This window comes from Gossypium raimondii, chromosome 5, assembly GCF_025698545.1.
Source record: "Gossypium raimondii isolate GPD5lz chromosome 5, ASM2569854v1, whole genome shotgun sequence".
Taxonomy (NCBI): Eukaryota; Viridiplantae; Streptophyta; class Magnoliopsida; order Malvales; family Malvaceae; genus Gossypium; species Gossypium raimondii.
Window position 1 is genome coordinate 45,227,259 of NC_068569.1, and position 72,089 is coordinate 45,299,347.

Genomic DNA, 72,089 nt, shown 5'->3' on the forward strand with positions numbered 1-72,089 from the left:
AGATATTACATAACCTACTTATATTAGAACATTTTTAGATAGGATTCACAAATAATAGGATTTTTAAATCAAAATAAATTTAAATAACGATTACACATAATTTACCTTGGACTAGTGGAACTATTTAATTTAAATAGTTAATGGTATTAAAATTTCTAATAACTATGAGGCTAACTTTAATTTAAATTATGAACTTGATGCATGTATTATCTTTAAATTTGGGACTTCATTTTTTCTGTTAATAAAGCTTCAACCTTAATCTCGGTGCCCTTATGAAAATTTTTGATTTAGGGTTAAAAAAATCTTTAAAATTGTGATTGCTTTCTAAAGTCGAATTCCAACTCAAAATCTCTAAATTATTGAAGCCATAAATCATTCAGACTCTCTTGACAGTAATGCTTAAGAATCTGCTAGGAATCTATTAAAGATACGTAGTCGCAGCAAGATTTCTTTTTAAAATTAAATTTGATTTTCTGTTTTTTTAATTTGTTGCTATCTTTCTGTTACAATTTGTTGTATAAATTCAGCTTTTTTCATTAGAGCTTTTTGTTATCTTGAGGGACCTGTGAAAATGGAAGAGAAAAGTTTTACAATGGCGTCGCCAGTATAAAACTTGGGTTGCTAGGATGGTTATTCATTGCAGGCTCTTGACATTTGGGAAGCAGTGGAGGATGATTATGTAATACCTCTACTTCCAGCAAATCCAATAGTGGCATAAATGAAGAATCATAAGTAGAAGAAGATAAGGAAGACTAAGTCGAAGGCGTGCTTATTTTTGTTGTTTCACAATCAATTCGGAACTACTACAAAATTACCTTAAAGAAAAATATGAAGGGAATCAAAGGATTAAGAACATCCAAGTGATGAACTTGACTCAAGAATTTAAAATGAAGAGAATGAAAGAGTCTGAAGCAGTTAAAGACTATGTTGATCAATTGTAGACAAGGCGAGACTTCTAGGTAAAGAATTCTCTGATAAAACTATTGCTGAAAGGATATTGGTTACACTTCCTAAAAGATATGCCTTGGAGAATTCTAAAGATTTTTCAAGTATTACCTTATCAAAGCTACTGGCCGCTTTACAAGCTTCAGAACAAAGTAGACTCATGAGACAATAAAATTCTATAGGAGCTTTTCAAGCTAGCATACAAACAAATGGAAACAGAAATAACAAAAAGAACATTAAAAACCCTAGCAATAATAATAACCAAAGAAATGGATCTTATCTACCTTGTCCTCGTTGCAAAAATGTTGGTGGAGATCATATGTGAAATACAACAAATTTGACAGGCAAGGATATGTGGAAATGATTTGTAGAACTCAACAGTAACAAGAGGAAACTAGCACAGTGGCTGAGAAATACCAAGAGGAGCAACTGTTTGTTGCAACACGTTTTGCAAGTAGAAGAACTGAGATTTGGTTGGTGGATAGTGGTTGTACAAACAATTATCTCCAAAGTTAGAACTGGAAATGGTTAGTATATTCTAGTATAAGGCAAAAAAAAAAGCCATAAAAAGCCAAACAAGTTTAAAGCTCATTTATGTTGTTTTATTTGTGCCTAACATTTATCAAAATTTGTGAAGTGTTGGACAATTGGTAGAAAAGGGGTTCAAAGTCTCTTTTGAAAACAGATATATGTTCAACTTAAAAAAGAAAGGAAAAGGTTTTGCCTTGAATATTGTGGAAGATGAGTGAGTTGCCACTTCACATGAGAGCAATATAGTGCTCTGGCACAAACATCTTTTCACAACATGAATCTTCTAAGAATCAATCAAAGATATGTAGTTGCAGCAAGATTTCTTTTCAAATTTAAATTTGATTTTCTTTTTCTTTTTTTTTTTGTTGCTATCTTTTTGTTACAATATGTTTTAATGAATTCAACTTTCGTCATTTAATAAAATTGGTGTTCAATGAAAAATATATAGAATTTTCTTGTTTCCTAAGTGTTTCCTTTTTAGCAACAAACTCCTAAGGTTTTTAGCCTCATACTCTAATTTCACTTGAAATTTTTAATTTGCTTGAAATCCTCATTCACACCATTATAATCTTTAAATTCTTTTAACTCAAACACTAATGATGCATTTGATTCATTAAAATAGAATTATTGATACAAATAATCAATAAGGAGGAGACAAAGGAGAGAAGGTGATGGTTGTTTGGAAGCCAGTTCACTTGTGATAGGTGGAGAGCCAAAATTAAGAATTAATGAGGGAATAGATGAGAGAACGAAGAGGAAAGGACTATGTTATCAAATGGAACACTTGGGGAAGAAGGAGATACTTCATGTCTCATGTGTTGGGATATATATATAGGGGAGGTCCCCTTGTCATGTAGTGCCATGTCACTGACAATATGGATGTAGGTTACTCGAATAGTCCGCTAGGTGACAGGTCCATTACATTTTCAGTTGTTGTCAAGTGTAATTCTATGTGTTCCTGCTCTAACAATCTCCTTACCAAGGTTGCATGAGGTTGTTATGCCTTGGTGATCCTTTAGTGTTCCCCATTTGGAGGATCAAAGTGGGTGGCCAAAAATGGGTGGTTGACCATGGAGACCAAAAGTGGGTGGCCAAAAGCAAGTGGCTGGACATGGGTGGCCAAAAGAAAGCGCTCTGTGCGAAGGGGACTAAAATCGATCCTGACTTTCAACCGAACAATCTTCTTCGCTATCCTTAAGCCATGAATTACCTTAAGTGTGGGCTTAAGCAACACGAACCAAATCACAAAATGAAATCTTTTTATTTACTTTCAATAGGAAAGTAAATATCTCTCTATAATCGATAATTGTTCGTTTTTCCCAGAAAATAGAATTTATTCATAAAAATAAATTTATGCTACTTTCTGGCAGAATAATGGTTTATGAAAGATGTGTAAATAACTTAATGGTGGTTCCTATTTATAAAGAAAAGTACAAGAGTTCTGTTTGAATAATGCTTGATTAAATAATAATATTTTTGTGACACCTCTGACCCGACTTGATCATCGAGTCCAAGTTACAGAATGCTACATTCATTGTCAAAGTAACAGTCAAATTCACAGTAAAATAATCATTCAAACATGCAATTCAATGTGAAATACATTCATTTCAAGTTAAAAAATCAATTATGAGTCTTAATCGAGCTTACGAATGCTCTTTTGTCAACCCGGGTACGAAACAAGACCAAACTGCAAAGTTTTAAAAGTTCAGGGTTGATGTCGTGACGTCATCTCTTCCTCGTCGTGATGTAGCAAAACAGTTTATCATGTCATGACCTCAGGCCACTCGACATCACGACATCACTTACTTTCGGCCGACGTTGCGACAATGAAGGTTGGTCGTCAGGACGTGGACCCTGTTTTTGGTAAAAATGAACTATTTGGTACCTATTTCAATGTTTCAAACAACAACCATTCAATATGCTCAACAATCACCACTTTTACTTGATTCAAAACTTACCATGTATAGGAAAGTTTTAAAATTTCAGGACGGACGTCGTGATGTCATCACTTCCATGTCGTGACCTCAGGCCACTCGACATTGCCAAAGTTTGGCCGTCGAGACGATGCCCTTATTTTTGGCAAAAATCACAATTTGGTACCTATGCCAAAGTTCCAACCAAACCTTACTCCAAGTATCAATTTCAATTGGTTCAAAACATGCCAAATATATGCTAAACTACCTCAACATCCATATTCAACTTCTAATCAAGAGATTCACCATTTATGCATCATTTAAACCTAAGAATTTCAATGTCATTAAGGCATACTAGCCAAATCATTCAAATGCCTAAACTTACCTATACCAAATCTATCAAAACATTGACATTTCACTTTCAATACATACACCATTCATTCATCAAGACTTTTAGACATTAACCACGAATCAAATCAACCATTCATCAACATATACCTCAAGCATACCATTCAAACATACCATTATAATGCATACTTCAACTTAACCATATCATAACATTCCATATTTCATTCATATAACTATAGATCATCACATCATTAAGCATGAAATGCATATATATTCATCTCCATATATGAATCAAAACACCAAGTCATCACAAGTTACCAAACTTAACAAGACATCTTATACATTAAGGTATATACCAAAACACTTATATACATACCACAATCCTTGACTCAAGAATGACCAAATAAATATCGAATTGAGTGTGGTGAGAGCTTTAAGATGGTCGGGCTTGACGTATTCCATAAGGTGACAATCTACAAGGAAAAGGAAAAACAACCGGGGTAAGCATATAAGATGCTTAGTAAGTTCATATGTATTAAACAAAACTTACATCATCTTTTATCTATATACAATAAGTAACCCTAACTTGAAATAATTTGGCTAAACATGGCAAAGCAAAGCATCAATAAGGTGAGCTTTAACATGCAATCAAATCATATAACAATTCAATCACTTATCTTACCTGTAATGGGCCAATTTAGCCCGGGCCCGAATTTCAGACAAATAAAAGGCCCAAACCAATCAGCCCAAACAGAAATCAAATATAAAAATAATAATAATAAACAAAAGCAAAAAAAAATTACAAGCCCAAACCCAAAAATTACAAACGGCCCAAAATTAAAAAAAAAAACCCTAAATGCCCAATGGTCCAACAACATAAACTCATCCTTTCAGAAAACAGAAACCCTAGCCTCGTCGCCGCCGCTCCTATCCCTTCACAAGCACGCCGCCCGAGGCCTTTCGCCTCTGCCACCGTCATCGTCAACCACCACTTGCAAAAAAGAATAAAAAGACTGAAACCAAACACGCAAGAAGGATCAGTTGAAACAATAGAAAAAAATAAAAAAATGTATGATAAACAAGTGTGTATTGGCTATAAAAGCCGGAGAATGGATTGTATTCAGGGACTCTCTTTTTTTTTTTAATGGAAATTGAATATGAAAAAGCAATCAAAAAACAGAAAAGAAAAAAAAAGTTCAAATGTGATCCTTTTTTTATTTTTTTTCGAAAATAAATAATACTAAAATAAAAAGGGTTTTCTTTTACCTGCGTTGGTCGTTGGAGAAGAGGGAAACCAAACAGTTTCTTGACCTTCGGTCTGTTTTCGTCACTTTTTTGGCAATTTTAACCCCAAAACGGAGTTCCTAAAAAAAGGGATCAAAAAGGTGGGTTTTTACATTTTCTGGGCATCGGGTACAGCGGAGCCCACCACCGCGACTATTGGCTATCGACAGAGCACAGCAATTCTCGTGGCCGGAGGGAAGGGTAGCTTCAGAGAAAAAAATGAAATGAAAATATTTTTTTTTAAAACTGATTCAAAATGATTTTTTTTTTAGATTTTTTACTTATATTAGCCCCCAAAAAGGAGTCGTTTTGGGCTTAAGCTTCATATGTCAAAACGGCGTCGTTTTGAAGCATGACCCGAAAACTGACCCGACCCGTCCTAGGATCCGCGTGTTTTTTAAAGGGGGTCTATTTGCGCCTTTGGCCCTTCCTCTTTTGCTACTTTTTTCAATTAGTCCATTTCCTTTCTTAATTATTTTATTTCTTCCCTGTAATTTTAAATGGTTCACATCCTTTTTAGCGTGTTCTAGTGCTTGGAATAATTACCCATCTGGTCCCTATCCTTTTTAGCGTGTTTTATTTTGGTTCTTTATCTTCTTGATTTTACAATTTAGGCCCCTAAATTCCATTCAAATTTTGATTTAGTCTTTTTTTTATATTTATTCATTTATTTTATTATAATTTAGGCTCTTAATTTCGATTTAATCCTTTATTCATTTAATTTCAACCTTTTATAGATTTTTATATGTATATTGTTATGTTTTGTTTTATTTATTTATTTATGTATTCATTCATTTATTTATTTCTTTACTCTTTTGTATTTAAAATTTATATTTTATTTATTCCTTTATTTGCACATTTTATTACCGTTGTTGTTGTTGTTGTTTATTTCTCCTTTATTATCTAATTAGTATTAGAATAATAATTAAAATGATTATTGCTATTGTTATTATTTGGTATTTTATTACTATTATAATTTTATTGTTATTATTATAGCATCCCTTTATTTATTATTTATTCTTTTAGTATTCTACTCATAGAGTCACTTCACATTATTTCATTATCATTGTACCATACACTATGTTTAAACATATTTGTCCGTTTTTCATACAATGTCCGGATAAACTAAATATATACCATTTTAAGTGTTACATTAATTTTTACTTGATGCATAAAAAGGAAATTTTTAAAAATTAAGGCAATGCTCCATATTTGGAGATTCAAAAGGTCGTGCCCTAACTTACGAGATTCGACTTTCTCTTTGAACCTAGATAATCAAACATTCCCTTTTAAAATTAAAACACATGAGATTTAAGTAGTAATTAAAATAAAGAGCAAGCTTATTTTCGAGGATTTGAGATGTCGTGTCCTAACTTACGGGATATGACCTTTTGTTACCTCGAGATAAGAGGGCCTTTTACATACATTTTGATTTATTCAAGTGATTTTAATTAAAAGTAACATTATGCAAAGTGGGATCAAGTTTTTAAATTCTCTTCAAATTTTCAATTCTCGATACTAGGACATCAATTAATCAACTTGGTACCAATTTTGGGCGTTACAAGGGTGTTAATCCTTCCTCGTGCGTAACCGACTCCCGAACCCATTTCCTGAATTTTGTAGACCAAAAATCATTGTTTTAGTAAATTAAACATTTTATTAAAACGATCAAATTACGAGATGATCCGATCATACTTCATAAAAAGAATCAGTGGCGACTCTCATTTTCGGTTTTTTAAAATAAAGTCGATTTCAAAACAAAAGGTTTCGACAACTTGGCGACTCCACTGGGGACAAAATAAGAGAGTCAAGCCGCGAGTTGGTTAGTTTTGGTCTTTTTATCGAAAATCGATAATTTGGTTTAAAGTTACGATCCCTTCATTGCATTTCATCCTTCATTTTTGTGGGAGTGAGAAGTTATTCCTTCATGAGGTCTTCACCTCCGTATAGGGTAGTGGATTGCTTTCGGGATACATTCGTACCTATGTCTTCGTGAGATTTTCATCTCCGTATTGCCATAGGGAAATGTATTCCCCTGAATTGAACTCGGTCCGTATGAGCCTATAATGGGTCAGGATCGAGGAATCTATTGGTTCAGGTACCCTTATTTTAGAACCGAACCGCTTATAATGAGCCCTAAGAACCTACCCTAGGTAAAGTCATGCCAAACCTCTAGTGGTGAAAAAAAGCCCCCCTCCTAGATGAATGTCGCTACACATGATAACAAATCAAATTTATTTATTCCTGCATTACCATTATAACCATTTTTTTAAAATATGACACAACAGAAAACTTGTTAAATATTTTATTACTTATATGTATTTTCATACATTTAACACCTTTTATTTTTCCTAATTAAGTATTTTCGTTTTATGTTTGATATATCATTTTAAATAATACTCTCAAACTGCCTTTGAAATATTATTTTCATATCAAAATAATAAACATAATTTTGTCTATTTTTAAAACTTTATTAATAAACCAAGTTGCAATTATTATTCTCACTTTACAATTCAAGTAAAAATTAAATAATATACATGGTACAACTAGGCTTCTCTTCGGTTGAGTCACTTGGCCCCGCCCGAAAAATAAGTTTGGGTAAAAAATAAGGCTCGTTTAGAAAACAGGTCGGGCTTTGAGTAAGGTTTTTTTTACTCTGAGCCCAGTCTGGCACAAATATGTAAAAAAAATATTTTTTTGTTATTTTCTTGTTGTTTTTTCACTATTTTGCTACCATTTCACTATTATGTTGTTATTGTATAACTCTTGTTTTATTGTTAATTTTGTTACTATTTTAGAGGCATTTGCTTATTGAGTTACACTTATCTTAGTGTTATTTAAGTATACATATTTTTAAAATTTATTTTCAATTTGTTGGGAAACATTTATTTTAATATTTTTAGAATTTTTGATCTATTATATTTTATAAAAAATTAATATAGGCGGGTCATGCCCAGGTTTTAACATTTTTATCCGAGTCGAACTTGGACAAAAGTGTAAACCCATTTTTCAGGCTGAACTAAATCTAGGCCTAACAAATGAGCCTAAAATTTTGATTAAACCTAGCCCAGCCTATGAGGTGCAACACACGAACATAAAAACTATTTATTTTAATATAAAAATGTTGATGTCTCATTCAAATGTGATACACACTTGTCACAAATATAAGCGTGTGACGTTGTAATGTTTTCTTAAATATTGTTGTAGCTTGTGATATGATAGAATACAAAATATATAATTTCTTACAATTTTCGGATGTACAATATTCCTCTATCATTTTGTGGGAAAATTTAAAAAGAAAATAAAAAATTGTAGTAAAATCTTATGTATAATTACAGATTATAGTTTGAGATTAATTGTGTTGGAGCGGGAGGAATGCATGAAGAAAAAATCCACTTGTATACATATCATTTTAATTGGCCTGATTGTCTTAAAATTTTGGTGCTGACAGCATTTAGCAAAGCTCTGGAATATTGTCGAGAAGCCATTTTCCAGTCCATCCCTGTTAGCATCATTGTCTTAAACTCTGCGTAACTGATTTTGCCATCCTACAAAATCAAACATTGTTGTTAATGAAAAAGTGAGTAAAGGTGGCGATGAGTGGAAGGGAAAAGGTACCTTATCTTTGTCGATTTCGACCATGATGTTCTGGATAAGGTGAGGATGAAGGTTGTCATGGAGCAAAGCTTGTTCCAGTTCTTCAAATTCGATGTAACCACTTTGGTTCTTGTCGAACACATTAAATGCTTCACGCAAATGCTCGTCGTTGCCGATCCTTTTCAGGTGAACCGCCATTATTATAAACTCATCACAGCTCAGTGTTCCATTTCCATCCATGTCCGCCTACGTACACCATTTTCATGTAAATAATATTCCAATATTATTATTATTATTATTATTATTATTATTATTATTATTATTAAAAAAGAACTTACTGCTTGCATCAACATTTGAACCTCAGGATGATAAACAGAATGTCCAAGCTTTTGAAGTCCATCTTTAAGCTCCTCCAACGATAATTGTCCATCTTCATCATTGTCCATCATATGGAACATCTCTGTAATTGAATCGATTTGTTCATTCGGCAAGTTGTCTGCTACCACCTGCAAGTTTTTACCTCTAAACACAATTTTTGCATCAAGAGAGCAACATATTAAAACATAGAGGTAGGGAGGGTCTTACCCTAAGAACTTCCTTCTTGAACTTATTCATCAACGAGAATTGCTTAATCCTTGTACACACGTTTTCTCCAAGATCAACATTTCGACCATTTTCCAAGTTTTGAATCCATGGATGTTCTTCATATAACAAAACATGCCCATTTTACATTTTTATTTACACATAATTAAATGGATGTAACATAAGACAACGTACCGAGAACCTGGTGAACGGCCATCCGGGATTGAGGATTGGGATCAAGCATTCTCTTAACAATATCCTTTGCTTCTGTAGAAACTTTAGGCCAAGGATCCCTTCCAAAGTCTATCTTTCCTCTTATTATTGCTTGCGCTATACCTTCCTCAGTGTCTGCAATTCCCTTTCAAACACTTAGCAACAATACCATGTCAAATACAGTATCCTAGAATTAAAATTTACCAACCAGCCCAGAAGGGAGGAACTCCACAAAGCATGATATAGAGGATAACACCAGCACTCCAAATATCAACTTCTTTCCCATAGTTTCTTCTTAAAACCTCGGGAGCCATATAATAAGGACTCCCAACAATGTCACTGAATAGCTGACCTGCCAATTCCATTCATTTTCTTAATTTTGTTAAAAGGGGAAAATTACTCATAGATGGTGAAAGGTCAACAATAGAACAACCCCCAAGATACAGGGGGCATTCATGAAATTATCCCTTTTAGGTTCACATAAGCTCACCGGGTTTATAGAATGTAGATAGGCCAAAGTCAATTGCTTTAATTGGGGCAGTTTCACCTCCATCTGCTAACAAGAAATTCTCTGGTTTCAAATCCCTATGTATGACTCCATGGTCATGGCAGACCTGCATATATTATAAATTAATTTCATGTTTCTAAGATAATTTCCTATTTTTCATGAAATTATATATTCAACCATTACCTTTATAATCTCCAAAATGGTTTTTACAACTTTGGCGGCTGCTCGTTCCGTATAATGACCTTTAGCGACGATTCTATCAAAAAGTTCACCGCCATGGCAAAGCTCCATTACAAGATAAACAGCTTCTTTATCTTCAAAAGCTTCCCTAAAGGCCACAATATTTGGGTGCTTAGGCAAATGTTTCATGATCTCAACTTCTCTCCGAACGTCTTCCACGTCGATCTCAGTCCGCAGCTTGGCTTTGGATATCTTCTTGCAAGCGTACGCTTCGCCCGTTCTTATGTCGAAACATTCGTTGGTGATCCCAAACTCGCCTCTGCCCAACTCTTTTCCCATCTTGTACCTTCCCAAGATGTTGTATCCCGATGATTCCTTCAAAACCCTAGTGCGTAGGTTTATACATTTCCCCGTATTACCATCCTGACAAAAACGTGCAGCTTTTGCTTTCGCCTTCCCTTTCGCTTTGTATCTATACTCGCATCTCTTTGATATTATACCTACTAGCTTTCTTGGTGCCGATATGCAACTTCCCATTGGATGAAGACGGCGGCTGCGGTGATGGCGGCGACGACGGCAATGAGAACCGTGGCAATCGATTTTTTTATGTTTGGTTTGGTTTCATCTTTGAATCATAAACATCCCGGGAAAGAAATATAATTTTTTTTAATATTTTAGAAGGAAAATTGTAAACCCTAACAAATTGCAAAGAAAAAAAAACCCACTAAATTTGGGTTTTTTTTTTGTAAAAAAGATGAAAATGATTAGCATTATTATGATTAGAGAAGTTGAAGAAATTGAGAAGAAAGTTGATGGTTTTTGTTAGATTTGTCCCCGACATTTTCTTAGGACAGTTTAAAATATCGTGGATTATGGTTTTCAATACATCCAAATTTTGGAATTCTTTTCTTTTTTTAGATGTTAGTCTCTACTACTTGTAGCATGCATCTCAATCTTCTACATATCCACTCCTTATATATCTATCTCCATCTCAAATCTTTTTTTGTTTCTGTCCTCACATTATATCATTCTTATCGTAATTTTCTGATAATAGAAGTAATTATTGTATACAAAAATTAGAAGTAACAGAATTTAATGTTTTAAGCTTCCAATGAGTTGCTATCTATACTATTAAATCTTTAATTACCTTTAACGAGATGGTATCACGAATAAACCAAGCATCAACTCAATTGAATAATGACTCAAATATCATTCTCTTCTAAAGTGATTTATATTATTTCGAGAATACTTTTATCTTTTATATAAAAATAAGAATACACCCACATAATGGATTGGAATTTAAGACACTATAATTTTAATAATATTACCTTTTTAACTAAAATCTCATTTATTTTTTATATCAATTTTATAAATATATTTATTTTACACTCGTATCATGAATGTGTGATTTGTATTGCTAACTTTCATTTAATTTTGGTCGGGTAAATGTATATTAATTTAGTTTGTTCTGACTTCAATAATGAATTTGTTTTCTAAAGGTTGTTTTTATTTAAAAGAAATTCTAAAAATATTTTTAAAAATTATAAAAATACATGAGTTTATTTTTTTAAAAAGTAATATTATTTTTTAAAATTATAAAATAAAAATTACTAAAAGAACATTTAGAATAAATTGGATAAACAGTTGTCCAAATTCAAATGATTTCGCACAACATTATGTTCAAAGTTGATTATGCATACAAAATATATAATAAAAAATTCTTATTTTTAATTCTTTAAAATTTTCAAGAAATTTTTTATTAATTTTATGACATGTGTTAACATTCTATTGGCTTCCAACTTAAAATCTAATGGTATTTAAAGGTGAATTTAGGGGACTGGTAGGGGCCGGATCGTACATGGACAGTAGTTGGAGTCGGCGGCTCCCCTAGATTCCCCCATCTGGGATCCCTGGGGAAGAGGATCAAGTTGGCCCTTGCGAACAGCTTGATGCACTATCTCTCTTCAACCCTTTGAGCAAAATGCGGCAAAAGGAAGGAAAATCCATGGACCAACCCTATCGTCTCTACCCCGTAGGAATTACGAGATCACCCCAAGGACGCCTTCGGTATCTAGGAGTCATGGACCGATCATAGAACCCTATTCAATAAGTGGAATGCATTAGTTGTTCGCTCTCAGGTTGGGCAGTAAGGGTTTGAGAAGGGCAATCACTCATTCTTAAAACCAGCATTCTTAAGACCAAAGAGTCAGAGGGGGGAAAGCTCTCTGTCATTCCTGGTTTTCCTGTAGCAGGATCCTCCGAAACCACAAGAATTAAGATTTTTAAAATTTAAATTAGTAAAGGTAAAATTACACATTGACCCCCTATAAAATGATAAAAAATTGATTTAATCCTTTAAATATTATAAAGATATAAGCTATTAAAATTATGAAATTGCATTTTTACTATCGTAAAAATTACAATTTAATTTCGACCCTCCCTAAAAAAATTCTTGGCTTCACCCATACAGTATTAGTCTGGTACCAATAAAAAGTACCAACTTGACTCACAATTTTTAAGTTTATGTACCGGATCCAAAAAAAAAAAAAAAAAAGAAGATAGATAGATAACAAGTAGGTACAAACTGCTGAATTTAAGTAGCTTCGTATATATTAAGCTAAAATTATATATATGTTCTGTGGCTTTTTAAAAAATCTGAGATTAATACTATAATTTTATTTCTTACTCAGATTTAGCCCTGATATATATCCCTTACTTCATCTAATCCAAAAGTTAAGTTATTTTCAGGTGATTTGGTTTATTTTGCAGCAGAGATCAGTTTATTGATCAACCTATCGTTTATTATCGATTTATTTTACTAGTAATGTCTAGGGTTATGAAAGAGAAGAGAGAAAAAGAAGAGAAAATAAAGAAGAATTTTGCTGCAGGTTAGTTGGCGAAATGAAGTTTCACATCAACTGCTTAAGGATTTTGTACCTTTGAAGCGCCTCCTCCAGGCTTGGTACAATGTTTCCGAGATTAGTTGTTAATAACTAGATTAGGGACTTCAATTTTGTTTGAAATGACTATATAACATGTCACACTATCTTTTAATTATATCATTAACAATTTCAATGATTAAAATATAACAAATTGATTATATTAAACTTTTTAAATTTTAATAATTAAAACATAATTTAATAAGTTTTCTTTTTTTTATAATGAACAAGTGGGGAAACTTCATAAATTTGTAATTCATGGCTTCCCCCTAGCTTGACCAAGCTACCAAGCCATCAGTCTCCTGATTATCCCCTCTAAAATACTCCAATGATCAAACTATGATAATAAGTGAAAAATCTTCCTTATCACAGTCGAGTTAGATCCTCCCTTTTGACTCTTCTGAATAACCTTAATAGCCTCAAGACTATCTGTCTGGATTCTCACATGATCATAGACCCGATCAATTAAAATACCTAAACCATCCAAGATGTCTCAAAGTTCAGCTTCAAACACCCCAAATATGAATGTATTCAATAATGTATAAATTTTAAGGAGAATCCACTTAAAAATTAACTTTATATCATTCTGTAATTTCTTTTATACGATTAATATTCTAACAATTTAACCATATATCGCATTATTTTGCTTAACTGCAGAGTATGATGAGGATATTCATATATATTTTATATCAGGCTTGAGGCAGAGAGAGATTGCTTCCACTGGCTAATATGATTGAAAAGAGAAAATTACGACTTGACAACAGCCTACCTATTAAAAAAAAGAAAAAACATGTGAAGAGGACATATGAGATCAGAAATTTGCCTCGTCCTCTGCAAATTGTATTAAAAACTTCAAAATTGAAGGCTTTGGATCATCTCCGACTCCTTTCTCCCTACTTTCAAAAATGCCTTTCATAATACGACTGTACAGTCTTTCAAGCTCTGGAATCCCGTAGTTTTCCGTCCGCTCCACAAACAGTTGCTTTACAGTTTCTACTTGCTTAGAAAACTCGCCACCCGACATTCTAGCCTCCTTAGATCCACTCCCATCAATTACATCACACCATTCTGTACAAGTTTCTTGCTGGTTTCCATCTCCGAAACTAGACTCCGGCCTCTCACAGTTCTCATTTGCCTCTAGGGTTTGAGATGCCAGCTTTGTTTGTATTGAATCCACGTTCCGTAATTTGTCTTCTGCAGGACAAATTAAATGACGAGTCAAGTCAAGCAATCGCAACACTTCCAATGAATAATTGAAATGAATCAACAGTGATACAAATGTGACAGATGCTGCAGAAAATCTAGGATGATCAAAGAAACTACAATTTGATTATAATTTTCTTTACCAATGCTGATGTCCGCTTAAAAGGATGGTTTTCACTTATGTTCACTGAACAAGGGCATGCGTAAAAAATTGATATGTCCAACACGAGTATGCTCAAAAAAATTTCTTCAATATGTCCAGATGATCATACTCTTATACTCGTGTCCAAATATATACCGCATATGATAAAAGAACATAAAAGAGTCAAGGTAACATAAGTTTACACAAATCATACTCTTTTGGTTGGAGGAATTCTAAGAGTGAAAATAACATATTAAACACTTAATAGAATTAGAGAATGGAATGGGATGATGAGTTTAGATTTCTAAAATAGTGCTAGTTGCTTTCCATGATAGGATAAATCAAAACCTTCAACTTTTACAATACTCTACATTAATCAGCAAACAAAATTACCACTAAAAGAACGAAATCACCAACCAAAACAATACTAATAATATATCCTTGGCACAGCTGCTTTGAGAGCCAGTAGATGGGTACACTCCCATTCCTAACTGATTCCAAGATGTGACTTCAAAAATAATGAGAATTAAGGTTGAGTGGAACTTTTCGGAGGGAAAAGCCCCTTCAAATAAAAATGTAAGCATATGCCTACCCAGGTATCGGATGCCATCTGATTCCTAGTTATAGATTCTCGTTATGAACTAAAGCCTAAAACCCACCTCATCATAACACCACATTAGAGCTGGCTAAGCTAATCTATGTATACACACATAACAGACATCAAAATACCTGAAAGGGCAGTATCAGCGTTCTTTTTTGGCCATTTCAAAGCCTCATAACTTTGAAGATTGGCCTCAGGCTGGACATTTCGAAGTCGGGCACTTGCTCGAGTGATGGTTCCTTGCTGCACTACAGGTACTGAGGGGAGACTAGACACACCTATGCCATCCGGCATATTTGCTGGACCCCCTTGGGCAGCAATTTTGTCACAATAAGCAACCAGTGAAGGGTCCATCTGAGACAGCATACCATGTACCTGAAAGTTTATTTTAAATGTTATGCAAAGAATGAAAAAGATGAGCCCCAATAATGAGAATAAAATTCAAGAGCAAATGAACGAGTAAACGTACTGAATCCCGTAGTTCATAAGCTCTACTAACAATTCTAGAACCATTATAATCATCTCCGTTATAAGCCTGCAATTCAAGAAAGCAAAGCAAATCAGGCATCGGAAAGGTGGAAAGGCAGGAACAAGAGAAGAACAAGATAACACAAATGATGTTCATTAGTCTTTTGACAAATTTTCAGACTTGGACTTTAGATTGCTAAAGCATTAGTATCCATTCAGATAAAGAAGTTTTTTGGTAAAATTGTGATGATTAAATGAAAAGAGAACAGTGGGGGAAACACACGCACACACACACACAAAAAAAAAAAAAAAACCAGTGCTAAAAACCAAAGCATTCAACACAAACATATAACCTATTAATGAATATTTTTCAAGTCTGTTGTCTTCCACACACCCATCAAGTGGAAAAATATACTACTGAAGCTCACAGTAGTTCATCTTATATACAGGAAGATTAGTCATAAAATTCCAGCCCTGACATCAGTAGAAGATTCATTCATGGTCTATATCCAGCAATAAAACAGACCTTCCAAGTCATCTCTTGAAGCAGCATGAAAATAATATCTAATATTCAAGTAAACGTGAAAGATGACTACAAGAATACACGGCATGTGACAGTCAATATTTTACTTGGAAATTAGGATTTTATATTTTAGGATTCAGACTCATTTTGTCAATGGTCAGAAGAACACTTCTCAATTCCTCTATCCTTTGCTTAGTCATGTTACTCAGAGGCAAGTTTAGATTATTATAGCATTTTAGAGGGGTTAAAGTTTATTTTCTTGGTTTCTGAATTGGTTGTTTTACATAATTAGTAGATACTGTTATGTAACAAATTGTAAAACTATTGGGGTTGCATATGTTGGGTTCTTTAGGCTTTGATGTCAACAAATATCTCATGCTCCCTTTCTTCTTTCTTCCTTCTTGAGAGTAGAAGCTCCATTTTCACTGTCAGGTGTCACTAGTCAATCCTAGATCCTACCCATTCTATTAACTACTTCAGATACCCTCAATCCACAAATTTATTACTCTCATTGAATTGGGCACTAAAACCAGTTCCAAACCCACAAACTTGCTGCTGCAAAAAATTCTTCCAAATCTCTTTACTTGCAGCCAGCCACTCTTTTTCCCTTAAGTTCCAATCAACTTGAGCCCCTAAATATAACAATAAACTCTAAAATCATACAATTTTTAGCCCTAGGCATCTATCTAGCATATCATAAAAACTAAGTGAGCGAATTTCCCCTATTCTTTCCTATGATACATGTGAAAATGTTTTCCCTCCAAACAATGCTCAATGCACCATCCATTAGTAGCAAGGTAAATGCTCAACTAAGTTTAAAAAAGAATGGAACTTGGAATAGATCGCATCTAGAATTTGACAGACCCACACCTTTGCATTGGCTACAACCAGGTCAACATCTTGCAGAAAAGATGAACAAGTAAGATATTGCCCAGAGTCAACCCGCTGCAATAATGTAGCAATGTCCATAGGGTTCTGGATTATTGAGTGGTAGTTTGGGGCATCCTCGTCAGTGACTGGATAATGAAAGGCACTAAATCTTTTATCATACAATATCCTGCAACATGATCAATCATTATCTAAAAGGCTTAATAACTATTTAATAAGAAGCAAAAAATCAAAAACCAAATAACCCCATTTTCGTTCATGATCAAGGCCTAAATATCTTGATTACATAGGCTTATAACGATAAGAACAATCAACAACAAATTAAAACATACAAGCCCATGCTAGAAGTCATCTTTGAAATACTGAGGTTTTCTCAACTCTATCAACTTGGCAGATAAAGCAGGAAAAAATAAAGGGGAAGAAGGGGGGAGGGGGGGAAGGCAACAAGTGTAAGTTAATATAAAATCACAAGCAAATAAGGAGATCTTCTGAGCCAAAACAAATTTCTGAATCATCTTAGAAAGATCCAACAAAGATATATGAAGGAGCCAAAAATCACACTGAATGGAGTGATACACAAAAACCAAATTTATTGCATGTCAATTCTCTCTTTTCTTCTATTCTCATGGTTTCGAATTGTTTCACAATTCTTTTATTTTCTTTAAAACACAATTTCTCTCAAGGTCACCCAACAGAACAGTTCTACAGAATTACATCGAGTATTTCTTTGGAAACCTTTAGATCTTCTTCCAATCTTAGTTATAGCTTTTCCATTTGAGAAATTCTAACTCAACATTAAAACCAGAGTTCCAGTTCCCTCAACTAATGTCCTAAACTCCCAACAAATCAACGGAAATATGCTTAACAAGAGAAAGTGATAGAAAGGAAGATGAAAGGGTAGAGGGGCAAAAAAAAGACTGGAGGCCTAAGTTATAGAGTATAATGTGAAATGTAATAGTTCCTGATAGGACCATGTAACCTTACCGATTGCAAACATCTCTAAGGCACATCCGTAACCGGCGAAGAGCATGTTGCTCAGCTTCTACTTTGGCCTTCAATTCTGAGACCTTTGGTCCACTTGCCACTTTTGGCACTTTGGGAAGTTCAGGAAGAGATGCTGATTCCTTGGGCCTTTTGGTCACAAACTCTAACAATACTGACATAGCAGCTTCAATTAAATGGTCAAAAAACAAAGATCTGTCTTCAGTTGATGGTTTGTCCACTTGATAGCTGGCAATAAAAATTAAATACAGGTCTGTTCAACTAAGTTTTAATCAATCAAAATATAAGTAAATAAACACCTATGCTGATTTAGCTATGGGATAAAGTAACGGCAAAACAGTAATATCACCAGAGGAGTTGATGCATAAGAGGTTACTTTAACGGCTAATTCCCAATGGTAAAAATGATACCCAAAAATCAGAAAAAAAAAATGGTAGAAATGCATAAGAGGTTACTTTAAGGGCTAATTAGACATACACACTACGCTGAGGAAATATTGAATATGGATTCCCATCAAATTCAGCAAGTGAAATGGAGGATGTTCCAAGCAACAATATAGTTAAGTCTGAAGGCAACTCTTCTAAAAGAGTAAGCAAAACAGCCCTTAGCTGTTCATGTGCCTGCAACACCAAATACATTGAATTCAGAAGTGTTTTACAGAAATATACTAACAAAGTAGATAAGAAGTATCCAAAAACAAAAAATAAACCTTTGAATAAGTGCACCCACTTGAACTAATATTTAATTAGAATCAGATATGAAAAGTCAGTCAATGAAAGGAAGCACTCACAGTATCCCACCATAGATTAAACTGAGGTATATAGAGTATAGACGGTGTTGCCCTTCTTGCTTCACCAAATATATGCACCACTGCTTCCTCTGGAGTCTTTGCACTAGGATCTGAAAGCAGAGATGGAAGACCAAGAGAATGTACAGGAAATTTCTCAAGCTCATGCAAAACTGCAGGTCCAAGATGATCCTGTAGAACTAGATCAGTAAGTATATTCAGTTTTTAGCTTCGATATTACAGTTGCTAAAATCAAGAGGATGCAAAATATTTACCAAGCCAACACCATCACCACCACAAAGCAGAAGCCGAGGCCTATAAACAAGAGGAATTGCAGATCCATATGAGAGCATAGATAGCTTGGTCAACTCAGATGACACTGTTAGGGGAGGAAATATGTCAGATATATAATTCATGACATTCTGGAGATGTCTTTGCAGGCATGGTGCAACCATCAAAGACAATGGTCTAGATTGCACAACAGAACCTCTGTGAGCAGCAGGAGTAATTGTCGACATGGCCTCTATAAAGTGATACTTTTCAACCTTTACCGACTCAACATCTATCAGAAATTTGTCATCACTAGTGTACACTTGAGGGTATTTTTCACGGAAAGCACGAATGGCAGCTTCAGTGCATAGGGCTTTCAAATCTGCACCACAATATCCCACACAGCTAGCTGCAAGTTCCATTTTAAGTTCCTTAGAAGGAGGTTGCTTCCACTTCCGAGTGTGAATATCTAATATTTCAGCACGCGCTTCACAACCAGGCAAAGGAAAGTTGAATTCACGATCGAATCGCCCAGGGCGTCTTAAGGCACCATCAATAGCATCAATCCTGTTGGTTGCTCCAATCAAAACAACTTGCCCACGGGAATCAAGACCATCCATGAGAGCAAGCAAAGTGGACACAATAGAATTGTGAATCTGCTCTTGTTTACTAGACCTTACAGGAGCAAGCCCATCTATCTCATCAAAGAAAATGATGGAAGGTTGATTCCTTTGTGCCTCTTCAAAAAGAAGTTTCAGTTGTCTTTCAGCCTCACCAACCCACTTGCTAAGCACATCAGCACCCTTTCGCATGTAAAAACTGACTTTCTGCCCTGCCTTTGAAGCAGCACATGCTAATGCTCTGGCGATTAGTGTCTTACCGGTGCCAGGAGGACCACACAACAGGACACCCCTAGGTGGGGTGATGTGATAACTTGCAAAGAAATCTGGATACAACAAGGGAAAGAAAACCATTTCCTTCAAAGCATCAATATATTCAGAAAGCCCACCTATTTCATCAAAGCTTACACTTTCATCAATCTGTAAGGGTTGAATATCTGCCCCTCCTTTAGAGCTTGGTCCAGCAGTCTGAATCCCAGAAGTCAATGTAGCAAAAGCATCACTTTGATGACCCCAGCCAGATGCAGCAACATTTAATCCCCATGCTGCTGTCACATGCATGTCTAGTCCCCCAAAAAGCCAAGGTTGTCCTGATTTGCTTCCACCTCGGCCCCAAGGAATAGCAGGGCCCTGATCCAGCTCATCCACGAGAAGAGAATCATCAGAGTCCTCTGTTCTTGTTAGACGATGACCCTTATGAACTCGTGACCCACCCTTCCTAACATCCCTACTGACCTTAGTTCCCATTCCTTGATGTAAAACCCTCCGTGGAGATCTGGCTCTTTGCTTGCTCTCATTCATGGAAAGCCTGCGTACATCAGCACGATTTCGAAGATCATACCGCCTCCTTCCTTCCTGCTCTTCTTCACCCTCTTCATCATCATCATCATCATCCTCTCCTTCATCTTCACCCTCACCCTCAGCCTCTCCATCACCCTCATCTTCAGCATCACCCTCACTCTCATTTTGACCATCATCTGCAGCATCATCATCTAAATCATTCCCATTTTCAGTTTCATCTTCACCAACTTTCTCCTCCGAAGTCTCTTGCTCAGCATGATAATCCAAATTTATCCGCTTAACTGCAACTGCTTTTGAACGACGAGGGCGCAATCCTTCACGCCGAGGAGTTTCTGTAGTCTCCATGGTCTTTTTGCGTTTGGGAGAAGGAGACTCATCTTGACTTACACTGTTACCAACACGGTTGCTCAAAGTCTGATATGAAGATCTCTGAAAAAAAATAGCAAGAAGTTGAAACAGAACACATTTCTGTGATGTGAATACGATGGCATCAAATCCGAGAAAAATAATTGAATTCCAAAAAATTGCATGCTTGGAAGGTACCATCATGTCTTCATCCCCTGAACCGGAACTATCAGTAAAATTGTTAAGGCTCACAGAAACTCTCCTCTTTCTAGATGAACGCCGAAGATTGGGTGCGCCTGACTGCAACAAGATAAAAAATTAATCAGATTCAGAACACAAGACATCACTAACAAAATGAATCATTTGATACAATTAGCTTCAAAAGAAGAGGCAGTATTACAAGAAGCATACAAAGATGCAACTTATTCAAGAAAACGAACATGAAACATAATCTCAAATAGGAATGCCTGAGATAACCGAGAAAAAGGAATCTATAACTTGATCTAAAAAACTGCAGAACAACGAACTTGTAATGAGTGTAATATCATACCCCCCACAAAATTAATGTACAAGTGTCAAAAAAGAATGAATGCATGCATTCATACTAATAACATAAAAAGCTCTATGCCAGGTTAGGAATATAGTTGGAGCACCAGTAAACAGTTTACTAGGTTCACCTCAACAATGCACGGACCATCCTAGGTTCAAGAGAAGTATACGCCTTGAAAGCAGTCAAAGGTTGAGATAACAACATTAGGTTATATATATATGGCACAAAGATGAAATACGTCCTTCCAATTTTAAATAGTTTCTCAACAAGCTGCAACCCTAAGCGTTTCAAATAAGTGCTTGTTGATAGTCTTTTGCAAATACAGTAGTAGGAAACAAATGAACCCATTTTCAGTACTAAATAAAAGCATCCGCTAATACATTCCTTAGCTTTAATAATGGCAGCAGAAAATCACCTAAAACTCTTTTTGGCGGTTGCTTATTCTTTCTAAAGCAAAAGGCATGTTTGGATATGAAATTAAACAATAATTTTCAAGAAAAATAAATGAAGTTTTTTATTTCTTTAGATAACAAAATGCAAGATCTTACTTTCATATAGACAAATTATGTTACCTTGGTGTCTAATTTTAATAAGTTGTCATCTTAAAATTATGATTCAACTTGTTAATTTTTATATTTTCTTTGCAGCAGCTTGTCAAGAAGCAAAGAGCAAAAGGAAGTATAGCAAAAGCCACAAACGCATCAAAGCGTTAATATATGCAATATACTTAAAAAAAAATGCTATAATCACATGGGCGAAAGAAGATTCAAACTGCATCAGCTAAGAATTCTCCCTCAAACTGTGTAAAAGACTGTCAAAATGGTATATATAGTAGATAAGAGTCTGAGAGTTGCCTTGTTTTTTGAAGTCCGAACAGACCGATCCCCCGAGCTCAACATTTTAGCAATGCGAGAAGCTGCTGTCCTTGTCTTTGTCTTGCTTTTCTTAGTCCGAATGATGGTTGGAGTGTAATACAAATATGTGCGGCCATACACTTTTGGCCTTCTCCTGAGCCTATCACTAGTGCGCACAGGCCCAGAAACTGGCCCATCTCCTTGACCAGATCTTTTTGAATACATTGGCAAACACTAGCTTTGATGACTGTATTCTTCCATAAATATTCAAAAGTAGCTATACCTTGAAGAGAAAAAAAGCAATAGTCATGATAAGAAGAAGAGATTCCAAATGGCTTTACCTAAATTTTCATGCATGTATAACTTTTCATTTATCCAACTTAAATTGAATTGTTAATAGCACATGATTCTAGACAACTATCAATAAAAAATATACTTTTCCAAGAATAATCTCAATAAACATGAGCAATTTTGATGTCCCTACCTACCTAGAAACAAGAACCTTTGTCACATGGTAGATTACAAAATCAGAATATTTTAAAGTTAATATGCCATCTTTTTAAGCTAAATGCAAGCAAGAATGCTCTGTATGGACAAGATCATTCCATTTTTGAAGAACATTCTTAGTTCTCAGTATATGTTTATCAATCAAGCATGCTGATAATGCAGATTTGAGGTAGACACTGCACATTAAGAAGACTTTCAGATGCTATATAAACAGAGTAACAAGAAAATTCAATGAAATTATCCATCAACATCTTTGTTTTAAATGTTAAGAAAGAAAATCTAAAGGTCTGATGAAAAAGAACATGGGATGGTAAAAGCATCTCTTCTAGAACTCATACTACTTCCTGTTAGTAGTTACACATTTGCTTTGGAGCATATTGAGTTTGGGGACCAATGATATTTACTAGAGGCAAAGGAACTTCTTCTTAAACAAGGAACTAAAGATTAGAAGAACAGTATACAGACAGTGCAAAGAACCAGTCTTTCATAAAGGCATCTTTAATAGAAAGAGGAAAATGGCTTGTTATCACTTTCTGACCTTATATGCTTGAGCGCATTTAACACTTCTCTCCTTTCAAAATACATTCAAAGTCTAAGCAAAGAAGATAGGTTTGACTAAAACAAATCCAATTCTTTCTCCACACAGAGATCAGCGTGGCTGTAATGTAGAATAAAGAAACGGGTTTCAATCCTTCAAGATCTTATTTTTGAAAGTTTTCCTCCTCCATTTGTTTTTAGAAACTTCAACAATAACATGCTCCAATTAACATAGTGAAATCCAATTTCCATGTTTAAGATGCAACAATTTCGTGAACAGCTTAAGGTACAGTACATGAACAATTTTATCCACAGTCAATTAAGTTACAAACCAGGCCTAAATAAAATCTTCAGCGTTCACTTTCCCAGAAAAAGGTCAAAACTAACCTAGAGAAACAGAAATCTTTCAGTTATAGCAAATTGAAACCCAACACTAATTAGAACAAGGAGAAAAGGATCATACCAAACAAAGCAAATATCTCAGGTAATTCCAAATTATTCGAGTTCTTGCTTCGAAAATATTCACATTGAACCAACAAACTAACAAATTGATCAAAAGTAAACAAAGCAACATGCACATGCAGTTGCATGATATATGTACGTGTATATATAGACACACACACACACACACAAACAGAGCCGCGGAAAATATTGAGAAAATGCAAGTAAATGCGAAATGCAAAATCCTAAATAAAACAAACATAAAACAAGAAAAAAAAGATTATTCAAATTTACTAATAAAAACGAATTACTTTCGACATTTGCTATTTAAATTGAAGCATAAAAATAATTTAGTTTTTAACAACAGAGAGAAAAGGAAATTAAAGGCGGAAAAGGGATTACCGAATCAGAGATCTAGCTAGGAAGAGCTGATGAAAGGCTCGAACATAGAAGAGAAAACGCGAGAAAGTGTGAGAAAAACAAGGGATTAAAACCTCGAGGACTTTGAAAGAGAGCTCAAACCTTAAACTCCAAAGTATATAAACAAAAACCTAGAAAGGGAAAACGAGTTCACTCCATGTTCGTTTCGACTCAGTGAGTCTCCTGCCCAACTTCTTATTTCCCCTAAACGGGACCCATTAGTTTAAAAGTAGGTCCCTGTCTGACATGGATAAAAAATTTGTTTATGACATTTTTCTGTTACAAAGTCAAACAACCAATTAAAATTTGCCACGTAAGCAAAAGGGTTCCGTTTCCTCTTACGACGTCGCTAAGACGGTGGTTTTAGGGTGGGTTTGGATGGGCGATTGGGTGCGGTGCGGTGTGTTTAGTTTACTTTTTGTCTCACGTTACAGTATTGCTACAGTATCTAATCTCACCGCCACCGCTATTTTTACACTAACCGTAGGTAAACGCACTGCCCATCCAAACTCACTTTTAGTCTGTGGAGTTTAGCTAATAATTGTTGGTTTTGCACTTGGGAAAGTATAAATGCTACACAGATTTCCTTCTTCCACCCCCTGTGATGTAAAAATCGGAACTATTGTCTCAATTTGTTCACCTCCTGCATCTTTCGACATTTGTATACCCAGAATAAAAAGACTTCTTATTTTTTCAATTTATATATTTTAATTCAGTTGGTAATTTTTAAAAAAATCTGACAACCTAATATATTGGTTTTCCCGTCAATTATATATGATAAATTTTGACAAAAAAATATTTATAATTTTAATAATAGAATTGGAATTTTTAAATCAAAATAATTGAAAGAATTAATTTCTAACTTTTAAAGTATAGGATTAAATCTTAAATTTTATCAGGATATAGAGACTAACCATATATTTTATCCAAATGAGAATTACTTATGGTGAATCCAACCAGCGGTGAATCTTGGCCAGAACTTCAACTTCGTATCGTACAATAAAATTGGAGGGTGAACGAATGGGAGAGAAAGATATCCGTAAATGGTGGTTATATTTGATGGGAAGAGAACCATTAACAGCAACGAGAAATTTGGGTAAAGTTACCATAACGAGCAGAGTTTAGGTTTTAATTTTTTAATAAAAAATAATTAAAAAAAAAACACTTTCAATGTTTCAATTTTCTCATCGACCAATATCTAAGTTAATTACAGGGTTTTCCAACAAGTTTAGAATCTAGAATAGAGATACTTTTGGCATTATCGGTACTCTTAAGCGGAAGATTTTATCAAGGCTTAGGGGCATCTAAAATGTGCTTGATCAGTATCGATTCGAGAAATTCATTGCCTATAATGATCCGGTTTTAACTGAAGTCGGAAAAAGTAATTTCATAATTCAATTCCGTAAATCGTGTTATGAAAATATGAATAGATTTACTTATATGTTTAAGTTGAAAATATATTAGTGGTTGATCAAGTAATTAAATCAAGAAAATTAATAATTATATTACGTAGATTAAATTGTAAAAGTACAATCATTGTTAAATTTTAATTTCGAAAATATTTTAAGACTTAATAAGTAATTAAACTAAGGAAATTAAGGTAATTTAACTATTATTAAAGTATATTAGTGGGATGATATGATTATATTCATCCATCTTAATTAACTTGTTTTATTATAGCTAACTTTATATTATTAAACAATTAATGGTGATTAATTAAGCATAATTAAGCTGTTAATTTTGGTATAAATAGCAAATGTTAGTGGATTCGAGAATATATCATCATTCTCCTTCTTGTTGCCATCCAAAGCTTGAAAAAGAAAGATTCTTTTCTCTCTTTTATTTTTATTTTTATTTTTGCATTTCGGTCCAAAATTTAGTAAGGTAAATTGAATCTTTTCTTCATAATTTTATAGAATTTTGGTTATTTGAGCTTAGTTTATCGTACCTAAGTTTTAGATTATCAAATTGTTAAGTGTATGTTCTTACCATTAATGGGTTTTGTGAAATCAAGTTTAATAATATTAGAATTGTTGATTAATAAGCTTGGGTTATGTTAGGACTAAGTTAAAAAGTAGTGAAAAGTGTAGGATTTGGTTAGAAATTGTACTAAGCTATATAGTTTATTTATGACATTAGGGACTAAATTGAAATAAATTGAAAGTTGTTGAGAAATTGTGCTATAGATTAAAAGTACAAGTTCCCTAATAAAAGAATATGAAAGTAGATTTTGATTCAATACTAAATATCGAAAAATATGAGCATTTTGGATATAGGGATTAAAATGAATAAAATGCAAACTATGTTGACTTGATGTGTTTTTCATATGGTTGTGTGAAAACTAATATCGTTTCTATAATCAAATTATCCTACATAGGTAAATACAACATCGGGCTATCTCGAGATAAAGAAAAGGTAAAGTTCGTAGACGAGTAGCCTATATCGGTTTGTGCTTTCATTATTTAAATTCAATTACATATATGGATTGTTGCAATTAGCTTGCTTAAGGTAATGAACTTACTTGCCTTATGAATAGGTAACTATGAAATAGTTGGTAACTTGTGAAAATGTGATAATAGTGCATATGATGAAATGAAATGTTATGAAATTGATTTGAGCATGATGTGAATTTGTTATGTATTAAACTATGGTATGTGAACATATATATATATATATATATATATATATGTTAGAAACATTGGATATCCTATTAATGGTCTCGGATAGAGTCGGGTATAGATGGCATGTCATAGGATTAGTGTATGAGATTTTTACTATATATATATATATATATATGTTAGAAACATTGGATACCTTATTAAGGGTCTCGAATAGAGTTGGGCATAGATGGCATTTCATAGGATTAGTGTACGAGATTTTTACTTCAGTTTATACCAATGAGGTGTAAAGAGCATATTATACTTTGGACGTACTGATGAAGTGCTAGACACATTTATATCTATACTTCGGTTTAACCAATGAGGCGTAGAGCGAATATTATACTTCGGATGTGCCGATGAGGCACTGAGTGTCGAATATATTGGTGTGATGGTTGGATGATCCATGTATCCGTCTTGAGTCCATATCCGGTTAATAGGGATTATGCAACATGTACTCTACTTATTCACATTGATTATTGAATGTTAATGGTGAATTGTATATTTGTATATTAATTTTAAAGTAACTAAAGATGACATGTGAAAGACTATGTGATTCAGTTAATACGAGCCTTAGGGGCCGATACAGTAATAAAACAAATTAGTATATTCAAGAATGTAATGAGAAAGTGAAATGGTTCTTGTAATATACTATGATATTCATGTAAATGATATATAATATTAAAGAGATTAAATGTTAGAATATGACATGTTAAATAGCTTAAAGCATGATATTAAGTTCAAGAGATAAGAAATGCAATTGTGATTTTCGATTTCATAGTATGTGTATTTGGTATTTTGTTTATATGTGATTAATGCTTTAAATCATGTTAGCACCACTGAGTCCTATTTCTCAGTGTACGATTTTGCTTATTTCCATGTGTAGGTATCGTTAGTCTCGAAGACTCGGGGTGTTTATATGTGATTAATGCTTTAAATCATGTTAGCACCACTGAGTCCTATTTCTCAGTGTACGATTTTGCTTATTTCCATGTGTAGGTATCGTTAGTCTCGAAGACTCGGGGTGTGCGATGTTGGATATGGTGCCTTAAGTGTAGTATATTTGTTTGTAAACTTATAATTTTTCAAACAGATTGATTAATAAAACAAAACCATTGATTACATGAATATACTTTGTATAATTGTCTTCATGTGGTTTTTGCATGCAAAGCAAAATAGAAGCAAATGTTGCTCACTGGTTGTCTAATGTTTAAAATAATACTAATATTACGTGGTCGGATTATAATATGGAAAGGCAACTTATATTTTAGACGAACCTAAATATGTCCTTAGTATAATCGAAAATGAGCAAGCCGATTGAAAGACTAATATGTTGTCTATCAAGTCCAATTAGGGAGATGTTTTATCTTGGACATCGGAGCAGATGACTCCCACAAGATAGAGACATAGATATGACTGACTAAATTGACAGTACATCAGACTAGATCCAAGAAGAATAGATCCTGAATTCGTTTATGGATTTATTCACTAGTGATGTTCATAGTGTGGCATACCTAAATCCTGAGTGGATGATGAACTATGTATGTGTGACTCGTATATTTTGATGTAAGTAAAAACCCAAGTTCAAATAGATAAGGAATTGAAAGTTGGTGTATTGGTTATACGACTTCTGTATATAACGTCATTCACAATAGTGAAATCCATAGCCCGAGACATGGGTAAATGATATCCTCTAATTGGCATTACATGGTTGATGAAAAGTAAGTGTGGCCACAAGTCGTTAGTCATTATGATGAACTACTTGATTACTATTTGATAGTAATTGACTTTTTATGAAGGAAGATGTAATGGTTACAATGAGATAAAATGTAACACCCGATTTCCAATTAACTTAGAAACCTAAATTAATTGGAGAATTAAATTGAAAGAGACCACAAGTTGGCAACCTCTATTGAAAGAAACAGGAAAGCTGGAAACTGAATTGGACATGGTTGAGAACCAAAACTGATTCAGTTAGAAAGGAACCGATCGATTCCTTAGTGAGAGACATCATGATTAGTAATGGATGGTTCTCCTAAGGTTGGTAATAGTACGGGAAGGGCTATAAATAGTTGGGAAATGACTTCCTAGGGATGATTTCCTTCCCGAATCTGTTTCATTTTCTTTTGTTCTTCATCTTCTTTAATAGCTTGAAGAAGAAATAGCCATGGAAGGTTATGCATGGAGTAGACTTCATGAGGATGGAGATGGAAAAGTAGGGAAACCAGTAAGCTGGTAAGATTCTTAACACTTATGTGTGCGTAAGAATAGGTATGGTTACGAACCTTCAAAACCATTTTAGGGGTTCTGCATACTTATGAAAGCTTAAGCTTTTAAGATGAAGTACAAGTTTAACCAGTAGAATTTTGGTTGTAATGCTTAGCTTCCAGGAGAATGGAAGCTCTAACATTCAAGAAGGCTAATATAACACCCCTAACCCGTCTCCGTCACCAGATTAGGGTTACGGAGCGTTACGTTACAATCGAAAACATTTAAACATTCAGTACTTTAATCATATCTTAAACCATTCATAACCATGCATATTGTCCCTAAATCGAGTCCTTGATGCCCTAAAAACAACTTAGAAGCAATTCGAGACCAATTTGAATCAACTTGGAAAGACTAGGAAAAAGTCACAAAAATTTGGAAACAAGGGTCACACGGCCGTGTGGCTAGGCCGTATGCCTCACGTAGTTGAGACACATGCCCGTGTCTCAGGACATGTAACCTTCGAACTAGGGACACACGGCCGTGTCACATGCTTGTGTGCCAGCCTTGTAACTCACTAACTTGCACCTTAAAGAAATCATTAGATGACACACGACCATGTCGCCGGGTCGTGTGCCTCACACAGCTGAGTCACACACCCGTGTCTCAGGCTGTACGGACCCAAATCTACCTAAAATCAAGTCATTTCCAAGACCATTTCATGCATAACTATATAAACCATTTGTGCACATAATTAAGGGGTTCAAACACCATTCAAACTTGCATAAACATACCATTTCAAGCATCCTAATTTACCTAACCAATATGCTATTCAAAGTCACCACAAACATACCAAAACATAACATGCCAACATAAGTCAACATTACCTTATTTCAAGCATCATAATCTAACTCAATTCCTTACCAAAGCATACCTCAAATTATCCATTCTCAACCATTACAATACTACTAAAAGACCATACTTTTCAATAACTAAAAGTGGTTAAGATGACTTTACTTAACAAGCATTATAAGTTCATCATATAACGTAAACTTCAAAGATACAAGCATAAAAAAAATAACCATTAATACTACCATGAGCCATCAATACAATAGGCCTATACATGATAATATTGGCATTTCCATATATGAAAACCTAGCTCATAAATGAACTTAACCATGTCTCAAGTAATCATTTTCAAGTCATTATCAACATGTCAAGATAACCTTAAAAACAAGCACATCAAAGTAACCAAAATCACATAACTTAGTAAGGCATCAAAATGTACCAAACCAACCTAGCTTTCCAAAGCTTATACATGCCCAAAACACTATTAGCACATACATCATAATACCATCACAAAGTACCTTATACATGCCATTATAAACCTTAGCCAAATTACTCAACAACTACTGAATCATCCACTAGATAGTCTGATAGATCTCCGACAAACTTCCAACCGATCGAGCTTCCGATAATTTGTAAAATAAGGAAAATAACTACGTAAACAATGAATGCTTAGTAAGCTCGTATAAATTTAAAACATAACCTACCATTTCAATAATGAAATTTATAGAACAAGTACAAATCGTTACCAATGTCGTAAGCTTAGTAAAAGCCTATACAACACCATCAAACTCACAAGTTAGCATACTTGTTCATGTTACATATGAGATCAACCATGTACAAACATAACATTTAATTCATCATCGCTACCATAAGAGCATGATTCATTCCATTTGCATACTTACCATTTCCAATACCATAAGTTTAGTACAAGCCTATTCAAGTATCATCAAATTCACATGTTAATAGGTCCATCAACAACAAATATAAATTCATTTACACCATAAGTAGAATTTCATAAGATACATTACATAAGCTTTAAACCCTTTCATATAGTCATGAACCTTTCTATTAAGTCACTTACCATTCCATTCCCTTTTCTTACCCGTTGCACCATCTAGAATTACATCGGATACTCGAGAAAGCTCACATGAAGTGTGCCTTTACATATAACCGTAAACTTTCCTTTACATCATTGCTCACACGAGCTGTGAAATAGGCCTGCTCACACGGCTGTGGGTCAGAATGTAGGCTACACGATGCTGCTCATATGAGCTGTGGAAATTCACAATGAATGCAGGACCTCATCCATCGGTAAGACATTCAAGACTAGCACCCGAAACATTAAATCCCTAATGACATGTCATTTGTATCCTAAGAATTCTTAAGGTTCAACTGGGACTCAATATCCGTCAATTCACCATAGCTTTAATACATTTATATTTTGAGTCATTATCATCAATTAACATAATATATTGTAACACCCCTATACCTGGTTCGATCCAAGGAACCTAATATAGGAATATTACATTTGATGCCAAAGTGATTTTGGCTAATCACTAATATATTTGAACATTTAAAAAAAAATTAAGTTTTCATAAATTATATTTTTGTCACTACTACTTAGAACACACTTGATCTTCCTAAGCACATGTCTTTCTATTCAAAATTTTGAAACATACCTTGTTCGCACTTGGAGATGTGATGAGATGGATGCTCACAACCTCAATTACAACTCTTCAAAATTACTATACCTAATCTGCGCACTGAAAACAAAACCGTACGCTGAGTAAAACTCAATGGTATTTTTATAATCTGAATATTTAAAGACATGATAATATAATAAGCACAATTAAATTATAAGGACATATTAATGTCTAGTATCATGACTATCATTTTTTTATTAAACGATATCCTATCTGCACAATTGCTATATAAACGGTTATTCACATATCAAACCATATTTATTCGCACAATAAAATTAGTCATGCAATACTCAATTCATGAATACATCATTATATACCATACTCAATTTTCATCACTTGCTATATAATAGCTTTCCATAATTTGTTCACATATCATTTAAGCAATGACACTATCCATTCCATATTCAATTCATGAGTATTTAACTCATGTATTCCATGTATTTGCAATATATTCCACATTCTATTTTCAATTCACTATATCAATTTTCATTTCTCATACCATGCCATTTAAATATCAATTATAAAACTTTATTATATGTTTACCCCTATTAACACGACTCGAACTCGGACGGATACACGGATCCAACCAAAACACACTAGTTTGGCACCCAGTGCCTCATCGGATAATTCGAAGTAATAATTTGACAACTAGTGTCTCATCCGCTAAACCGAAGTAAATTGACACCCAATGCCTCATCGAATTAATCCGAAGTAATAAATTCACACCCAGTGTCTCATCGACTCAAAGTCGAAGAAATCACTGAACTCTTCCAATCCTATGGCATGCCATCTATATTCGACTCAACCCGATACAGTTAATAGGGTTCCAATTCACTTTTCAAATACAACCAATATTCATTTCAATTCAAATAATCAATATATTCAATATATATATACCGATTCAATCAATATAAATTTAATAAATTCATCACATATTAAATCAATCCATTTCAATTGCAAAACACAATAATTCTCACCTCAACACTTACCATATACATTAAATTAAAAATATAACAATCAATAACTAGTTTCGGATTATAGAAATACAAACCGAAAATTTCGAGCTATTCGACGTTGACTTTATCTTTTCCCTTTTTAGTTGATGATTTTGGTACGACGTTAGCTACTGAATTAAAACAATTAAAATTCATCAATACAACACAATTCAATTTCATATTTAATATTTCAATTTTTACTCAAATATTTCCCAAATTTCAATTTAGTCCCTAAACCGAGACTAACTTTTATTCTTCACATTTAGTTCTTTATTTTCATGCAAATTCCACTTTAGATTAAATTCAACTCCTATTTCACATAAATCCCTAAATTTTAAAAATTTCACAATTTAGTCCCTATTACTCAAAACTTATAATTTATTCCATAATTTAATCCCTTTCTCAATTCTAACTTAAAAATCTATCAATTTAATCCCTAATACTCAAATTATTCAACATAGACAACATCTAAAAATCCAATAATTTCTAAAATTTCAGCATAGGTTAAGTAGTATTTAATACTAGGATTTTAAAAACATAAAAATTACAAGAAAAGGGACTAAATTGACAAACCAAATGAGCTTTGAACCCTTGAAACCCTAACTTTTCTCCTTCTTTCTTTCTTTTCCCCCTGTTTCGTTCTATTCTCAGTTTCTTTTTCAATTCCTTTTTCTTTTCTTTTATTTGTTTTGTTTTAATTATAATAATATAATAATATATATTTAATTAATTAATAAGCAATGCATATTTTATTATTAAATACATATGTTTATGATTATTACACATGTATTTACCAACATCATCCACTTGTCAATTTATGACTTAATTGCTTATTTAGTCCATTCACTTTTCCTCTAATCTATAATTCAACTTTCTCCCTATATGAAATCTAGTCCTTACACCTAATTACTCTTAGTTTAAACAAATTCACCTAATCAAAACCTAATTAACCACACAACTAACTTCGTAAATATTTTTAATAAATATTTACGAATCCATTTTACGAAAATGGAGACCCGAAAGTACACTTTCCAATACTCGTGACTATCGGGTCATTACATATACATTCAATTTAAACAGCATTTAAGTGATTATAGTTCATATGAACTTACCTGACCAAATTGCAGGAATGACTAATTACAGGGGCTATTTGATAATTTTCTCTTCTCCTCGATTTTCCACTCATTCTTGATCTATATAAATAATTCCATTCAATTCACTAATTCTAACAAAAAATAAATTCATTTTATACAATTAAGTCCTTTTTAACATTTTACAAAATTGCCCTCAATATTTTAGTTTTATTCAATTTAGTATCTAAGCCCAAAACATGCAAATTAACCATTTTTATTCAATTTCATGTTTAGCCGAATTTTTTAGAACCCTATTGCAGCCCATATTTACTGTTAATTTATAGCAAGTCCTTATAATTTTACTAATTTCACATTTTAGTCCTTAAACATTAAAATTACCAAAAGTTACTTAACAAAATACTTATATTTAACAACCAAGCTGATTAATCTATCCTAAAATTTCAAGAACACTTCAATTTCATGCATGGCACATTCCATAACATTTGAAAATTTAACAAATTGACCCCCGGGTTAGCTAGATTAAGCTACAATGATCTCAAAAACATAAAAATCATTAAAAACGAAATCAAATTCACATACCATGCAATGCTTTGAAGTTGGCCGAAACTTGAAACAAATAAAAATGTTTTTCTTCTCTTCAATTTTGGTGGAAGAAAGAACTAAAAAAGACGATAAAAAATTTTATTTTATTTTATTTAAGTTTAATTGGTCATTTACCATTTTAACCTTTAAAACTATCATAATTTCATTTTAACCATAACCAAATACACCCACTATCACCTTAAATGGCATATTTAACATTCAAGTCCATTTAATTTCATTTCCATAGCCATTTAACCCCTTTAACTAATAGAACTCAACTTTTATACTTTTTACGATTTAGTCCTTTTCACATAATTAACCAATTAAACATCAAAATTTCTTAACGAAACTTTAATACAACCTTATTAACACTCCATAAATATTTAATAAAATATTTATGAATTGGTTTGTAGAAACGAGGTCCTGATACCTCATTTTCTAAAACCACTTAACTTTAAGGTTATACCACTTGAACCTAATTATTCATTCAAATAGCATAAATTGCCAATTCAAAATTTATTTTAATACTATAATTGACTCATAAATATTAAATAATAATATTTACGGGCTCGCTTATTTATTTGTGGCCCTGAAACCACTATTTTTGATACCATAACAAATAGGCTGTTACAGCTAAGCTATAGAGACGATGAAACTTTAGGAGAATTTTTAAAACTCTAACCATGGATGTTATGATCTATGTTGTCTGTGTATGCCATGTTTTATAAACATGAATTATGATTATATGTGCATGCATTGCATGATAACTATGGGAAAAACCTCTATGGGATAAATGAAGTTAGGAAGGGGAAATGATGAGTGAACTTGTTAGTTACCGCCACGGGCGAAACTCCGGGCCTTGCGGAGGGAGCACTACAATGTTTGAGCATCAAGGTTAGTTGGTGAAAAAAAGTACTAGAAGGAGGATTCGGGAAATAAGAACCATAGAAAGGCATTTACCGTTATGGTGGTATCAACTGGTCCTTCAGGGCGATACTGTGACAACGGTATATGGTATAAGACCATAGATGAAAATGCTATGACAGTTTAGTATGAGGTACGTAGCGTAATACCATGAATGAAAGATGTCATGACAGTATGGTACAAGGTACAAGGTATACGGTGTAAAATCATAGTTGAAATATTGTCATACCCTAAAATTAGCTGATCCGAATTAAAGGCACATGGACGTGAAGTTTTTTGTTTTGGCGCACTCTGGTAGTTAGTTTGCCAAATTGTAAACTTCTGGCGAATTAATGTTTTCACGAATTAAGCATTCTTCTATGGATGTAAACCAAAATTTAGTACTTGACATGTTCTTCAATAGAAGAAAGAATTCGATAAAAAAATAGTAAGCCTTGTGTAGGCTACCGCCAAAGGTATAGTACACCTAGTTTGCTCAAGCACTGTGAAGAGCAGGTTTTGGTAACTAGATTTGGTTATAAACGAACTGAACTGACTGGTCAAATATCATATGGACAAAACTCTCATTTATGTTTCTTTTGGATTCTGTAGGTTATTAGGAAGGGCACATTCTGAAATTTCTTGACACTTGTCAAATTCCACTAAATGGAACTGGATTATATATACGTGTGATGAGGGTTTGTGAGAAGAGTTTATTTTTCCTTCAAGACGATTCTTTAATTTTTTTTCTTTTTCTTAAATATTAGATATTATTTGATGTTTGCTCTTCTTATGTAAACTTGAAGATAAGGATTCTTGGAATAAACAGAGTGTGTTCCATCTCCTAATAAGTATGGTAGCTCTGCATTTTAAGAGTAAAGATGCTATGGAGTATATAGACTATAAGTTATGAATAAGAAGCCCTACATGGGGATTATTTGTAGATGAAATGTTATCAATCTAACGGTAAATGGGTTTTACTGGTGAATTCATGTTCTTTAAGCAATTGTTGCTGCTGGTTCGAACTAGATGTCTCAGTTTGGAGCTGGTAGCTACAGTAGGTGAGTCCTTAATATTTACTCTTATAATTCTTTCTAGATAAATCTTTTGTGATCAATGTTCTAGTATCAGTGAATGAGTACTTGAATGACTATTGAAAATATGTGTAAGATCTTGATATAGTTTCCTCGTGAAACTTGAAGTATGTTGATAAATTATTTAATTCTGGATTTCATTGCCCAACCCTTGAGCTAATTATCTTCGGGTTGGATTTATTTGGGTGAATATTGAATTAACTGTAAAGCCCATGATATGCTTGTGATTAAATTTATTATTTCATTCGATTCTTGTTTATTTGGAATGCATGCAAGCTCTAGGCATAGTGATTGCATGTTATGAAGTTAGATGGATTTGAATCAGAAAGGATTAAATACATCAGATTATTAATCGATTGATACAGGTGAGTACTCGAAAGAATATTCGCAGCACTCTAGACATAAAAGATGCAATCTGTACAGGTATAGAACATTAGCTGGGTTATCATTTGTGAGTCTTGTAGATATACACAGACTTCGAATAATAATTAGAGTTTAACTCTCGATAGAAGTAGATTGCAGTAGTAAATATCTGGGCAGTAGTTTAGTTATAACTTTGTCATGGCATTATTATGTTATGAAAATATTCCCTGAGTAATTCCAACCTTTATCATTCAACAACAGAAATACTCTCTACTTGTTCCATGTGATTTGCCATGACATTTAGATTGTTTGGTCATTTTTCAGTTATAATTGATACTATTAATTCATTCATTAATTCCATTCACCAATTTATACTTTATTCCTTTTGCACAATTTCATTATTTAAATCTTCAGTAATACTTACCAATTCAAATAAACTTTCGATCCCTGTGGAGACAATACTCACCCATCATTATATTACTTGAATCGACATGTACACTTGCACATTTGCATTTTTTACATGCAACAAGTTTTTGGTGCATTTCCGGGGATCGGCAACATTTGTGAAAATTGGTTTGTTATTAACTATTTAATTTCTTTTAAGTTTAGTTTAATTAGTTGTTTTGATTTTTCTTTCTCAAGTCTATGCTAGTGCATGCATAGAAATATTCTAGAGAATACTGAGTACTGTTTTGATCCAGAGATTGAGAGAACCTTAAGGTGAAGAAGAAAAGAGTTGCGAGAAATGGAAAGAATCAGAAACGATCAGGTTAGAGAGGAGCCACTACATCAGGAAAGAATGGATGTTGATATTCCTCGAATCATAGATGACAAAGATAGACCCATTAGAGAACATGTCGTTTCGATCTTAGATGATTTAAATCCAGGAATTGTCAAGACACATATTCAGGCTCATCATTTTGAATTAAAGCCAACCATGTTTCAAATGCTGTAAATAGTAGGGCAATTTAATGGATTGCCTACTGAGGATCTAAGGTTGCATTTACCACTCTTTTTGGAAGTTTACGATTAATTCAGATAGCAAGGTGTTCCTGAGGATGCCCTGCGACTAAAGTTATTCCCTTACTCATTGCGTGATAATGCTAGAGCATGGTTAAATGCATTACCATTAAGTATAGTGGTATCATGGAATGAGTTGTGTCAGAGGTTTCTGCTAAGATATAATCCTTCTAACTTGAATGCTAAGTTGAGGAACGATATTACATCGTTTAGATAATCAAAGGATGGAATATTATATGAAGCATGGGAGCGGTTTAATGAGCTACTGAGAAAATGCCCGATGAATGGTTTCTAGCATTGGACACAGATAGAAATGTTCTACAATAGATTGAATGCTTATACAAGAATGGTTGTCGATGCCTCTGCCAATGGGACTTTACTTGATAAATCTTACAATGAGGCTTATGAAATTTTGGAAAGAATAGCAAATAACGATTATCAATACCCTACTACTAGAGTTGAAACTAGCAGAAGAGTTACAGGAGCAATGAAGCTTGATGCAATTACATCTCTAACAGCTCAGGTATCATCTTTAACAAATATGATTAAAATACTGAAAAGACCATTTGCATTGCATGAAATAAAAGCAGCAGAGTTAGCCTATGTTTACTGTGGAGAAGATCATGTCTTTGATGAATGCCCCTCAAATCCAGCCTCTGTTTATTACATGGGGAATTTTATTCGCAACAAACAACCCATACTCTAACACATACAATCTGGGGTGGAAACGACATATTAATTTCAGTTGGAGTAACCTAGGGGAAATACCAGTAGTGCCATTCGACAGAATGCTGTGAGTGTACCACTTGGGTACAATCAACCGTTGCCACAATAAAATTCCAGCAAAATTCAGCTTCAATTTCTTCATCTATGGAAGTTGTATTTAAAGAGTATATGGCCAAGAATGATGCTATCATTAAGAGCCAGACTGCTTCTTTAAGAGCTTTGAAAAACTAAGTTGGGAAAATTTCCATTGTATTGAATTCCAGACAGCAAGTGTAACACCCCTTACCCGTATTTGACGCCGGAATAGGGCATGAGGCATTACTAGAACACATACACTTGTAAACGTATTTAACCGAGTTATAAAATTTCATCTAAATTAAAACTTTCAAAATTTTTTTAACATGCTTTATAATTCTTTACAATATATCCTTAAAATATTATATTCATAATAAATAGGGCCTACGAGATCCGATACATACCCATGCAATTCAATGCTTCATTTCCATTTCATTCAGTTCACAATTTCTCATGCTCACAATTCAAATCATATCACTAGCAATATTCATTTAATTACCATGTATTTCAATTAAAACACAATAATTAATAATAATTAGATTTGAATTACAGTAATACAAACTTACTAGGCTAAATTGCAGAAATACCATGATACAGGGGCATTTTGGAAATTTTCCATTTCCCTCGACTTTCCATGCGATCTTGATCTAAATTAATAATTTCATTCAATTTATTAATTTAGACAATAAAACTATTCAATTCTTGAAATTTCGTCATTTTTTCCATTTTTACAAAATTACCCTAACAATTTTACTTTTATTCAATTTAGTCCCTGAACCTAAAACATGTAAATTAGCTATTTTAAAATAAACTCATATTATCAAAATATTCACATATATTTTTCCTACTCCTCCACTCTATTCCACATCCTTAATGTACTTAACACTCTTAGAAATAACATTTTCTAAAGTTTCATTATTCACCTTTAAGTATATTCAAAGCTGTCTATCCGAGTTAGTATCACTAAATTATCTTTATCTGGAGATACAGAACTCCAAATTATGTACTGTTAATTTTCCCTAAAACTAGACTCATATATATTTTTACCATAAAATTTTCAGAATTTTTAGTTTAGCCAATTGGTACAGTTTATTCTTTAAAATTTCTCCTGTTTCACTGCCTGCCGTTTCTAACCTCTCTTCACTAAAAATCAAATATCTCTTAGTACAAAATTCTGATAGTAGTGTCATTTATTTCTCTTGAAACTAGACTAATTAATGAATTTAATAATATAAATTAAAAATTACAATTATTTTTGTAAAATTTATAATGATTTATCAAAGTTAGAACAGGGGATTCCAAAATCAATCCGACCCTGCCTCACTAAAATTCAAACATCTCAAAATATATAACTCTTTTACTTGATCTGTTTCTTTTATGTAAAAATAGACTCATTAAAATTTCATGTCATATCTTATTCACTCTTTAATTCAATTTCCAAAATTTATGGTGATTTTTCAAATGTAACCTACTGCAGCTGTCCAAAACTATTTTAGTGCAAGATGTTGATAATCAAATTTCTAAGACCCTCCTTTCCTTTCTCTACAATATTTTCTATCAATTCCTCTTGTTTCCCTTCACTAACATATCAATAACATAGAACCTTATATAATAAATCCCTACATTAACGTCAATTCCCTACTTTTTCAATAATATCAAACTTAAAAATATATTGAAATCTTAACGTTCTTACCTTGCTCTATTGATTTCAATCTTTAACTTGATTTTCTCTCTCCTCCAGCCTTTATTTCTTGAATCTAACTTGATATTATAGCTCCCAATAGTATCCTTATCAATTTTCTCTCTTGGTGGCTATGGAAATTCTTTTGATTTCTAGATGAAAATGGTAAATTTTTGGTGGAAGGACCAAATTGTAAAGAAATCAAAATTTTCTTTCTTTCTCTCTTTTTCTCACGTTCGTGCATGGAAAAATGGTGGGTTGCATGCTTCTTCATCTTCCTTTTCTTATGTATATACTAAATAAAATAATAAAATATCATTTAAAATTCAAATTAAAATACTAATAAACTAATATTTATTTATTTAATATAAAATATCTCCAACATCATCATTATCTTCTAGATTTCTCTCTCTTCTAATTGACCATTTTGCCCTTTATGATCTTTTAAAATTCCATCCTTGAGTCATCACTTAATTTAGTAAAATTACGATTTAGTCCCTCAAAATTCTCCACGTTTTTCAATTTGGTCCTAGTCCATCCATTTTCCTTAGTTTCTAGATCATTCCACCCTTAAAATATTTACACCACTGGTTCTTCAACTTTTTCATATTTATATTTTAACCCCTCAATTTTTTAGTATTTACTGTTGGGCAACAAAATTTTTCTCACTTTTGCGATTTAATCCTTTCTTGAACTAATATGTCATAATATACTTCCCGATGTTGGCATAACTCCAAAATTTCCCCTTTTTTTCGCTTTATTTCCTTATTTTATTATATCAAAGATAATATTTTACTGTAAAAATTTTTGGGTATTAAAGCAAGGAGCATTGCCGAGTGATACTAAGAGTTCTCGATCTCAAGAGAAGGAACAATACAAAGCCATTACACTTTGAAGTGGTACTTAGCTACCAAGAGTTATGAATGACACCATTCCTAAAGAAAGAAGTTTAACTATTGCAAATGAAAAGATTCCAAAAGTAGTAGGGAGCATGCTACAAAGAAAAAGAGTTACCAGAAAAATGTTGAAACAGATGCTACATTGTTTTTGATACAAATGCCACGGCAAAACAATTTAGACAAACAGAAGGAAAACCACCGCCACCTGTTCCTCAGCGGTTCCAAAAATCTAAGCAAGATGTTCAATTGAAGAAATTTCTGGAAGTCCTGAAATAATTACATATTAATATACCATTGGTGGAAGCATTGGAGCAAATGTCTAACTACGTGAAATTTATGAAAGATATTCTATAAAAAAAAAGAAGGTTAGGAGAATTTATCAAATATATTATTATGACAAGTAATATGTGAGAACAATTGTATGTGATATATGATGTACTGATTTTAATGCATACATATGTGGTTGGATATGTGACAGGTGAATGAGCATTATTATGGCACTTCAAGTGCAAATAAATGTGAATATGATAAGCGTGTATTGTGTAAAAGACTACGACGTGAATTTATAAATATGAATAGAGATTATGTGCATTAAATCAATAATTAAAATTGTGTAATTGTGGATATTTTGGCCTTACAATCTCTTGAAACTATTGGATATAGTTGGCATGCCATAGGATAATGAGTACTCACCTATATGTATTGTATTTTTGGGCAATGAGGCCCTAGGACAGGTTGGAAAGATAAGAGAATGTGAGCTAAGCTCCATTCAATGGGACATGTTTGGTGTGTTAGAGAGTGTTAGTTTTATGCTTCACTTTTTGGGATATGTTCGACTCTACGAGTCATTTGGTGTGTTGGAGATCCGTGTATTCAATGTATGGTGATATTACCCACTTTTATGTTTCATAGTCTCAAGTTCCAAATTATTGTTTAAATGTGATCTTATATATTGTGATAATAATGTGAGATGGATGCATAAACATGTGAATAATATGCTAAATAAGTTTATTTAAGTTTCATGAAAATGTTAGTATGTTATCATAGTAAATTTTGTATATAATTGTGGTTTGGGTCGTTATCATTTAACTTGTGAATGCATGTGAATTTATCAGCTAGACTTTTGAGTTATTAAAGCATGTATACATTGTTTTGTCTTGATGATTTATTTTAAAATGAGTTATTTGAATATGAGTTGATTGTAGCCATACGTGAGGGTATATGCTAGTTTTATGGATTAATGAAGCATGAATATGTTATTGTGGCATGTTTAGAATATGGTTGTGAAGTTGTAGTATGCTATTGTTTAACCTTTGATGTTGTGTATACTTTGTGGTTATTCTGACATTCACTAAGCTTGTTTAAGCTCACCCACTCTCTCTAACCATTGCAGACATTTAGCAATTGTGGTATGAGCGGTGTGGAGATACCAAGAAAGTGATCCAAGTTAGGGTTTAGTATTTGTGTAGGTGGTATTAATATTATTCTTTAAACTGTAGGGGTAATGCAATATGGTTAGACTTTAATCAATTATTTTTGTTGTCCTCATGATATTTTATGGGTTTAGTTTTCTAGCACTTTTGATGGATGTTATAATTATTTCATTGGTATTGTTTTGGTTTGAATATTTGCTATGTTGAAGTGCCCTATTTATGGATATCAAGCTTGATATGTTGATTCTTGCTCGAACATATTTTTGATGTTTTGAACTATTATTATAGTCATTTTGACAATTGTTTGATGTGGTAAAAGTTTCATGTTGAATGGATTTAAGTTAGGTTGGACTAATTACTTTAATATATTGTATTTTTGCTACCTGGAGCAAAGGTATCGATATTCGGGTTTTAAAAACGATACCTCCTTGATTTTTGAAAGTGCAGGAAGTTAGTAATGTAATTTGGTATTGATACCATATCACGAGTATCGATACTCGGGGTAATAAAATCGATATTTTTTAAAATATACCGATAATTTCTTGGGTTTTAATTTTAGGTGAGAAACAGAATGCTAATTTGATATCAATTTTCTGGGTGGTATCTATACGATCTAGGATAATTATTGATACCTTTGATTCAATATCGACACCAACATGATTTATTCAGAATCTTTTCTTAGTGGTTTGAAAGCATGTTTAATTCTTATCATAGGTTCGTTTCATGTATGTTTAGCATGCTCATATGATAATTAGGATATGTTTGACTTAAAATTCTAATAAATGCTAGAATAAATGTTGTTCGCTTGCTAATGAGACAAATTACAATGCATGTGATATGTGACGGTGGTGTAGCGTCTTATTACTCAGGCTCAGCGGCCAGGCCGGGTATAGGGTGTTACACAACGAGACAATTTTGATAAGTGTGGGTGAGAGCATATCTTTTGTGCCTCAACCCTTCTGATAAGACAAGTTTGTGAGCGTATTTCATGCTAAAGAAGATATGTTTTTCAAACAAGCACAAGCTAAATTTTTATGATTGATTTTCAACAACACATGCGAAATTATTTTACAAACTCATGTTTTTTTACAGGATTTGTGAACTAGGTCTCGCAACATAACTTTCGAACCCAGTGCGAAACGATTTTAAAACTAAGCCTTCTTTCTGTTTTAAGCTCCACTTTAAAGCATACATTGTTGATTCCTAATTTTTCACTGAGTTCGTAATGAACTCACCAACTCCTCTCTTTCTTCGCAGGTAAGTAGGTAGCGGATAACAGTGGCAAGGTGGATGACTTGGCTAGGCTTACTCCTAACTAGATATTGGCGAACCTGGGAAGATAGGTGACGGGGTTTATTTTATGAGAGTTTTAGGCTTATTATGATTTGGTTATGTTATTCAAATAGTTCCTTTAAGATTTTAGTTATATTTTTTTTGCAAATTGTGACTTGGAATATTTGATTATATTTTGTTATGAGTAAAATCAATGTTTTTCATGCATGAGTGTTACGTTGATTTACTATAAAAATATGTGAGTCAAATTTATTGCTAAGTTCGGTTTCTACGACCCCTATATGTTTGCTATTCCAAAAATTACATGCGTACCACTGTTAGCTATAAACTTATTACTTAGGGAACCTAGGTGAATTGTGTGAACCCATATATATATATATTTATATGAACCCTATTAAAGTATGAAAACCCATACATGTATGATATCTCTTCTTGTGAAGTTTGTTTGTTTGCGAAACTATACTGCATGTTGCAAACCTAAGTTGTTGTGCGAACTCATACTTTTTGTGTTGCAAACTCATGTTGAATGCTGCAGAGTGAGCTCATGTTATTTTTTGGTGTATGCGAACTCTTAAGTATTTTCTATTATTTAACATGCGAACCTTAACTTGATGTTTTGTAAGCATACATTTTGTGTATGAAAATGATTTCGCTGCAATATTTTAATTTAACACACTATTATCGTAAGTGTTGTGTTGGTGGTTAGGTTGGGAGTAAATGGAGAGTCACTTTGATGGCTAATGTAGCTTGCCAGATTCGGGTCGAATCTACTCGACTGGATTTGGGGTGTTAAGATCTAATAAGTAAGACCATGGATGAAAGACTCTATTGTATCATATGATAGTATGCCAGGATGGCAGATTGGTGTAAGATCATGGATGAAAGACTCCATAACATCCACAGAGATAGTCCGTTGGGATAGTAAACACATATAAAGTTCGCCAGGACAATAAACGTAGGGTAAGATCGATGAGACGTAGAAAATGAGGTAAAAAGGGTCGTAAGACCACAGCTCGATTGTGGCAACTAATAGGGAGTCTGTAACACCTTATACCCGATCCAATTTATTGTACCCAAATATAGAAGCCACAATACTTAAATACTTAAATACTTAACAAAAATTTTACAATTGGCGAAAACCATACTAAACATAATTCTTATTCATATTCTTTTCTAAGTCAAAAGATTTTGAAGGAAGCATTTATCAATTACAATAGATTCTCAAAAGTAGTATAAGACATTAAAACTTAAAACTTTATTAAAATTGACTTAATCATGACGTAGAGTACTATTTAGAGGTGTCCATAGGCTAGGCTGGCCTGCTCGAGAAAAAATTTCTACCCGCGTCCTCGGCTCGAACCCCCGCTTGAAAATAGGCTCGAAATTTTATCCAGCCCACCTTGGAAAAATTCTTAAGCTTGAGCCCTACCCCCATTTTTAATAAACACCCAAAATTTATTTTAAAAATAAAAAATAAAAAAAGTATTTTAAAAATATTTTAAAATTAAAAAAATAAAAAATAAATATTTATTATATTCGGTCGGGCCAAAAAAGTGGTGCCCGAGGCCCAGCCCGTTTTCTAAACTGGCCTAGTTTTTTTACCGAAACCCATATTTCGGGCCTATATTTTCACCCGAACCCTCCCATATTTCGGGCGGGCCGTCGGGGACACCTCTAGTACTATTCATGATAATCTTATGAGTGCTCCTCTGTATGCATAATATCGCTCTTCAAACTGCCACTTAGGCGCATTCCTGGCTTGGTCCCTTCTGACATACTAGTTCAATACCAAGAACCTGTATTACAAATGGACGCTTGTAAGTTCAATAGAACTCAGTGAGTCTCAACCAATATTTCCTTTAACATTGTTGTTGGATTCCTCTACTTGAAGATTTTGGACTTCCTTTCAGACTTTGAAAATACTTTCCTGATTCCTAGCAGATGACTATATGCCTATCTCTTCACTTAACCACCTTATACACATTCCGCCCGATGAGTAGATCACAAGCTTCACACCATAATGCAGATTTTATTTCACAATCCCTTTTAAAGATAGATGTTGGATACCTTTCTCGGAATGATATACATGCAGATATTATTCTTGGCAGATTCTTATACTGGCTCTGGCGGCTGATTGAATTCCAGTCTCACCGTATTTTTAAGTCAATCTAGAAAATGAAGTTATTCCAATGAATGCAATGTTTTGGATCAGCCAATAAAATCCTAGATGAATTCAATACATAACGTGAGACTTCCAGGTTTGGCGGGAAGTTACACCACCTATAACTATGGATATGCCAACTTCACAATCCTAGTGAGTTACTATGGTGGGTTCATTTGTCGAGTACACTATTGAGAACTCTTTCAGGAAATGCCTCAAAGGCATACCCAAATCTCGCCACAAAGCGGATTAACATCTCGCACCCAGGCATTATGGAATTCACCATACATACTTTCCAGATGGCTCGCCATAAAGGCTTCCTAGATAACTTTTCCACTAAGTGTAACAACCTGTTTTTAATGGTGTCGAAAACAGTGGTTTTGGGACCATAACTTTGACAAGTGAATTATTATTTTAAAATTTATTTAATGTCTACGAGATTATTTTAAGGTCGTATTAAAATTTCATTAAGAAATTTTAAAGTTTATATAGTTAATTAAGTAAAAATGACTAAATCGTAAAAGGTGTTAAATTTGAATTCTATTAGTTAAAAGGGCTAAATGGCTATGGAAATGTAACTTAATGGACTTGAGTGGTAAATATACCATATTTAAAGTTAGTGGATGTGCATCGATAGGTTTTAATGAAATTTTAATAGATTTTAAAGGTTAATATGGTAATTTGATAATTAGGTTAAAAGATTAAGTAATTAAAAGAAAAACAAGTTATCATCTTCTTTATTTTCTTATGTTGGAATAAAAAATTGCCATTAAAGGGGAGAAAAGCTTCGATTTTGATTTCTTCATGCATGGTAGGTCTTCAAGCCCCGTTTTTAATGATTTTTATGTTTTTGAGTTCGTTTTAGCTTAATCTAGCTAGTCCAGGGGTTAATTTGCAAAATTTTTAAAGGTTGAGGGACTTGCCATGGTTGTTTTTTAATAGGTTTTGAAGTTATTTGATAGATTATTAATCTTGGTTGTAAAACAAACATGTTTTGTTAAGTGATTTTTGATAAATTTTGAAATAGGGATTAAATTGTTAAAAATGTAAATCTATGGGTTTTAATGTGAAATAATGATAGTTATGGGTTGTACCAAGGTCCCTTGTAACATTGGTTATCATGGATTTAGGTTAAAATGAGTAATATTCAAGTTATAAATTTAAGAATTAAATTGTGAAAAGTTAAAGTATTAAGGGTAATTTTATAATTTATATAAATATGAATTATGGATTAAATGGAATACCAGAAGGACTTAATTGAGTGAAATTATTTATTTAGATCAAGATAAACCGCAACCGGATTTAAATCGAGGAAAGGCTAAAGCTTCGAATTAGGTTCGGATTCTACTTCTACGACCCTAGTTATTGAGGTAAGTTCGTATAAGCTATGATCATATTAATGTTAGTTAAATTGATTATTTGCTCTATTGTGTTAATCTAAATGGACTTGAAATTGCAAATGCATCGACGTATGAATAATTGATGGATAACGCCCGTTTGAACCTTAAGAATTCTTAGGATACAAATGACATGTCATTAGGGATTTCATGTTTCAGGTGCTGGTCTTGAATGTCCTATCGATGGCTAAGGTCTTGCATTTTGCAGATTCTCCACAGCTCGTGTGAGCAGCATCATGTAGACCCACAACTCGTGTGAGCAGTCCCATTTCACAGCTCGTGTGAGCATTATTGAAAATGAAAGGTTACAGTTATATGGAAAGACACACTATGTGTATGAGTATTCCTGAGTATCTGATTCAATTCTAAATGGTTCAATGGGTAAGAAAAGGAAATGGAATGGTTCATGATCTTATGAAAAGGTAAATGAATAAATAATGTATCTTATGAAATCTACTTATGCTATAAATGAACTTATATGTGTTATGGATGAACCTACTAACTTGTGAGCTTGATGGTGCTCGAATACGATTTTACTAAGCTATCGGTCTTGGTAATGATATCATGTTTATTTTATAAATTATGCTAATGAAATGGTAAGTTATGTTTAAGTTTATACGAGCTTACTAAGCATTCGTTGCTTACATAGTTACTTTGCTTTGTTTTATAGATTATCAGAAGCTCGATCGGTTGGAAACTCGTCGAAGACCTATCACACTATCTAGCAATCATTTCAGTAGTTTTTGAGTATTTTGTCCAAGGTTAATAATGGCATGTATAGGATCTTTGTAATGATATTTCTTGAATATGTAATTGATGTTTTGATATGTTTAAGCTTTTAAAGTTATGTTTGGTTTGATGGATTTGTAATGCCTTGTTAAGTTAGATCATTTTGGCCACTTTTAGGTTCTTGAAATACATGATCTTGTTGGTATGTTTGTGGTGATATGCAAATGGTTATATGTGATGTTATTTGGTAATTAAGGAACTAGGTTTTTATGCTTGGAATATGGCAATATTGACTTGTTTTGGAAAATGATGTTTTGGTATTATTGTGGTGCCTTTGAATGGCATATTGGTTAGATGAATTAGGATGTTTGAAATGGTATGTTTAGGTATTTCTGAATGATGTTTTAAATCCCTTGAAAGTATGCCCAAACGGTATGGATGGTTAGGTATAACTTGGCCTTAAAATGGCTTGAATTTAGGGTCAAATTATGATCACACAGCCTGGGATACGGGTTGTCACACGACCATGTGACACACACTGCCTGGCGACACGGCCTTGTTTCATTTGTAAATTCCTAGTGTTTTAAGTTAGTGAGTTACACGGTCTAGCACACGACTTAGCACACGTCAGTGTGTGGCAACTCAGAGAGTTACACGGCCTGTGACACGGCTGTGTAACCCTACTCAATGAGTTACACGAGTGAGGGCAAGGGTTGGGACATGGCCGTGTGTCCTTTGTTCGTTTGTTACACGACCTGGCTATGTCGCACGGCCTAGCCACATAGCTGTGTAACCCTTGTTTTCTAATTTTTGCAACTTTTTCTTAAAACTTCTTTTTTGCTTCAAATTAGTCCCGATTTACTACTAAGTTATTTTTAAGGCCTCGAAGGCTCAATTTAGGGACAAAATGCATATGTTTGATATGATTTTGATTGAGATAAATTTATTCAATGATATGATGATAAATGTTTTCTGTTTGATAGGTAATGCTCCGTAACCCTAATTCAGTGACGGAGACTAGTTAAGGGTGTTACAGGGAGACCGGATATTATCCCAAAGGAATAAGGATATCCTATGAGAGTAACAGACTTATGACAAAGTCATTGGAAGAACACTAATCGAGTTGCTTTCATAATGATATGTCGTTAGAGAGAGCTCAATCACGATACTATAGTGGAATAACTTCGTGACTGAATGAGTTTATAATTAATAGGTGAAAAGATGAAACTTAATTATAAATCATTTCAGTCTCAACTGCATATGTCCAATTGGTTCTTCTACTAGCTCGTTGAAACCAGAAATGAATTGCATGTTGAATCAAGTGAAGTCACACCCGAAATCCTTTAAACCCAAAAATTAGGAACTTTAAGGGTTAAATTGAAAAAGACTGTAAACTGACAGTATCTTTTGGGAAAATAGGAAAATTTGAAATAGAATGGGATATGGTTGAAAACCAAGTCTGGTTTGGTAGAATTAGAACCAGTCGGTCTCTTAGTGGCAGACAAAATGATTATGGATGAACGGCTGATATGCGGTGAGAGATTGTGTATGAAGGGTTATATGTAGCTGAAAAATGAATCCTCAGATGAATTCCTCTCAGTCTGTTTCATTTTTCTCTTCTTGAACCTCCATGGTTGCTTCGAGGAAGCGTTGGTCATGGAAAGCTCTACATGGAGTGATGATTGATTTGCCTCAATTTGTTGTAGCAAATTAAACCAATTTTCATACTTAATGAGCTCGTATAAAAGCAATTTAGATATGTTTTTATTTTGTTCTCATTTTTAGTTCATAGAGAATAAAAAGTTTAATTTGAGCCATTTATATGACCTATTGGCCAAAATAGGCCTAAAAGCAGGCTAACATATTTGGTGAGTGTGTAGAACATCATTCAGAGGAGTTGGAACACGAGATCGGCATCGATGTTGAAACACGGAATGTCGATGTTAAAACTTAGTGAATAGAGCACTCAAAAGGAGCAAAACTGCCTTCAGTGTCACAATATAGACAAAGGGTGTCGCAACACAGCCCTATAATCCAGCCTTAGCTTGTAAACTGCCATCAGTGTCGCGACACAGTGATAACTCTAGAAAATAGTTATATTTCGAACCTCTGAGCTTGATTAAATGCCCGTACTTAAGTAGATATATTTGCATTTTTAGGTTATTTTTAGAACATTGCATAATAATGCTTGGATTGTGCCTGAAATGTCATTTCATTTCACTTTTACTGTTAGGAGGAAGTAAATTGGTTGTTGTATGCAGTAGGTGCAGGAAGGATGAAGAAAAGGAGAAAGGAGGAAGTGAATGAAGGAAGTGAAATATTTCCATTGAAAAAGGTTGGATGGATTGCCAGCACAAATGCCATGGCAATTCCAGGAAAATGTTGATGCAGCACTCAATCATTATCACTCTTAGCCAACTGGACGTGTACCAGATAAATCCACCTGAAAGAGAGGGAGAAGAGTGTGTGCTGAGAGAGAAGGTCCTACCCTATAAATGAGGAAAGAGAAAAGAAAGAGAAAATTAAGATTTTGGAGGGGGATTTGGAGAGAAGTTTTCTCTACAAAAAAAACTTGTGAAAAAAATTCTACAGAAAAGGGAAAGGGTAGCAGCTTAAGAGGAGAGTTAAGACGCAAGGAAAGGGACGAGCAATCAGCCTTGGGTCCTACACGATTCAACAATGTCAAAGTGAAAGCTGGAGTGGCAAAAGCTTCCTGCAGTTCTACCTTTATTCTGTTAATTAATTTCTGTGTTTTCTAAACTATTAATGATGATGTTAAATGTTATTCTTATTTTGGATTTTAAATCCCAACAAATGAGCTAATTTCATTTGGGTTGGAATTACTGGATCTATCTTGATATATTGATGATCATTGTGATATTTTGAGTAGATCTACTATTTTATTCGATTTGGATTATTTTAAATATATGTATGCAAGCTTTAGACATAGATGAATGCATGGTATATCCTTAGACTTGATTTAATTCTGAAAAGGTTAAATAAGTTGGATCGTGATCGAATGATACGAGCGAGTACTTAAGCGAATACTCGTAGCACTCTAGACATAGAGTTGTGATCTATACAGAGTAAGGAAGAATAATGTTAGGTATTGTTCTTGAGACTTGTAGACATACAAAGACTTAGAATGATAGCTTTAGTTCTAGCTCTCCAAAGAAGAAGAATGCAGTACTTATACTCTGAGCAGTAATTTGGTCAAGATTTTGCCATGACATTATTATGTTATTAAGATATAATCCAAGTAATTCCAACCTTTCTATTCAACAGCATCAATCCTCTCAACCTTGTCTAATAGAATTGCCACAGTATTTTATTCATTATTTGATTTTTTTTATTTCATACATTAGTACTTCACTTCAAATCATTATTCTGTTTACTTTGCCGTAAGCCTAATTAGTATAGTTTATAGTAATAACTCAACTATATTTTTACCTATTTCAATCCTTATGGAGATGTTTTCACTTATCACTTTATTACTTGATTTGACATGTATACTTACACATTCGCATTACATATTCACACGTGTTAAGTTTTTGGCACCGTTGTTGGGGATTGTCAAATTAGTGCATTTTGGTTTGTTATTATCGATTTAATTTTGTTAGTTTGAGCTTACCTAGTTACCTTTGATTCTTTTCAGGTTTGTTTCTAGTTTATGAGTAGAGGTATTCTCGAGAACGAAGAGTATTATTTTGATCATGAAATTAAGAACTTTGAGAAGAAGGAGAAATGAATTGCAAGAAATGACAAGGATTGGAAATGTTCTAGGCATAGAAGATCCATTACATCCGAATGTGAGGGACGTTGATATTCCTTGTGTGATAGATGATAGAGACAGATCCATTAGAGAACATGTAGTGCCAATCTTGGATGATTTGAATCCAGGGATTGCCAAGTGATATTGAAAATTCAAGATCTCACGAGAAGGAACATTGTAAAGCCATTACACTTAGAAGTGGTACTTAAGTACCTAGAGTTGTTAATAATGCCGCTGTGAAGAAGATAGCTCAGATTTCACACATAAGGCGAATTCAGAACCAATAGTGGAACAATGCACAATTGAGAAGAGCAAACAAAAAAATGTTGAAGGAAAATCAGCTCGTGTTTCCAATAAGAATTCCATGGCAAAACAACCTCAACAAGTGGAAGGAAGGCTGTTACCACCTTTTCCTCAACGATTTTAGAAGTCGAAGCAAGATTTTCAATTCAAAAATGTTTTGGATTTCCTGAAGCAACTTCATATCAACATACTAGTGATGAAAGCATTGGAACAAATGCCCAGTTACATAAAGTTCATGAAGGACATATTGTCAAAGAAGCATAGACTAGAGGAATTTGAAACTGTTGCTCTCATTGAAGGGTGCACAACAATGTTGATGAACAAATTGCGATAGAAAATAAAGGACCCAGGGAGTTTTATTATTCCTTGCACAATTGGAAATCATTATTTAGGCAAGACATTATGTGATTTAGGTGTAAGCATAAATTTAATGCTTATGTCTATTTTCAGGAAATTGGGAATTGGAAAGGCGAGACCTACAACTGTCACACTATAGCTAGTTGATCGTTCTTATGCACATTCAGAAGGTAAAATCGAAGATATGTTGGTAAGATTTGATAAATTTATTTTTTCGGCAGATTTTGTTATTTTGGAATGTAAAGCTAATAAATAGGTGCCAATTATTCTTGGAAGACCTTTTCTAGCCACTGGTGAACATTAATTGATGTACAAAAAGGTAAATTATCAACGAGAGTTAATGACCAGCAGATAACCTTTAATGTTTTTGATGTCATGAAGTGTACAGATACATATGAAGATTGTCACGCCATTGGGATTATTGAAACAACAGTGAAGGAAGAATTAACAGAATTTTGTTGCAACAATTCTGATAATGAAGCAGAATCAGTTGAGTTGAATAAAAAGGAACTAATTGAAGGACTTAATGAACTGATGGAGGCTAAACAAATTGAAAATAGAGCAAGGAGGAGTTTTGAATCTTTAAATTTGTCAGAGTGTTCTTTTAAACCTCCTCAACCTTCTATAGATGAGTCTCCTACTTTGAAGTTGAAGCCTTTGCCATTACATTTGAAGTACGCCTACTCTAGGGACAACAACACGTTGCCAGTAGTTATCTCTGCAGAATTAAAATCTAATCAAGAGGCTCAATTGTTAGAAGTTTTGAAGAATCTAAGAAAGTGTTTGGGTGGACAATCGCGGATATCAAGGGAATCGGTCCGACCATTTACATGCATAAGATTTTATTGGAGGATTGCCATGGCAATTCTATTGAGCAGTAGAGAATACTGAACCCCATTATGAAGAAAGTAGTTAAAATGGAGATTATTCATCAAACTTGATGCTGGAATAATCAAAATCCTATTTCTGATAGTTCGCGGGCGAGCCTAGTTTAACATGTACCCAAGAAAGAGGGTGTTACTGTCGTTTGCAATGTTAACAATGAACTCATTCCAACTCGTACTGTCACAGTATGAAGAGTTTGCATGGACCATCAAAAGCTCAACAAAGCAAGCAGGAAGGACCATTTTCCTTTGCCATTCATCGATCAAATGTTAGATAGATTAGCAGGAAAAGCCTTTTATTACTTTTTGGATGGTTATTTGGGGTGTAACCAGATTGACATAGCTCCTACTGACCAAGAAAAGACTACATTGACTTGTCCTTATGGAACTGTCGCTTTTAGGCGAATGCTATTTGGATTGTACAATGCCCCTACAACATTTCAAAGTTGTATGATGGTAATATTTTCAGACATGGTGGATAAATTTTCGGAAGTTTTTATGGATGACTTCTTGGTGTTTGGGGATACTTTTAAAGATTGTTTAAAAACCTAGAGCTAGTTCTTTGTCGGTGTGAAGAGACTAACCTTGTTCTGAATTGGGGAAAATGCCATTTCATGGTTTGTGAATACATTGTTCTAAGAAATAAAATTTCATAGGAAAGGACTACCGTAGACAAAGCGAAGATTAAGGTTATTGAGAAATTGCCACCACCAACTACAATTAAAGGTATTCAAAGTTTCCTTAGCCATGCAGGATTATATTGACGAGTTATTAAGGATTTTTCGAAGATATCCAAACCCTTATGTGCATTATTAGCACATAATAAAGCTTTCAAGTTTGATAAGCCTTGTGTGCAAGCATTTGAGGAATTGAAAAAGCAATTGGTAATAGCACCGGTTGTCATAGCACCAGACTAGACATTACCTTTTGAACTTATGTGCGATGCTAGTGATTTTGCTGTAGGAACAATGGTTGGGAAAATGAAGGATAAACTGTTTCATGCCATCTATTATGTCAGCCGAACGCAGACAGATACGCAGTTGAACTACACCACTACAGAGAATGAACTATTGGCTGTGGTATTTGCATTTGACAAAGTAAGATCCTATTTAGTTGGCACCAAAGTTATAGTTTATACGGATCATTCTACGATTAAGTATTTGGTGACCAAGAAAGACGCCAAGCCAAGATTAATTCGGTGGATATTGCTGCTATAGGAATTTAATCTAGAAATTTGAGATAGGAAAGGAACAAAGAATCAAGTGGCTGATCACTTGTCAAGACTTCAGTAGGAAATGAAGACGGTAATATTCAACTCATTAAGGAGGATTTTCTAGATGAGCAACTGCTGGTTGCCACGACATTACCTTGGTATGCCAATATCGTCAATTTCTTAGTAAGTGGATTACTGCCACCTGAACTCAACAGTCAAAGATGAAGAAAATTTCTCCATGATGTCAAGCAATATTATCAGAATCAGCCGTTTTTATTCAAACATTGTATAGATCAAATGATTTAGAAGTGTGTTTCGAACGATGAGATTTAGAGTATTTTACATCACTGCCATTCAATATTCTATGGAGGACATTTTGGGGGAATGTGAACTGCGACAAAATTTCTCCAATCTAACTTTTATTGGCCAAGCATGTTTAAAGATGCACATGAATTTTGCCAAGCTTGCAATCATTGTCAACGAACTAGGAACTTATTAAAAAGGTATGAAATGCCATTGTAAAATATTTTAGAAGTTGAATTATTTGATGTGTGGGGAATCGGATTTATGGGTCCATTTCCATCCTCTTGGGGTAATATATACATACTTGTGGTTGTAGGTTACATCTCCAAATAGGTTGAAGCTATCGCTCTCCCTACGAATGATGCCAAATCGATACTAAAGTTCCTGTATAAGAATATTTTCACCAGGTTTTGTACTCATCGTGCTTTGATTAGTGATGAAGGTTCTCATTTTGGCTGTCGATTAGTTGTTACTGCATTGAATAGATATGGGGTTAAACATAAATTTACCACGGCATATCATCCCTAGATAAATGGACAAGCTGAGGTCTCAGATTGAGAAATTAAACAGATTTTGGAGAAGGTGGTTAACCTCACCTGTAAAGATTGGTCATCCAGATTGGATAAAGCTTTGTGAACATATCGCACTACCTTCAAGACACCATTGGGAATGTCAACTTTCAAGCTCGTCTATGGGAAACCTTGCCATTTGCCTGTTGAACTTGAACATAAGGCATTTTGGGCAATTAAGAAATTGAACATGGATTGGATTAATGCTGGCAATAACTGACTACTGGAGCTGAATGAGATGGAGGAATTCAGAGCTCAAGCTTATGAGAATGTCAAACAGTATAAAGACAAGACAAAGCGATGGCATAATAAGAAGATTTTGCCACGGTAATTTGAACTTGAACAACAAGTGTTGTTGTTCAATTCCAGGCTGAAATTGTTTCCTATCAAATTGAAGTCTCATTGGTCTGGCCCATTCGAGATAGTACGTGTTTACCCTCATGGAGCTGTAGAAGTCAAAAATGGCAAGACTAGCTTTAATTTCAAAGTAAATGGCCAACGTTTCAAGCATTATTGGGGAGCTCCTATACTTCATGATAAACATTCCATTGCTCTTCAAATTGCATAGTGTTTTCTTTTGCCTCGTTTTATTTAATTAATTTGCTTTTGATTTCTTTCTTTTATTGATTTAATTAATTTTTATTTTTTATTTTGTTGTAGGTAGATTTTGGCCCATGCTTTGTAATAGTTAGCCCACTTAGCATACTTGTGAATTTTTAGCGTATTTTTATATTATTTTTCCTTTTCCCACCAATTTCTTACTTTACTGTGTCAGGCCATAAATTTAGGCTAATCTTATCCCCCACATCACTGCTATATTCTCTATCATTTTTACCCTAGTCGATTCATTTTCTTTCTCCAAGTTATTTTCATTTTCTTCTTTTTCACCATTTTCAGTTTTTCCTTCACAACTGTAAAAGTCTTAACTTTTTCCTTTTACAGTTACTATTTCTTCTCAAATGGCTCGACCTGTGCCATCTTCATCAACCTCTATGCCTCCAAGAACATTTTTCAACAAAGTTGCTGAAGAAAAGTACAACACGAACACATCAAAGCGACCCTTTTGTATAGAAAAAGGCTTTCTTTTTCAAGACGTAGCCTTTATGGGATACGCTGAAGTAATTTCTTCAGTGGTAGAGAAACATGGATGGCAACTCATTTACCTTCATCCTGACAATGTTCTCATGGCAGTTGTAAAGGAATTTTATGCCGATTTAACCTATTTAGATAATGCTTTCATCTATGTACGCGGTGCTTCGGTGTTATTTGACGAATACTCCATCAACACGTAATATGGTTTACCTGAAGGCCCTGATGAACATTCTCAATTTGTCAAGACAATAGCATTAGAAGGACTCAATCAAGTTCTTGAGGATTTATGCATGGAAGGGACCAAATGGATAGTTTCTCAGAATGACTGCTACACTATCAACCGTGTTTCTTTGAAGCCTCATTGTAGGGTATGGTACCATTTTCTTAAATCTCGTCTTAGCCCTTCAACTTATAACTCTACTATTTCAAAGGAATGCATGTTGTTACTGCACTCTATTATGATTATAAGAAAGATAAATGTTGGAAAAATTATTTTTAGAGAAGTTCATCGTTGCGCACAAAAGAATGTAGGCACCTTGAATTTTCCATCTCTCATTACTGCACTTTGTGAACGGGTCAATGTCCCTATCCAAGCAAATGAAGACAAAATCCCTAACAATGGAGTCATCACCAAATAGATTGCCATGATATTTTAGGGGAAGAAGTGCCACGGCATCCCTGCTCTACATCAACCTCTTCTCTACCTACTGGTACCCATGCCACTCCATCCACATCTCCCAATGATTTTGAGTAACAAGTGCTCGGTGCTCTTGAGATGTTGAAACAACAATTTTGTTTGATAGAAAAGAAACAATTGAGGACAACTATTGATCTAAGAAGGGCTCAAGAAGAAATGCCCTTATTTTGAGGGCTATATTAGAAGGAGGGTTAATGCCGTCAAGAAATCTCTTCAGAAAAACTTTACTAGGCCCATGCTTACATTCCCTACTTTTCTCAAAGAGTTGTTATCAGATCTAGAGGATGAAGTTGAAGTCGCTGTGACGGACACTACCACACATCCAGCCACTGTAAAAAAATGAAACAGATGAGGAGGAAGAGAAAATACAATCAGTGAACATTGACTCAGATAAAGAATGACATAACATGAACCAAACTTTTGCACCACAGGAACTTGCTACTGCACCTCAAACCACTGCACCCATATCGGAGCAAGACCATGAGATTAATCAACTGATTGATGATCTCACGAAATCAGATGATGATAAAGAAGAGGTGCCAATCAATCTGCTCAAACAGAAGCACCGTTACAAGCACACTGCTAGGAAATCCACCCGATCCAACAAAAGTAACACACATCCTTTCCATGCTTTTGTTTTTACTTTTCATTTGCATATATTTTCTTTTTCATTTTATATGTGTTTTTCATGCATTCATAATTGTTTTCATTACAATTTCTACATATCTATTTGTTTTTACACCCATATCAGAACAAGATCGTGAGATTAATCAACTGATTCATGATCTCACGAAATCATATGATGATGATGAAGAGGTGCCAATCAATTAGCTCAAACGGAAGCAACGCTACAAGCACATTGCAAGGAAATCCACCTGATCCAACTAATGTAACACAAATCCTTTCCAAGCTTTTATTTTACTTTTTATTTGCATATTTTTTTTACATTTTTACATGTGTTTTTCATGCATTCATAATTGTTTTCATTGCATTTTCTACATATCTATTTGTTTTTGCATAAGTGAAATTTTATGTCTAATCATGCATTGAGGACAATGAATCCCTTAGGTTTGGGGGTGTGTTGCATATATTGCATGCATGAGATATTTTGTTTGAACATTAGTTCATTTTGTCACTCATTCAGTCACTCATTTTGCCATGACATACAAATGCTAAATGGCTGTTAGACCATGAGAAGTATATTGTTAACTATGATGTTTGATGAGGATAATAACTCTTCAAACTGTGAAAATTGTGACAGTTGATTAAGTATGTTTAGCTGAGGATAGTCGTGTGAAAATTGATGCCTAAAAGTAGAATGACCTAAGTATAATCGTAATTAGTCTATAGTAGGTTTCTTTTAATACACTTAGAAGTTTTGAAACTAAGATCAGTAAATTAGCATTGTGTAATAATAAATACCACCGCAAAGCTGAGGGTAAATGAATAAACAAAATGAAATTTAAAAAGACACTATAAAACACTCCAATATTTGAAATTGTTGAGTAGGCCAGTAATACTCTGTTTGCACAATTGTATTATTGATCAGAAAAGCAAGATCAAATAAGAGTGAGTAAAAAAAACAGTTTGGGGGCATTCCATTGTAGTAGTAGGCTGGGTAGCTAAGGGGGTAGTTGTTTGCTCCATCCATCTTTTTAGTCAAAAGCCTTAGCTTCATGAATGAATTACATTCAAATTGCGGCATGATGTAATACCTGACAATCTAGTGTATGCTCCATTGACATTATCAAGTAAAGAAATCATGTGACAAGATGAATTCCTTAGAAAAAATTTCTATATAATGCAATGAAAAAATAAGTATGAGAAAAAAAAAACTAAGTTAGTAGAAAGATAAACTAAATGCAGTAAAATGTGCTTACTATAGTTAGAATTGCATGAATATTTAGGAACTTGTATTTTTAGGTAACATTTTTTGCACTTCGTATGCTAAACAAACATATAAAAGTTGAACCACTTTTTTTTTTATACAGAAGACTGCTGAGAATGGAGGTATAAAATATGTTTCATTTGGTTTAGCACTACAAGAGGCAATTGTGTAGTTATGGAAAATTCATGCATTCATACATATTCTGCTTGAGGACAAGCAAGAACTCAAGTTTGGGGGTGTGATAACTCTTGAAAAGAGTTATATTTTGAACCTCTAAGCTTGATTAAATACCTGTACTTAAGTAGATATATTCACATTTTTAGGTTATTTTTAGAACATTGCATAATAAAGCTTGGATTATGCCTCAAATGTCATTTTATGTTACTTTTACTGTTGGGAATAAGGGAATTGCTTGTTGTATGCAATAGGTGCAGGAAGGATGAAGAAAAGGAGAAAAAGGAGGAATAGAATGAAGGAAGTGAAATATTGCCATGAAAAAAGGTTGGATGGATTGCCAACACAAATGCCATAGTAATTCCAGGAAATTGCTGACGCAGTACTCTATCCTCGTCACTCTCAGCCAGTTGGACATGTACTAGATTTTGTGTTGGTTAAGGTGCGCAATTTTATCATCCTAGTCGATTTTGCAATTTTAGACTTCGAGGAAGACCGTGAGATCCCTATTCTGTTAGGGAGAGCTTTCTTAGCCACATCTAGGTCCACTATTGATTTAGAAAACAATGAACTAATCATGAAAATCAATGGTAAGATTGAAACTTTCAAATGTGGTCACCAATAGAATGAGGGATGTAAAGAATACTTAGGGAAAACATGTTATGAGATATCTATAAATTTCCTTAACGATCTTGATTCAAGAAGGGTATACTTTATGATTGATGCAAGTCGAAAGAGCAAGTATAGAGAGCGAGAAAAATGTAGCAAGGTGGAGCGGTATGACAAACATTGGACAAATTTGGACTGACAACCTAAAGGCAAAACGTCCAAGTGTTAACTAATAGAGCTGATAGACAAATCTGACACCTAATCCTCCTTAAACTAGTTTAATTTTTGTAAATTATTGTATTTTAATAGACTTAAACATTAGTACTTGGATAGGAATATGATTAAATAGGTAGTTAGGACTTACTTTTCTTTAAACTATTTAGAATTAGGATATGTACGGACAGAACACCTTAAAATTCAAGAGAAAAGGGCCAAAACAAGATCAATGTCGCAACATCGAATCAAGAATAAAAAACTTTCAAAAATCATATCGACATCGTGACACGAGTACCCCTGTGTGTGTCACAACATCGATGAAAGTGGCCCCAACTCTCAAGATTTCATGGTGTGTCGCGACATCGGCATTGTAACAGCCCAATTTTAGTTAAATCGAAACAATAGTTTTGAAACCACAAATATGAGGTTAGAAAATTATTTTAATATTATTTTTGGTATTTACAGTATGTGATTATATATTTGTGAAAGTTTCGTAAAGAAATTTTACTGTTTGAATGCTTAATTCGATAAAAAGGACTAAATCGCGTAAAGCATAAAAGTTGTGTTCTATAAGCTAAAGGTGTCTAATAGCTATAGAACATTAAATTAAAGGTCCTTAAGTGGTAAATAGGCCATTTGTGAGTTAGTGGATGATAGTGGGGTGACATTTGGTGTAATTACTAATGTTTTTAATGGTAAAATAGTAAATAAGTAAATTAATGATAAAATAAATAAAACCAAAGCTAAAATTTTGTCCATCTTTTCTTTCTTGGATGAATATTGAAGAAGAAAGACACCATTGATGAACACTTAGGGTTTGGCACACACATAGCCTGATTAAGGTACGATTTGAGCTCAATTTTTGATAATTTTTACGTTTTTGAGATTGTTGCTTTTTGTTCTAGCTAGCCCATGCCCTAATTTTTGATTTGGTAGAAGAATTTGTGAGTTTCCATTGATGATAGCTTGGTTTTTTTGAATGTTGATGATGGAAAATGAATAATTGTTGATAGATTAATATGTTTTGTAAAGTGATTTTGACAAATATGTCAAATAGGGATTAAATTGTGAAATATGCAAATTGAGTGGTTTAAATGTGAAATAAATGAAAGTTTTGGGCTGCTAGGGGCACTATAGTAATTCAACTAAGCTTGGGTTATATTGAATTGTGTAAATTTTGTATATTTGTGAAATAGAGCCTAAATTGAATAAATGTGAAACTTTAGGGGCTAAAGTGCAAAAATGTCCAAATAGGCATTTTTGGATGAAATTGAATGAATAGGTGATTAAATGAGTTAAATTTGAATTCATATAGATCAAGAAAGAAAGAAATCGGATTTAAATTTGAATTAAACAAGTAGTTGATCCGATCCGCTCGTTTCTATACAATGTAAATTCATAAGTAAATAAATGTTTTTGAATTCAAGTGTATATGTTTTATATATTGCCCAATTGATTTAAATATAGATAGGGTAAACTACACCCATGTTCACTTTTGTTTACCTTAGGTTACATTTCAGTCACTTATGTTTGAAATGTTACATTTTAGTCACTTACGTTATCGTGTTGTAACATTTTAGTCACTCAGCCATTAATTGTCGTTAACGGTGTAATGGTAAGCTGACGTGGCACGTTAAATTATCATTTCAAATAAAAATTTTAGGTTAAATTATACAATTGGTCCCCATAATTTTTCGTTTTGAGCAATTTAATTCTTTTATGTTCTTTTAACTTTCTTTCTTTCTTTTTTCTTTATTTTCCATTCTCTTCTACTTCTCCCTCTGTTTTCCTACCTTCTTTATTTCTTTTAATATACCAGGAAATTGAATTGGTAGTGAAGAAAGAAGCATGGTATGGGTTTATGGGTTTTGGTTATAGGCAAATGATGACGTTGACTTCCTACTTCTTTTTTCACTGCCAATTCGACTTACTAATATGTTAAAAGAAATGAGAAAGGTATGCAAACATAAAACAAAAGAGAATGGAAAAAAAGAGGAAATTTTAAAGAACATAAAATAAAAAAATTAAATTACTTAAAACGAAAAAAATATGGGGATCAATTGTATAATTTAACCTAAAATTTTGTTTGAAATGATGATTTAACGTGCACGTCACCATCGTTACACCATTAACGACGATTAATGGCTCAGTGACTAAAATGTTACAACATGATAACGTAAATGACTAAAACGTAACATTTCAAACATAAGTGACTAAAACGTAACCTAAGGTAAACAAAAGTGACCATGGGTGTAGTTTACCCATATAGATATATACATTGCCGAATTGATTTGTATATGTATACATATATATTGCCGAATTGATTTGAGCATTGGATGACTGGTTTCGTGCATGAATTGATTTAATTACGAAGTCGAAAGCTGCGAATAAATCTTAGGAAATGTATAGGATACTGATGTCATGATATTAGGACTTTCGAGGTGTGATTTCGTGTAAGACCATGTCTAGGACATTGGCATCGAAGTGAGAAAACGTGTAAGACCATGTCTGGGACATTGGCATCGTATATGATTTGTATAAGACCCTATCTGGGACAGTGATATCGATATGCATTAACATGTAAGACCATATTCGGGATATGGCATTGTACGAGCTTTATATGATTTCCGTGTGTTCTTAACAATTCCGAATTTGAATTTGAGCTAAATGGTTCAGGTATGTGTGAAGTTTATATTTTCATGAAATAGTAAGGTAAGTTTAGTACTTAATGTGATAATATGAATTTATATGAGATAGTTAAATGTATATGTGTTTGAGATTTATTTAAATTCGACCTAGTTGAATTGAATTATAAATATCATTGAGATGATTTATTTGCTGATGGCTTACTAAGCTTCCAAAGCTTACTTTGTGCATCCTTCCATTGTATTATAGATATATATAAAGCTCGAGCTTGGGGATCGTCAAGAATTATTGTCACACTATCAATCGCCATTTTGGTATTTTGAAAACTTGATATTATGACATATGGCATGTATAGACTATGTCAAATTTTGAATTGTATATAAGTTGCCATGCGAAATGGCTTGGTAGAGATACTAATTTTTATGTATATTCGGTCATGTTATAAGCTCTTTTGGGAAGTATGTTTCGAGGTATATATGTATGATAATGTTTGGTTATAAGATTCGGCTTGAGTCATGATTTAGTTGGTGGATGTGTTTTGTTATAATGTAATATGATTCGATGTATGTTAGCTGGTTCGAAATTTGAATAGTAGAATGGTTATGACTTGGTTAAATTTTAGTGTATGAATTGTATTGTGAAATTGGTTTGCACGGAAAAGAAGTATGGTTTGTATATGAGATATGATTAGTAGACATGAATTGTGATAAATGACTGTGTTAGACTGTGTTGTGTTAGGTAATGCCTCGTAACCCTAATCCGGCGACGGAACAGGTTAAAAGTGTTACACGTACACTGCCAGAGGTGTCGCAACATAGAACCCTTGTGTCGCGACATCATTGCAAATTTTTGCAAGGTTGACCTGACCCGTTACGTAAACCCAGTAGCCAAACCCTTATTTTAACCGATTTCTAACCTAAAAACACCACTTTTAGTCAAATTAAAACACTTTAACCCTATTTCTAAACAACCTTTAACTCCAAAACATTTTAAAAACCTCTTAAATTCTTTTAACTTTAAAAACCCCTATTCTCCTATTCTTTTCTCATTATTCTTGCTTCAATCTCTATTTATTTCCTTGTTATATTTTCTTTTGCATATACAAGCTCCACATTAACGGTCGATTTGCAACGAAGTTATATAAGGGGCAACGAGCATTTGATATAATAAGGTTAAGGGTTCCTTTTAAAGTTCTACTATTACATTGCATTACCGGTTTTGGGAATATATTGCTTGAATCTTTAGTTCACTAGTCGAATATCTTTGAAAAGTGCCTCATAGGAAAACTAAACGAACTAATGAACAATAGACACCGATGGTTGCAAATCCCTCCAACTTTCCAAACCCGAAAGTCGAATATTTTTCTTAGAACTTCAAAGGAAGACGTTCATACAACATAAGGGTTTCAAACCATCTATAGTCTTGTGTAAGGAGATATGGGCATTGGTCCGATACCATAGGTGGGAACATTTTTGTGTAACCCCCAAAAACCCTATTGTCATCCCGATATCATTCAGGGATAGGGTGTCTAAGAGACCATACGATGCTGTCTGGGGAAAGGTACCTATACAAGGCATAGATCTGCATGTCACCCCTAGGGAAATTTGTGAATTTTATAATGCTCCGTATTATGAATCCGATTTTTTCGAAAATAGTGATTTAGAATATTTTAAGGATATTAATATGGATAACTTTATAAACTATCTAACAGAGGGTATGGATGATTGGAAACACCACCCCGACACTGATATTCCCATTTCATTTACTCTAGCAATAATGTTTCCCATTGCGAAGATGTGGATACAATTTTTATGCACTAGAATTGCACCTGCTCTAAATGTTTCTAATGTAAATACTTTTCGAGCGGTGTTGTATGCAATCTTGCAAAAAAAAAAAAAGCAGGTATGTATTGATACGTGGATCTACCACTGTATAAAGAGGAGCATCAATGGCCAGAAAGTTGGGGTCTTCTTCCTTCACTCAGTGACGACCTTATGTAAAAAAGTCAGAGTTCCAATGACCGCAACTGAGCAATTCATGAAGCAACCTAAAAATGTAATTGGCGATTCGATGTACACACAATATATAAAGATTCAGAGAAAATAAATATGAGATTGGAACAAACGCCAAAAAGAAAAGATGGATGTCCAACTTTATTAGAAACAGAAAACAACATCAACATCCCGGAGAGAGTTAGGGAAGTAAAATCCTGAGGATTTAAAGGTTTGATTTTACCATGTCATAATGTCGTTAAATATTTAACAGTATGAAGATTAAAAATAATAATTTCTTAAATGTTAATCATCAAATTAAAAATTTAACAAGATAAAAGTTGAGTTATTGGAATATACATGTAAATATACTCAAGGCCCAAATTCAAAAAGATCCAATAGCCCACACTATAATAATATCCATAATAATCAATTGGAATCCGAATCAAAGAAGAATTGGAAAGGAAAATAAAAATAAAAAGTGAAATAAAATCGAACATAGGGTTCCGCTTCTCTTCTCTTCTCTTCTTTATGCTTCAGTTGTTTTGCTAACAGAGATTGCCGTTGAAGACTTAAAAGAAATTCAATAATGGCGAACTCAATGGCAAGGTCGTTCCTTCAGGTTGCGGCAACGGAGGAGGTTGCTTCCCCTCTCCGAGTTGTTCAAATCGAAGGCGTGGTGCTCTTTCGTTCCCTCTTCTAATTTATTTTTAACCTAATTTTCTTTTGATTTCGATTATCTTATCAGTAAATGTTTTTGAAAAACTAGGTGATATTAAAAATAATCAAACATTGCAAGGAGTTTTCACCTGCACTGGTTACAGGCCAGCTTCTTGGATTAGATGTTGGCAGTGTTCTTGAAGTTACTAACTGTTTTCCTTTCCCGGTAATTTGGCAAATCTCCTTTCGTTTTTGAGAATTTTTTTAGTTGAATTAGAACATCTCATGTTTTATTCGTTGAGGCAGATCCGCGAGGAAGACGAGGAGATTGAAGCTGATGGAGCTAATTATCAGCTTGAGATGATGAGATGTCTAAGGGAGGTTAATGTTGATAACAACACTGTTGGATGGTAATGTCTTTCTGCTTTATTTAATTTTTTGGTTGTTTGATTTTTACTTTTGTTAATTGTTTTTATGTGGTACTTTGAATTCAAGTATCAGCGTCGTATTTGTACTTTGTCATGTAAATTTTTAATCATGTTTAATGAGTTCTCTTATTTGATACGTGAATAGTTTGTATTATATCGTTTTTGAGGCATTTGTGTGTTTCTTGTAGTCATGTTATTTTTCATCTTGTTATTTTTCTGCGTGTTATGTTTGTGTGGTGTCTAGTATTTCCAAGTTTTGTAGCGGGTAAAAGTTAAAGTCAAATTTGATTGAATCAATGGTCTATGGTAATGAACATCCAAACATAATCTTTAATTATATTGCAGCTATTCATTGAAGGTAACTTTTTGTTTTTTGATTTCTTCGAATACTGGTGTTTGCTTTTCTATAGTTTTTTCTTTTGGAAACAGATAACAACCACCACATTAAGCTCAGCCTAACATTGTGTAGTATTTGATGGATGCGTTTTTAGATTTATGAAATTGGGATGGGTGTGAGTGTTGGATACTGGTATTTCCCAAGATGGTGGGGGGGGGGGTATGTTCAATTTTTTAGGTTTTTCCATGTATTTGGAGGGTTCTTGGAGGATCATATCTCCATACCCATGTCCGATTATGTTTTAGACATGAGTGCATCAAGAAAAATGCGGAGTCGGAGCAACATAGTCTTATATGCTAATGGAGTTAGGAATAACAGAACTGTATATATGATTTCTGAGTCCTAATAGCTCCAGTAAGTTGGGAATTAATTGTGAATACATAATACCATTATGGCAGCATCCATTGTATTAATATCTACCTTAAGTTATGGTTATATTATGAACCTTTCTGCTTTTTATTTCATGGTGTGATCTTTTCCTTATATATTTTCAGGTACCAATCAACAATTTTGGGTTCATACCAAACAGTGGAGTTGATTGAGACCTTTATGAATTATCAGGTATTTTTGAATTTTAGAGTGCCTCTTCACCTTTGTGTTATTTCCACTTAATCTGGGAAATATTTGCTTCAGATTAATGAGCCTTCCGTCCCTACTTCTTTTAACTCAGCAAGAGCAGCGAGCTAGAATTAAAATGTAACATGCCAGACATGTCATTGCCTGTTAAAAGGAACTTGTCCGGTTGTCCCTGCTTTAACATGAACTGGAGTAAATGAAACATCCTTGTCACCTATGTTGACTTCTTATTTTCCTTCAACTATCCCTATCAGACATATTTCGACATGCCAAATATATGGAAGAACTTTTTAAAAAGTAAAGTATGGCCATGTCAGGCACAACTGTATTTGACCCTCTTCCTTGAGTTTGAGCAACATAGCCTGATTGACTCGTTCCATGCTAGAAATAATCTTGGGAAATCTTTTGATAACATGGATTCCTATTTCTTAGTGATGTCCCGTGGTCAAGACAATTGGCTGATTCTCGTGAAACCATTACATTCATTCAACACCAATTCTTTTTACCCATTAACATTTTAGAGGATTTCACAAAACCCTTATTTTTTAGTTTTCAACTTTGTTTTTTGAAACTCCTGAATTTTGTATAAATTTGTGCCTAATGTTGAGCATGACATTTTTCTTCAATCAGTGGATAAAATTTTAAAATAAAACCAAATGGTGAGGCTCTATGCCTTTTCTTTGAACTTGCAACTTTGTGTTGCTTTCCATTTAAATTCACTTGTCAACTATAATTTCATTATTTTATTTGTATTTTGGAGTATTTATTTACCTGCTTATTTATTAACCCATGCAGGAGAATATTAGGAGGTGTGTGTGCATTATCTATGATCCTTCTAGGTCAAATCAAGGTGTCTTGGCTCTCAAGGCTTTGAAGCTATCTGATTCTTTTATGGAACTTTACCGAGCTAATAACTTCACTGGAGAGAAGTATGGTTTCTCCTTGCTATCAAAAGCTGTAAATATCAATTTCATATTGTCTGATATTAGTAATGGTCTCTTTGCTGTTATAGATTGCGGGAGAAAAACTTATCATGGGTCGATATTTTTGAGGAAATTCCTGTAAGCTTCTAGGGCTTCAACTATTTACTATTTCTTTGAAATAATGCAATTGATTGTAGAACTTCTATATCCATTAGCATTTTCTTTTATTAAATAACCATGATGCTCAGGATTCAAATAAGAGATGCATTCCTGATAATTATTCTGCATATGATGAATGACTGATTCCTTCAGCAGAATTAAAATATGCTGTAAGTAGGGATAGAAGCAGTTGATGTATGCATTTTTTGTAATATCTGAATCCGGATCTTCATAATTGCCATAAAATGTGTTTGAGAATCCTTGAGGTTATCATAACTTTTATTTTATTACACTCAGAATGGCATTGATATGTAAAATTGATTGGATGAGTTGGTAGATTAGGATTTCTTTACGTTCACCCAAAATAGTGTATTTTGCAAATGTAATAAACATGGTTCCCACTTTTATGTTAACGTCTGTGCTGCTTTTTTTTTTTTGGACAGATCAAAGTCTCAAATTCTGCACTTATCAGTGCCTTTATGACTGAGCTGGAATCTGATACTCCGGTCAAACAGGTGAAATATAAATTGTTGATTGAATAATTTTCTGTAGTGCTGTTGTAAAAGAGTTTGTACCGTATCTTATTCGTACTTTGGGGTGGGTGTTGAATATTGGTGTCTGAGATGGGTATGATATATATTTCTAAGTTTTCCTATATATTTGGAAGATTATTTTCCTATACATATGTTTGAATATGTGTTGGGCGTAAATGTCAGATATGGATACTTGGGGAACATGAAGAACTGAACTAACATAGCTTGTACATGTGAAATTCGCTTTCTTTTGACGGTAATTCTTTGTTTTAGTGTGATTATGACCGTCTGCAATTGTCAACTAAACCATATATGGAGAGGAATGTGGAATTTTTGATCGAATGCATGGATGATTTGTCAATGGAACAACAGAAGGTAGGCATTTGGCATTCCCCTTTATCTGATATTGTACTTATACCATTAGTTGTGATTTTATGATTTAACGTAATTGCCTTTTATTTTATTTGATTATACTTTTTTTCTCGTTTTGCAGTTTCAATTTTACTATAGGAGTCTGTCACGACAGCAAGCCCAGCAACAGGCATGGCTTCAGAAAAGAAGGTGGTATACTTGAGCTATCCATGTTATTCAAACAAACTCTTCTAACCTTTTAAATGATTTTCCTGGGAAGAGAGGGGAAATGTAGAACAAAATCGTCAAGTAAATTTAATGGAATTGTTATCTAATTTCTGCTCTCGAATTTTCTGGGGCTCAAAGCTTTCAAGTGGAATTAGTTGAAGATTGTTCTTTTTTTAGGATTTTGTGGACCATAATTATTAAAAGCCAGAAAGATTAAAGTTCTCACCTCTCTTTTATGTATTATATGGTCAGGCATTTTTTAGAAAATAAATATTGTTATGCATGTTTGTTTTGTATCTATAGGACAGAGAACATGGCTAGAAAAGCTGCTGGGGAGGAGCCTCTGCCAGAGGAGGACCCCTCAAATCCGATCTTCAAGCCAATCCCTGAACCATCACGTTTGGAGAGCTTTCTCGTAACAAATCAAATTGCTAATTACTGCAACCAAATCAACGGGTATGTTTGTCTATTTTTGGTTGGAATTGTCTTTTAGGATAGCCTGACATCTCTAAAGCGCCAAGGCTTAAAAAAATGGATTAGCAGTTGAACCGGCTGGACTGCTGGTTGAACCGGTCTGATCATCAGTTCAGTTCTAGATTCAGCTGGTTCAAATTTCATACCTGAAGAAAATGACTAGAAATGATGTAACCTAGTTTCTTTGGAAGCTAAAAAAGATGATAAAAGATTCTCTGTTTTTATGTTTTTTGCAGGGTTGCCGGGCAAAACTTCAACAGATTGTATTTAATGAAGTCCTTGCACGATAATTGACGACGAATTTTTAATTCATGGGTAGCTGTAATATTCCTTTTTATCGATGAACAAGATAATTACTTTTGGTTTTTCATTAAATCACTTTTTTTTGTTATCACTATTGTTTTTGGGGTCATTTGTTTAGCTTTTACCTACTAATGTAGGTGTTCATGGCCAGGCTTGTTTTGTCTGTGGCCCAAAAAATTTTGTTAGCGAATTTAATATTATCGCTCGTAATGGTTACATTTCGGCCTATAATATTACATTTTAAAAAGAGATTACGGTGTTTGGATTTTAATATTTTCAACATTCTGATCATACTATAATATTATATTATGGTCATCTCATAGTAGAGGGAACAAATTTATTATGATCTATTAATTAAGAATTTTAGATTTCAGGTGTAAATTTTGGACTAACTTGCTTTTTGTTTATATTAATCTAATCAATTTATATTTTTTTCTTAATTAAAGTTAGATTAACTAAAAACAAAAAAATACTTTTCTTATCAGTGAACTCATACATTATAATTGTAATCATGGTATTTTATTTAATAATTTATATATTAGATAATTATAACTATATTTATAGGAGCAATCACTTTTCAAAAATCATTACATGATTTATAAATTTTTTAACATAATTTATTTAAATAACATATAAATTATAATAAGAAGAAGGAATTGTAATAATTTATCATAATTTTATAGAAATTGAGACAAAATATAAAAGAAAATAAACTTGTTTAAATTTTTTTATTATAACAAGGACAATTAACTGAAATGTAGACCTGTTCATGGGTTGGGCTACCTGACTCCGGCCTGAAGACCCGCCCGAAAAGAGGGAGGGTTTGCCTAAAAATATAGGCCTAAAAAATGAGTTTGGGTAAAAAAAATAAGGCTTGTTTAGAAAATAGGCTGGGCTTCAGGTAAGACTTTTTTAGCCCGAGCTCAGCCCGAATATACAGAAAAAAAACTATTTATTTTACTGTTCTTGCTGTTTTTTGTTTTTACTTTTTTGCTATTTTCTTTGTTTTTTTTTACTATTTTGCTACAATTTTACTACTATGTTGCTACTATTTTGTTGTTATTGTTTGGATATTGTATAACTTTTGCTTTATTGTTAATTTTGTTACTATTTTAGAGGCATTTGCTTGTTAAGTTGCACCTATCTTAGTGTTATTTAAGTGTACATATTGTTTTTTAATTTATTTTCAATTTGTTGGGAAACATTTACTTTAATATTTTTAGTATTTTTGATGTATTATATATATTTTTAAAATGTATATAAAAAAATAAAAAAATCAATACGAACATTTTTATTCAGGCTGGGCTCGGGCATAGCAAACGGGCCTAAAATTTTGGTTGGGCTCGGCCTGGCCTATGGACACCTCTAGTGAAATGTGCTTCTAGATAATTTTATATTCTATCAACTAAACACCTAAATCTTACATTCTAACCAAATGAACCAAACAAAATAATCTCACATTCCACTCATAATGTTATATTCCTTTAATCTTACTACAGAATGTAATATTAGATTCGAAGAACCAAATATCCCCTTAGGATGTATTTGGCTGAGAGGAAAAATGGAAGGACGGAAAAATGGAAAGAAAATAAATTGAGTGATTGTGCGTGGTAAGAAAGAAAAGTGAAGAAAAAAAATGAGAGGGATATGTTCAAACTAATGTAATTTTTTAATATTTTTAGTTTTAACTTTACCAAGCAATTGAAAAAGATTTTTTTTCTTTTAATTTTTTCATATTTTATATCAAACACATCTATAGAAAGAAAAAAAAAAGAATTATTTTATATCTTTTTATATTTCAACTCTTCCAAGAAAAGTCTTAATAGTTTTTTTTAATAAAGTGAGGCGTTTGACATGTTAATGAAATGGATCATTTTAAGGGTTTATTTTAACAACTTTTGTAATAACTAGACCTGTTAATGGGTCAAACTACCTGCTTAGGCCCAAAGGCTCGCCCGTAATTTGAGAGAGTTTGAATAAAAATATTAGACCTAAAAAACAAGCTTGGGCAAAAAATAAGGCCTATTTAAAATATGGGCTAGGCTCGGGCTTGAACATTAAAGGATAATGGGCCTAATTTGGTTATGGTGGATGCTGTTGCATCAGGGTCGAGCCATGATGGCTTTGAAGATAGGAGTAATAGATCCTATAACCAAAATTGTCCTAAGTTTGATGGGCATGATATTTTGGGGTTGATGGTCTAAGATGGAACAATATTTTGAAGGGGAAGCAATGCCTGATATTGCTAAGGTTCAAATAATGATGCTTCAGTTAGAGAGGAAGACGTTGGATTAAAATCATTTTTACACACAACAGAGGGGTGGATTTCACATGTTGGAGTGAGATTCATACCTACAGCAGTTGAATGAATGATTTGGATCTGACTTTTCTGAACAGAGGGGGCCAGTTGAGCATTACAATGATGACTTTGTTAGTATTCTTCATCAATTGCAACTATCAGAGTCATATGCTCTTAGCATAT

At 33.6% G+C, this 72,089-nt stretch overlaps 3 protein-coding genes and 1 non-coding gene across 5 annotated transcripts; 1 reads left to right on the top strand and 3 right to left on the bottom strand.

Annotated features, from left to right (window-relative positions):
* Positions 1-8,287: 8,287 nt before the first annotated feature.
* Positions 8,288-10,703, bottom strand: LOC105766196 (calcium-dependent protein kinase 24). Its single transcript, XM_012585566.2, has 8 exons — positions 10,105-10,703; positions 9,904-10,027; positions 9,622-9,765; positions 9,396-9,548; positions 9,204-9,319; positions 8,957-9,124; positions 8,640-8,864; positions 8,288-8,569 (listed from the first exon to the last, which is right to left on the bottom strand). Exons 1-8 carry the CDS (start codon positions 10,636-10,638, stop codon positions 8,429-8,431), a joined length of 1,605 nt encoding a protein of 534 aa, XP_012441020.1. The 5' UTR covers positions 10,639-10,703; the 3' UTR covers positions 8,288-8,428.
* Positions 10,704-13,603: 2,900 nt separating this feature from the next.
* Positions 13,604-24,153, bottom strand: LOC105766197 (ATPase family AAA domain-containing protein At1g05910). 2 transcript variants are annotated; one of them, XM_012585568.2, is made up of 11 exons: positions 23,982-24,153; positions 22,095-22,377; positions 20,889-20,990; positions 18,930-20,774; positions 18,658-18,846; positions 18,345-18,487; positions 17,850-18,095; positions 16,848-17,034; positions 15,456-15,521; positions 15,115-15,361; positions 13,604-14,234 (listed from the first exon to the last, which is right to left on the bottom strand). In XM_012585568.2, exons 2-11 carry the CDS (start codon positions 22,317-22,319, stop codon positions 13,852-13,854), a joined length of 3,633 nt encoding a protein of 1,210 aa, XP_012441022.1. In that variant the 5' UTR covers positions 22,320-22,377; positions 23,982-24,153; the 3' UTR covers positions 13,604-13,851. The 2 variants fall into 2 exon arrangements, with proteins under 2 accessions (XP_012441022.1, XP_052487787.1); XM_052631827.1 differs by lacking the exons at positions 13,604-14,234; positions 16,848-17,034 and having other exon boundaries at positions 15,121-15,361.
* A 13,498-nt stretch (positions 24,154-37,651) lies between these two features.
* On the bottom strand, positions 37,652-37,758 carry LOC128041473 (small nucleolar RNA R71). Its single transcript, XR_008196493.1, has one exon. It is a non-coding gene; the product is annotated as a small nucleolar RNA R71 (small nucleolar RNA).
* Positions 37,759-65,023: 27,265 nt separating this feature from the next.
* On the top strand, positions 65,024-69,856 carry LOC105766198 (eukaryotic translation initiation factor 3 subunit H). The gene is made up of 11 exons (XM_012585570.2): positions 65,024-65,254; positions 65,345-65,461; positions 65,542-65,645; positions 66,555-66,621; positions 67,432-67,565; positions 67,649-67,697; positions 68,162-68,233; positions 68,525-68,626; positions 68,745-68,812; positions 69,134-69,286; positions 69,541-69,856. The coding sequence occupies exons 1-11, from the start codon at positions 65,165-65,167 to the stop codon at positions 69,596-69,598; spliced, it is 1,014 nt and encodes a 337-aa protein (XP_012441024.1). The 5' UTR covers positions 65,024-65,164; the 3' UTR covers positions 69,599-69,856.
* The last annotated feature ends 2,233 nt before the right edge of the window (positions 69,857-72,089 follow it).

Coding starts and splice junctions, on each gene's coding strand:
- LOC105766196 (XM_012585566.2), bottom strand. CDS start 10,638: ATGGGAAGTTGCATATCGGCACCAAGAAAGCTAGTAGGTATAATATCA. Junction 9,320..9,395: donor GGCCGTTCACCAGGTTCTCG/GTACGTTGTCTT, acceptor TGTTATATGAAG/AACATCCATGGATTCAAAAC. Junction 9,125..9,203: donor TCAAGAAGGAAGTTCTTAGG/GTAAGACCCTCC, acceptor AAAAACTTGCAG/GTGGTAGCAGACAACTTGCC.
- LOC105766197 (XM_012585568.2), bottom strand. CDS start 22,319: ATGTATTCAAAAAGATCTGGTCAAGGAGATGGGCCAGTTTCTGGGCCT. Junction 17,035..17,849: donor CTTAGAGATGTTTGCAATCG/GTAAGGTTACAT, acceptor ATCATGTTGCAG/GATATTGTATGATAAAAGAT. Junction 14,235..15,114: donor CGCTGATACTGCCCTTTCAG/GTATTTTGATGT, acceptor TTTGTCCTGCAG/AAGACAAATTACGGAACGTG.
- LOC105766198 (XM_012585570.2), top strand. CDS start 65,165: ATGGCGAACTCAATGGCAAGGTCGTTCCTTCAGGTTGCGGCAACGGAG. Junction 67,698..68,161: donor ATATTTTTGAGGAAATTCCT/GTAAGCTTCTAG, acceptor TTTTTTGGACAG/ATCAAAGTCTCAAATTCTGC. Junction 69,287..69,540: donor TACTGCAACCAAATCAACGG/GTATGTTTGTCT, acceptor TGTTTTTTGCAG/GGTTGCCGGGCAAAACTTCA.